Source organism: Lutra lutra, chromosome 9 (genome assembly GCF_902655055.1).
Source record: "Lutra lutra chromosome 9, mLutLut1.2, whole genome shotgun sequence".
NCBI classification, from domain to species: domain Eukaryota; kingdom Metazoa; phylum Chordata; class Mammalia; order Carnivora; family Mustelidae; genus Lutra; species Lutra lutra.
Window position 1 is genome coordinate 95,484,052 of NC_062286.1, and position 72,089 is coordinate 95,556,140.

Below are 72,089 nucleotides of genomic sequence, written 5' to 3' on the forward strand. Positions count from 1 at the left end.
CTTCTTCCACTACAAATAAGTTAAATGTAGACATATTTCTAGTTAATGGAAGCACATTCAACATCACAACTGTTACCAGGGGTGGGCAAGTAGAGCTAAGAAGGAAGGCAAATCATTAGATTTACAAATATCCTCAAATGCTTTTCCAATTGCTAAATGATGGTTCAAACACACACACACACACACACACACACACACACACACACACACACACACACACATAGTTGCCAGAAAATAAATTGCATTTGTGACATAGGAAGATTCCTCCCCAGTTATTGCTGCTTCCATAATAACAGTATTCTTCATTTTTTTTTAAAGATTTTATTTATTTATCTGATGGAGAGAGAGAGATCACAAGTAGGCAGAGAGGCAGGCAGAGAGAGAGGGGGAAGCAAGCTTCCTGCTGAGTAGAGAGCCCGATGTGGGTCCTGAGATCATGATCTGAGCTGAAGGCAGAGGCTAAACCCACTGAGCAACCCAGAAGCCCCAATAATATCAGTACTCCTTTTTTTTTTTTTTTAAATATTTTATTTATTTATTTGACAGACAGAAATCACAAGTAGGCAGAGAGGCAGGCAGAGAGAGAGGGGGAAGCAGGCTCCCTGCTGAGCAGAGAGCCTGATGCGGGGCTTGATCCCAGGACCCTGAGATCATGACCTGAGCTGAAGGCAGAGGCTTTAACCCACTGAGCCACCCAGGTGCCCCAAGTATTCTTAAAGCATTTTGTGTAGATCACATCATCAAGAATACTAATATTCTGAGACTTTTCTTTTTATTTTACATTAACAATAACTTAATGCATTTGTATACAGAGACATACCTTAAGGACAGAGGAAAATTTACATCTCTTTGCAGTTATTCTCTTAAAAATGTCTTTGACTAAAAATAAAAATATTTTTTTAATTGCCCAAATCATGATCTCCTTTGCTCCTAGGACCTCTCAGAGTATATAGGTAGAGAATTGCAAAGAAAGCTTGGAATTTTGACATTATTTTCCATGAATAGAAGAAAGTAGAAAGGGAGTATAGCACGGTCATGGGAACCCACATCCACAACCTCCCACATTCATCATCTTACATTGTGCAGACCACATACTAAGAACGCCAACTGTAGGTACTTGAGACTTCTGGCCAATGGGCAATTTCTAGTTTGACTAAGCCTGCTCCCTTCCATGGGAGAGGCCAGAAATACAGACAAGTTAATGTCCCTCAGGAGAATTCCCTTATAGTCAGTGACTGAGAGAGGTTGGTGGGCAGTATCCAGCTTTCCTGTATTCCAGATAGGACAATTCTAAGATGCCTTTCACCTATTCTCCCAGATAGCCCCAGGGGGCTGAGATCCAGTTGCCCAGAATAGGAACCTGCTCAATAAGGTAGTTTTTATTGACTTCCTCCCCTTCCCTGGTTCAATTTCTCATTCCCTTATTGGTGTTTCCCAGGCCACCCCCTCCCCAATTAACCGCTTGTTCTGACTGGAGGAACCCACCTAAAGACAGTGGGGAAAAAAATTCTCTAGTAGGGCTAATATCCTAACCAGTGTTTTATGAAGCAAAGAAATAAAGAGGCAGAGAGAGACACACTACATTCTGAAATCTCATTGCAATTGCATGAAGAACTGAAGAAGGTAATGAATTATGAAGTATTTATTGATCAGAGGACAAAGCCAGTTACTCTCAGGCAGTCCAACTAGGATGTGTCTGGACTTTTTTTCTGGGTGATCTAACAAATCGGACTTCCTACAGAAGTTTTATTTAAGAGTGAAGAGAGAGAAACTCGAGAAAAGCTTCATTTCAGAAGTGAGAAGAATGTAAAGAATAAAACAGACCCACGGTAACACAGAGAGATTTCTGCCGATGTTCTTTGAGATATCATTAGAAGAAAAATGTTTTCTGAGAAAAAAGAAATTGCTATAAATTTAAAAGTACTCAGGAGTATAGGGAATATTGTGTCTGCTGAGATGACTGCCAGGCTCAAGAACAAAAATTACTCAAGATTCTGAAAAGGGTCTCCATCAACTCCTGCACATTGACATTGATAAAAATCAATGTGCTTGGCGCACCTGGGTGGCCCAGTCAGTTAAGTGGCTGCCTTCAGCTTGGGTCATGATCACAGGGTCCTGGGATTGGGCCCCATATTGTGTTCCCTGCTCAGCAGGGAGTCTGCTTCTCCCTTTGCCTTTCCCCGTGGCTTGTGCTCTCTCTCTCTCTCTCTCTCAAATAAATAAATAAAATCTTAAAAAAAAAAAAAAACTCAATGTGCTTGAAAATCTTAGTTGATTTTACCCATTTGGGGCATCAGAATCTTAATTAGTATAGTGAGTAATTTTCTATCCAGCTTAGAAATATTTCTGCTACAATGTATAAGATTTCTACTGCTGAGAACTTTGTGTAGGCCTCAAGTGTATCTGAGCAATTTATGAAAGGTGCATTTTAAATATTAAAAAAAAAAATCTTCAGAACAACAACAGTAGTACAGCAGATCAGAAAGCTCCAGGCCCTCAATTTCACACAGAAACCCTGAATAAACATAACATATGGGGAAAAAAAATACTTTTATGAGAACTCTAGAAACCAGTTAAGCTGCAGTAAATGCATAACCAAGAAAAAAACACACTTAAAATGGTAGGAAATTTTGTAGCACTTTGCTCAATCTTACTCTGACCCCTCCCAAGTGCAGTCGTATCAGGAGGAGGCTGCCCAATTCCCAGTTCCTTCCTTGGTGTATAAGGAGAAGTATAGAACTTGGTTGCAACATTCTGGCTTATTTGGGAGCTGCTCAATGGATTTGTTTCTGTCTTGCTTGACTTGGAGCACTGAGGGGACCATAGCATAATTTGATATTAAATTAGAGGTTTCTCAGAGCAGCAGCAGGTGCCATGGAACAAGGGGACTTCAGATACATGGGTACGTGGAATCATGAAATTATAGGCAGAAGTATACAATAGACTAGCTAAGTCCCTGAGAAGAAGCAGGGGTGGGGTGCCTGGGTGGATCAGTTGGTTAAGCATCTGCCTTTGGCTCACATCATAATCCCAGGGTCCTGGGATTGAGCCCCATGTAGGGCTCACTGCTCAGTGGGGAGCTTACTTCTCCCTCTTCTTCTGTTGCTTCCCTTTCTTGTACTTTTTCTTTCTTTCTTTCTCTCTCTCTCAAATAAATAAATCTTAAAAAAGAAGAAAAAGAAGAAGAAGAAGAAGAAGAAGAAGAAGAAGAAGAAGAAGCAGGGGCAAGACTATCATGGAAATTAAGTGATTTAAGATCAGCTGTATATGAGGGGAGGGGAACTGGAACTAAATCATGTGCAGAGGCCCAGGGAAAACCTTGAGGACCTTTAAATTTGAGAGGACCCTGGGCCTTCATATTGGACTGATTAGCCAATCCACAAAGACTGAAAGGGATGTCTGTTTTTCAAATGCCCAATTAAAAAAAAAAAAAATCACAAGGCATACAAAAAAAAAAAAAAGGGAAATATTGTCCATTTAAAGGGACAGAATAAATCTCCAGAAACTGACTGTAAAGAGACACAGTTCTCTGAGTCTCTTAAAAAATATTTTTGTGGGGGCGCCTGGGTGGCTCAGTGGATTAAGCCACTGCCTTCGGCTGGGGTCATGATCTCAGGGTCTTGGGATCGAGCCCCGAGTCGGGCTCTCTGCTCAGCAGGGAGTCTGCTTCCTCCTCTCTCTCTCTCTGCCTGCCTCTCTGCCTACTTGTGATCTCTCTCTCTGTCAAATAAATAAATAAAATCTTTAAAAAAATATTTTTGTATAACTGTCTTAAGTATGCTCATTGTGCTAAAGGAAAATACAACAGAAAACTAAACAAAATTAAGAAAATGACATACAAACAAAATGAGAATATCAGGGGCGCCTGGGTGGCTCAGTGGGTTGGAGCCCCTGCCTTCGGCTCCGGTCATGATCCCAGGGTTCTGGGATCGAGCCCCGCATCGGGCTCTCTGCTCAGCGGAGAACCTGCTTCCTCCTCTATCTCTGCCTGCTTCTCTGCCTACTTGCCATCTCTGTCTGTCAAATAAATAAAATTAAAAAAAAAATGAGAATATCAGCAGAGAGATAAGTAATTTTTTTAAATAGCCAACATAAATTCTAGAGTTAAAAACTACAATAACTAAATAGGGGGTATGTTTAGGGATGGACAAAGGCAAACAAACCCCTCCAAAATAGAAAAACATAAAACACTAGAGGAGTTCAATAGCAGATTTAAATGAGCATTAAAAAAAATCAGAGGACTTGAAGATAGGTAATTTGAAAGTGAATACAACATAAAGAACTTATGGGGCGCTAAAGAAGACCAATGTATGTATTATGGGAGTCCCAGAAGAAAAAGGAGAAGGGGCACCTGGTTGGCTCAGTGGGTTAAATAAAGCCTCTGCCTTCAGCTCTGGTCATGATCCCAGGGTCCTGGGATCAAGCTGCACATCAGGATCTCTGCTCAGCAGGGAGCCTGCTTCTCCCTCTCTCTCTGCCTGCCTCTCTGCCTACTGTGATCTCTGTCTGTAAAATAAATAAGTAAAATCTTTAAAAAAAAAAAAAAAGAAGGAGAAAAAAGAGTAGAAAGTTTATTTAGAGTTATAATGGCTGAATTTCTCAAATTTGAGGAAAGAAATGGATACATAAATACAAGAAGCTAAATTAAGTCCAAGTAGGATAACCTAGAGACCACACTGAAACACACTATAATCAAAATGTGGAAAGTCAAAGACAAACACTGAATCTTAAAAGCAGCAAATAAAAGTGACTTTTACATATGAGGGAATATCAATAAGACATCAGGGGATGTCTATAAGATAGCATACAAGGAATACAAAGAATATAAGGGAGTATCTAGAAGATAGCAGGATATATATACTGCAAGGGAATATCTGTAAGATAGCAGACTTTTCAACATAAATCTTGCAGAGTAGAAGCCAATGGAATGATATAAAGTTATAAAAGAAGACAATTGCTGACTGAAAATATTTCATCAGAAAAAATTGTCTTTCAAAAATAAGGGAGAAATTAAAACATTCTCAGGTAAACAAAAGCTGAGGGAGTTCATTATCACTAGATTTGCCCTTAAAGAAATGGTAAAGGGAGTCCTTCAAATTGAAACAAGGGGATGCTAAATAGTAATTTGAAGCTATATGAAAATATAAAGTTCTCTGGTAAAGGTAGATATATGAACAAAATTTGTTTTGTGTTTTCTGTATTATGTAATTTTGATTCAAAAGTCCACTTTAAATGCTTTTATAAGATTTAAAAGACAAAAATATAAAACATATATCTGCAGAACAACCGGAGAAGCAAATAAAAAGTTAACATTTAAGAAGCATAAAAATAACACTATCCCATATTAATGAGTACACAAAAGATAAAGATGTAATTTATGACATCAATAATGTAAAGTGGGGGAGGCAGAAGTGTAGAAAAGTAAAGTTTTTTATGGGATTGTAGTTAAGTTGTTACCAATTTAAAATAGATTATTACAACTTTAGGATGTTGTTAAGATGTAATCCTCAGAGTAACCACAAACAAAAAAAATCTATAGAATATATGAAACAAAGGTATATATTATACAAATATATAAATATACAAATTTTGTATATAAATATACAAAATCTCATGCACAGCTCTTCAAGAAAAACACGAAGATTCCCAAAGTGCAACACTGCAAAGGAGAAAAGAGGTAAATAACAGATGTTAAATTTTTTATTTTTAATTAAATTTTAATTAATTAATTTCATTTTAATTTTTAATTCTTTATAAATTCCATCCAAAACATTTTAAAAAATACAGATGAATTTGATGCTTTTTTTCCCACAAGTTACATAAATTTGCCAAGAAAAGATTCAATAGTGAATAGACTCAATACTGTAATAGAAACTGAAAAAGTTTCTCAAATCCATCCTTTCAAAAGGCCCTATACCCAAATGATGTTATAAAATAATCTAACCTAATTTTTAAGGACTAGATAATGTATTTATATAATAAACTGCCCCAGAATGATACATTCTAAGAGAATATGACGGATAGTGAAACCATTCTGAATAAGCGAATCCAAGAAGGAGAAGGAGGAGGACAAGAAGAAACTAAGAGCCAATTTCACCTATGAATACAAAGGCAAAAATAATAAATCAAGCATTAGTATATCTAACATTATATTAAAATAATTAATACTCTTACCAAATAGAATTTCATTCAGGAAAGAGAAACTGTCAACATTTTTTAGCAACCAAAGAGGAACACCTTCAACATGATCATGGATATTGATGGGAAACCACAGCAACACCGTATTTACTAGCAAAGTGATTGGGATATTCCTAACACTGTCAGGGAAATGACCAGGTTCTCCACAACCCTGCATTTGTTTAACATAATATGTATGGTTTGAGGTATATATAATTTGTTATAAACACACACACACACACACACACACACAAAGAAGCATTTTTTTTTTTCAGAGAATAAATCTGAAGGAATTGTTGAGGAAAATGAAACTGTCTTTCTATATTTATAGGCTTAAGCTATTACTTTGTAAATAACAATTTTTATATTATGATTATGTAAGCTTTTATTATTACATTATTAATTCTATAAGTGGTCTTCACCATAGAATGGGTCACCTTTTAGCACCTTAATAGAGGCAAACAGACATAAACATTCCACCTCCCATGAGGACTCAGTGGTGTGTCGGACCATTATGAGTTTCTTTATGGATTTGGAGTGTCTGTGAGTATCTAGCTAGAACAATAAACGTGTTTCTTGTTAATGACTGAAAGACTATTTTTGAAAGAACAGGACATTTCTGACTTCTCCAGCAAGGAAAGTTTCCTAGTTCCTCTGATTTCATCAGAGGTTAGACAAAGTGGAAACTTCTTAGTTTATAAACATGCACATTCTTTTTTTTTTTTTTTTTGAATTTGCATATGGAGTGATTTATTTTTTAATAACATGTTAACATATATAATTCAATGGTTTTTAGTATAATCAAAGAATTAAACATGCACATTCTTTTATGGTCTATTTTTCAGCTAGATTTGATACACATGAGTGTAAAGCAAAACCGTCATCAGTTTGTGCCCCTGAAGTTTCCTTCTATGTCTTTGACAGTATGATTCTACTGTTCTGGAAGCTTTGATCTCTCCAGTCTGTACTAGTTAGGAAGCTTCTTCAGCTAACTCTTTCCCATAGTTCTTCAGAGAAGAAGTTCTTGATTTGGAAACCTGGGTCATAATTTGAAAGCTTTCTTCTACTTTTTATAGCAAATGAAAGTTTGTGGAGTAGTTCTTATTTGAGTTCAAAGCATGCTGGTTTGCTAACATTGTTTGGAAATGGATTTTCAAAATATTCTCAGTGTTCTGCCAACAAACGTCAACTGTATGACTGATTCTTTCTTTCTTCATAACTAATTAGATGTAACTATCAATCTATCACCATCATCTATCATTTTCTATTTATGCATACTACATACTCCCAGAAAAGACTAGAATCAACATAAATTTCAAAAATTTAGTCTTTTATTTTTGGTGATGGTGACTGGGGAGAAGGCAATAGTGAAGATAAATTGTACCCCCAAAATATATGTGTCTAAATTGTACCCCCAAAATATATGTGTCTAATGTTCTGTTCAAGCATGAGATGTAACTCCAAATTTAATAATATCCAAAGCAGATAAAAAGAGAAAATGGGTTGCAAAAATATCCTTATAATAAAATAAATCAGGCTATTTTGTTAGGAGAAACAAACTTTTCTCAAAGCATTTCAGCTCTTAGAAGAATCGTCCTTGGATTTTTAAAAGACATGGATGACCTAATGTACAGTATAGTCAATAGAAATTTCTAAGGCCAGGCTCCATAGAAAGGAAGAGCACTTCTGTGTAAATCCCAGTTCCATAGACATGGTCATGGAAAGATCTAAAATAATGGAACTCTGGGTGGAGCTCTCTCCTGAGCTAACATGGCATGAGATAAAGTGTAGGGAATCTAAAGTAAAAGGAAGGTTAAGTATGTGTTAGACCAGCTGTGTAAAACATGAGCAGTTTGGGACTGAAAAATAACCACTGAGAATCAGTGTTCTGGGAATCACATGTCCCTAAATAAACACAGATTCCAGAAAAACATTATGTCCCCAATTCCCTGATGACTCTTTGCCCCTTCCACAACCATCTTGCACATGTAGACACTCAATAAATATTTATTGAAAAAATACCTCACATTCTATCAATAGGTCATCATAAGGATGACCTGTTTCAATACTTTTCTACATAAACTCTTGCCTGAAAAATTAAAAAAAAATAGGGATGATAACCTTGAGTGAGAAAAATCCTTTATTGCATGACATTTATGTATTTGGATTTAAGATGAAGAGTTCAATCTGCTCTTTCTTTGTGTCTGTATATTGCCAGTCTTTTGAATGTCACATGTATAGTTAGCAGTCAGCTGAAATGTTTATTGTAAGATTTGTTCTTTGGAGAAACACAAATTTAACAGGATACCATGTCCCATCTGTACTGTGAGGAAGACTGTTGATAGAAACTCAAGTGGTTGAATTAAAGGCACGAAAGCATTTGACCCAAGAGTGTACCCTGGCTCTTAGAAAAGAGCAGTTTTGGTCATTGGGAATCCATTTATTTCTATCACAGAACTCTCCCCTTTTGAAATTTCATTTTTCTGAGAGAAACTGGTAAAGACAACTATTATGTTAGCCTTCCCTGAGACTACTCCCCCCTTTAAAAATAATCTTCTTATGTTTTTTGGTAAAAATTTTTTGTTTCTAAAGTTGCTTAAGGTCTTGATGAACTTTTTTTTTCTTTTTGCTCACCATCCATCCATTTATCCATTCAGTGGTTTGACTTGCATATATTGAGTATCAAGATGATATGTGTCAGGGAAAGCTGATACATAAAACAGTCTTTCTTCTCAGTGGTGCTGGGGTAGGCAAATTGTCAGTCTGTCTGTGAGGAATATATATAGGATATAGTCCCTCTATGAGTGTTACAGGAACACTGAGGAGAAATAATTATATTAAATGTGGGAAAATCACAAATAGTTTTGCAAAACTTCAGACAACTCCAAACTATAGGACATTCATCAAAATACTGATGAGTTCTCATTTCAGATGCCAAGAACATGAAGAGAAAAACTGAAGAAACATCACATTTTTCAGATCAAAGCAACACACAACACAACAATTATGTGGAAAGTGAGATCTTGGATTGGATCCCAGAACAACAAAAAAGACATTTGTGGAAAGACTAGTAATCTAGTGATTCTTAGTTTATTTGATGGTATTGAACCAAACCGAACTTCTTGGTTTTGATCCTTGGACTATGGCTAGGTAAGATTGTTGGCTTTAGGGAAAGATGAGGAAATAGTACAGGGACTGTCTTATTTTTGTATGTATCCTGTAAATATAAAATTATTTTAAAATACAAGTAAAATAACTGGATAGCTTCACAGAGGAGGTGCTATTTAAATGGATCTTTAGAGAGTAGAATTTCAGAGACAACAGTGAGGGAAGAATAAAATAGTATTCTTTTTAAAAAGCCAAGTGCACGGGTGTCTCAATTGGTTAAGTGCCTGCTTCCTGCTCAGGTCATGACCCCAGGGTCCTGAGATCAAGTTCCGCATCAGGCTCTCTGTTCAACAAGGAGTCTGCTTCTCCTCCCTCTGCCTGCAGCTCCCCCTGGCTGTGCCCCCTCTCTCCCTTTGTCAAATAAATAAATAAAATCTTAAAAAAAAAAAAAACAGAAATCAAAAAAGCCAAGTTAACTATGTTGCTCATTTAGTGTGTGGAAGGAAGTATATCAAGTAGTAACGTAAAATAACACAGAGTCTGTAAAGTTTGCTGTTGAGAGAGAGATCACAAGTTTTTGTTGAGCAGAGCAGTAAATGATTGACAATATCATTCAGAAACAGGGGAGAGTAGGAAGGAGGTAGATTCAACAGGGGCAGAAGGGGACTCAATAAGACCAGAAGGTTGGCTACTGAGATAATCAAGAGAGAAAAGTTAATGTCTCTCAACAAGGATCATGACTGGAGGGAAAGCAAAGATTTGAGAACCGTTATCTAATGTGTAATGAATGGGCAAGGAGACTTATGTGACAGAATGTTCATCCTAATCATGGTCACTATCTTCTGGTCATTAACTAAGCTTTATTGGTGATGGAAAGGGACAAGAGCCTGGCCATTGAAAGAGACTGATTCATGTGTGAACATCCCACTGTCCACTCTCCTCATTCATCTTGTGTGGACAATCTGGAGAAAGGATAGAAGTCCTCAGACCACCAAAGGAGGCTTCTTGACCATCAATTTGTTCTTTGCCAAACTTTACCTTAATTGAGAATGAATGAATTAGATTCATATGGAAATGATTTCTTTTTGTTTGACATGTGGATTTAACATCTATAAAGGGAAAGGGCTTTACAAAATGTGTTTGGGGTTTTGCTCAGCCGAAAACATTTTGGAAATAGTTGGAAATTAAAGCAGTGTCCTTAGGCTCTTCAATCCTGTTTGTTTTGCTATCTCAATTTTTGGAGCATGACTATCTCCTTAAAGTCTAGAGTTTTCCAGACTTCAGGGTTGAGTCCAACATTGCATTCCCAGAGGGCATTGGTGAACCATCAGAATGTCTAGCAAGGGAGGGCTCCTGGAGACCATCCTCACTTGGCTGCTCTAATATTGCTGAAATCAGGGTCTGAATTAGATTTCTTGGTCTGATACACTTTTCTGGCAGTTTCCTTCTGATCAACAGGACAGGCAGACAAAGATGGTAAGCAGAGTGTCTTCAAAACTCTGGGAGTTAACTTATCAATTCAACATGGAAAGTTAAAAGCACCTTAAAGGCAAATGATTTCTGAATTAAAGAATTAGGAAGAACTGTTTCTAACCTATGATGCTGACATTTAGGGAGACTTTCACAGCCGAGGATCAGGCACTGGGACATAGCAGGCTATATGAGGACAGACCAGCATGTGGGAAATTATGGCTGTCAATAGCAGACTGTCTTCTTATGGCAGCCTCTGCCCTCCAAACAGAGCAAAATGCCAAAAGGAAAGAATAGGTTAAGCAGATAGTGGTATGTGACCATGGGAGGCTGCTTTGACTGGGACTTATAGAAACTTGACTGTTTCCTGGGAAAGAACCAGAAAAAAAAAAAAAAAAAAAAGAAGAAGGAAAGAAAAAAAACAAAAACAAAAACAAAAACAAATACAACTGAACAGCCCCACCCTTCCTTGCTAGGAGAAAGAGGCAAATGCAAAAGAAAGGACTTTAGTAGACAAAGAAAATGAGAGGGGATGTGGGGTAGTATTATGTAGCACTGGAATATACTGGTCTTGGATCAAGATAGCTGGAGATTCAAGTCCCACTTTAGCTCTCACTGTGTCCAGTTAATCGATTTCACTGACCTCAGATCCCTCATCCTTGAAGTGGGGATAATAGAAGATGCGTCTTGCAGGGCTATTCAGTAGAAGAATGTGTGTCAAGTACTTGGCACATGGTCAAATACAAGAAAAAAAAATAATGGGGGTAGAGATAGAAGGTATGTTTCAAGGAAAATTTCACCACTTCAGAAGCTGAGGTAGTAAGACCAGGAGAGGACATAGGACCCTTCCCTCTTCTCTCCCAGGTGAAATATGCCTATGTCTTGAAAACAGACAGCCTTGGGGGCAGAATTTCCCATCCTAGGAGAATCATCCACTGACCTAAGTGAGTCATGTTATTTCTCTGAACCCTCACAGCTTGCTGCTCTCACACTGGGGCTGCAGTTAGCGGAAGGCTCTGTAGCAATCCCCTCTGGGTTCTCTTAGAAGAATCCAGGTTGGTGGAACCACCTTCTTCCTTCCTGGAGATTTCTGCTACCAGGGCTTTTTGAATCACCCCTGTCTTCAATGGCACTATTTCTTCACAGATAATTTTGTGTTTCTCTTATTTTGTTTTGTTTTGTTTTTACTGAATTTCCAACCAGGCAGAATACCAGAGCCCACCCAGACCAACCAACTGAAGCAGAAACTCTGGGGTGGGGCCCAGGGGTTCGTGTTTGAACAAGCTTGCCTGGGGATTCTGAGGCTATCTCAGAATGACTGCTCTACCTCCTTAATTAATTGTAAATTCATATCCATTTGATCAATCATGATATCATAAGGATGAGTTAGTTTTATACTATTTTTTTGTTGTTGTTGATTTACTCTAGAAGTCTCTAGAGTTATGCTCTATGGTTCTTGTCTTTGTCATTTGACACATAAAATGCAGTTGCATATCACTGTGGGTGGTACCATACATTAATATTTGCTATCATTTTTGCTCTAGTTTATCACTTTGTGTTAATTCTGTCCTCATCTGATATTATTGTGATGTCTAGCTTTCTTTTTGTTAGTGTTTGCTTAGTAAGTCTTTGCCCATTCTGTTTGTGTTTGTTACTCTTTTAAGTAAATCATTCTGCAAGTGTTTCTTCATGTAAGTATGTTTATCCTATCTGCACTTATTAGTATTATTCCATTTAAATGTACTGATTGAACATTACATTTTTCTTTCACATGTCACTAGCTTAATTTGGGGGATTTTTATTAGTTTTCAATATAGTCTGTATTTCCCTCATTTATTCTAGGAATTACCTTATTTTTTTTTTTTGCTTACCCTCCCTTTTTCTCCCTTTCTCCCTCCCTTCCTCTCTTTTCCCCTCTTTCCCACTTTCTTTCCCCTTCTTTATTTTTTTCCATATTTATGATAATATGTTTCTGGCAATTTGGAGGATTTATAGTGCATTTTAGTTTATCGAGCTGTCATTATGATTCATATGCTATGGCTATGAATAATATATATACTTAAGTCTTAATTTAAGAAATGTAGACAGTATAGATTTTTTTGTCCACTATAATATTGTTTTCATTTCTTTTTGGGGTTTCTTTTATTATATCAATATACTTAAAACTTTCTTTAACTTAGTGAGTATAAGGAGAGGTCCTTTCTTATTTTTCTTCTTTGGTGGTAGAAGAAAAGCTGAAATTGTGTTCCCCAGTTTATTCCACCAACCCTGAAACACTGACTTCCAGCTGGATCCAGCCTGGTCTCTGGTGCAAAATACCAACACTTCCCTGTGGAGAGAACAACTCAGGGAAGTGATGAAATATATCCATTTGACAAGTAAATTGCACTTGTTAATCTTAGAATTTTCTTTATCAGTTTCATCTACTCCTTGGCATGAATAGTAAGTAAATAGTTTTTAATTCCGAATGATAAATACAAGGAGAAATTAGAGTCTTTTGTGCTGACATTAATGAAGTCCTTTGAGAAAGGAGTGATTCATGATTGTGCCGACTGGAAAAATGTCACTATGGCTAGACTCATCTTACTGATTTCAGATAAAAAACAAAACAAAACACTGTACTTTTTCAAGGTTTGTTACAGGGTCTTGGAGAAAGGATGTATCTTAAAACAACCCAGAATGGAATACTTCCTTATATAGCCATCTAACATTTACAGATTTTTTTTTCCCTCTTACAAATTTAAATTTAACTTCTTATAGTTAAAATCATCATATCCTGGGCTGTCTTCAGCTCAGGTCATGATCTCAGGGTCCTGGGATCGAGTCCCACATCGGGCTCTCAGCTCAGCAGGGAGCCTGCTTCCCTCCCTCTCTCTACCTGCCTCTCTGTCTACTTGTGATATCTCTCTGTCAAATAAATAAATTTAAAAAAAATCATCATATCTCCCAATTTTCTCACTACTTCATTCCTTCCCCAGCTCATAATTGATTAGCTAGAACTTTCTTCTGTTTTGGATGCTGTACTCTATTCTCCCCATCACTCCATGTCTAAAAATGGAGGTCCCTCCCCACATGTTTGGAGAAACTAACAAACTACCCATCTAAGAGAGGCATGCTAGGAGGCATACACCTAAGAGATCCCATTTGTAGGTAACAGGGAAATCTTTTCTATTTGGCTCATGCCCTGAGTTTAGGAACCCTGCAGCTACCACCTTCATAAGGGACTATGAATTCCTAAAAATGTGTGTATTTCTGAATGGAAGAGGGCAGAAGGCTTTGTGCTTAAAATAACCTCCTTATCGTATTGCCTCGGTCTTTATGAAAACACTGTCAGAGAACACGGGCACTCTTGAGGGTGGAGGTGATTCTTATAACATGCAAGGAATAAAAGATGATGCAGGTGGATCTTGACTCAGGGATTCCATTATCCCAAGGTGTTTCAGTATTCTGTGAGTAGCCACTCCTCAGATACCTGGTGTGACTGGGAGATGGGACAGCTGGTGGTGGCATGGAGCATACCCTGGAGGAAGAAAAAAGATGGAAAGGATTCTTCTCCAGATTCTGGCTATGTGATGTAGGTTGCCTTGGCTATGAGTGAGGTCGTTCTAAAAATTGCAGAAAAACAACTAGAGTTGTCTTGGCAACATCTGATTTAAAAAGCTCTGCTATTGTGCTATTTATACTGTTTTTGTAGATTTGAGACTATTCACTGTTTTTCTTAAAGGAAATATTGTAAAATATATATTTTTTTCCTACTTCAGCTCTCCAGTGGCCAAATTCTTTATTTTGACATCCACACTCTCCTCCTTGCCCCTCTCTGTAGCAGGTATTGCTGGCATCTTGTTCACACTCTCTTAGTATTCACTTCTGCAAGCAAAGGCTTTGCACTTGTTCTGACTATTGAATACTTATTTTGCCCATATGGCAGGCCAGAAGTATCAGAGAATCCATATGACCCCTAAAAACAGCCTTTGACCAATGATGAATGAGTTATGGAGGATATCCCAACTTCCTGGCCCCTCAGGTGGGATTACTCTGTGACATGTCATTCAGTGGTTTTAAATAGGATGACACCCTACTTGCCTTCAGCATTAACTTCTTCATGAAGAATCCTTGATGGGCTACTCATATTTATATGGTATATCACCTGGGAAGCAGAGAGTAGGAAGAACATGAGGGCTATCCAAGGCAGTGAGAGAGATTATTCAGAAAGCCAAAAGTAGGTACAGATAAACTTATCAAGTCAATCAATGAGGAGGAAGTCAGCTTTCAAAGATAACTGGTGATGCCATGGATTGCTTATAGGTGTGGGGAGTTCTCTGACTATGGCAGCATAAATACTGGGAATATGGAACATCCTGAGGTAGGGTTTCTGAAAAGGAGAACCAAACAACAGGTTAGTAGCTGTAACCTGTAAAAACTTTTCCTAGAGTGAAATTCTCTAGGTACAGTCCTAGCTACTTGGTGACTGAGTAACATAAGCATTAACTCCACGTGCTTGTTTTCTCTGTTTTGAACTTACATATGCGAATGGTGACCTTGAATAGATACAGTTATATGCTTATGGAGTACTGGGACTCACCCAAAGTCAATGAATGTTTATCTGCTCTTCCAAGTTCAAACACCTGAGGCTTAGATAACTTGACAAGACTATCATTAAGGTCTCTGTTTTTCTTCGATGAACATCATTTTGATGCCCAGACTATAAACAGGAATGGTGTCATGTGTTCACCAGTGGCATCCTCCTCATGTTTTCCTGTGACTGGACTATCACAGGTGCTCAGTAGTTATTTATGGGATGAAAGAAAGTTATCCCTGAGAATACAAGCGAACTCTGAGGATAAGAAGATGAATATGAAACATCTCTTTTTCTATCAACAAATGATTCCTACACAGCACTGAAGCAGGTAGAGAGCAGGGAGGCAGGCATCTGGCAAAGAGGAAGGGCATATCAGGGAAGGCTTCCTTGGTTAGTTGTTAGTTGAGATATCTTACTATAGTGCTCCCTGACCTTTGTCAGACATGAGAATTACCTGAGGGTGCTATTAAAATGCTGATTCTGAATCAATGGTCAGAAGATGAACTCCATAAGACTAACTCTGTAATTCTAACAAGTTCCCAGTGATGTTAATACTGCTGGTTGGCAGATCACTCTTTGAAGAGCAAGGGCTTAGAAGGTAAGTAGGTTTTCCAAAAAGGGTGGAAATTCCAGGAAGGGAAAGGGGCATGGAGGCATGAAGATATAGATAGGAAGTTTTGAATGATTGTTAAAGTAGAGGACATTTTAGTACATGACAGTTTTGTTTTATTGTTAACCTTATTCTTTTAGGCAGTAGAAGACATGTTTTTAAGAAAACAAGTGGTTTGATTGGTTTGGGATTTGTATGGGACAGCCTGGTGTTTGTGCAGTGTGGTCAAAAAACACAAGACCTTTGAGTTATAACTCAATATAGAAATGGAAATGAAAGGCAGTGAGGGATTCACCCAGGCATGGGCTCTGGTAATAGAAAAATGGGACAGATTCATACAAAGTTGAGGAAATACAATTAACAGGACTTGATACAGAATGGAAGAAAATGCAGAGACTGGTAAGCAGAAATGTCATTAAGATTTCTTGCTCAGGAACTCAAATGGATGACTGCATCATTGGCCAAGATAGAGGATATTAGAAGAGGAGCAGCAGGCTTGTTGGAAGACAATGAATTCAGTTACTGATTTCAAGGCTCTTGAGGAACACCCAGACATGTATGCACACACATGTACATACATGCATGTGCCTGTGGGACTAGGGTATATGAGACATACAGGGAAATTCAGATGGTCCTTTTTATAAAATGACAAAATGTGTGGATATCAGGATTTAAGAATACAGCAGATTTATTTAATTTATTTTTTATTGTGCTATGTTAGTCACCATACAGTACATTATTAGTTTTTGATGTAGTATTCCATGACTCATTGTTTGTGTATAACACCCAGTGCTCCATGCAATCCGTGCTCTCCTTAATTCCCATCACCAGGATCACCCATCTCCCCAGCTCCCTCCTTTCTAAAACCCTCAGTTTGTTTCCCAGTGTCCATAGTCTGTCATGGTTCATCTCCCACTCCGATTTCTCCCCCTTCATTTTTCCCTTCCTTTTCCTAATGTCCCCCATGCTATTCCTTATGTTCCACAAATAAGTGAAACAATATGATAATTGACTTTCTCTGCTTGACTTATTTCATTTAGAATAATCTTCTCTAGTCCCATCCATGTTGATGCAAAAGTTGTGTATTCATCCTTTCTGAGGGCTAATATTCTATTGTGTATATTCACCACATCTTCTTTATCCATTTGTCTGTTGAAGGGCATCTTGGCTCTTTCCACATTTTGGCTATTGTGGACATTGCTGCTATGAACACTGTGGTGCATATAGCCTTTCTTTTTACTCTATTTGTATCTTTGGGGTAAATACCCAGTAGTACAATTGCTGGGTCGTAGGGTAGCTCTATTTTTAGTTTTTTGAGGAACCTCCACACTGTTTTCCAAAGTGGCTGCACAAATTTGCATTCCCTCCCAACAGTGTAAGAGATTTCCCCTTTCCCCACATCCTCTCCAACATTTGTTGTTTCTTGACTTGTCTATTTTTGCCATTCTAACTGGTATAAGGTGGTATCTTAATGTGGTTTTGATTTGAATTTCCCTGATGGCTAATGATGATGAACATTTTTTCATGTGTCTGTTAGCCATTGAATACAACATATTTAAAGATGAATTCAAGATGGCCCTCCCAGAGCCCAGAGGGGTGTGCTACATTCACTGGTAAGGCAGTTGTCACTTAAATCAACAGACAAAGAGAATGAACCCTTAAGTGCAGTCCTTATATAGTTTTTGGACCTCTGGAAAGTCATCTATTCTTTCTGGAAGCTGCTTTATCATTTTTCTTCATTCCATTTTGTGTAAATCACCAGTAAATATAGAACCAGACATAGTTGTATATCATATGCTCTTTAACAACAGATCAACACTAAAAAGGAAGCCCAAGTTCTCAAAAAGGAAAGCAAAAATCAAAGCAAACTGTAAAACTATTTGAAGTAATAGGCCTGGTTTCCTCTTAGCTTGTATTCCTCTTCTTCCTTCCTGTTCTAATAGCACTCTCCTTGAGACATAGACCTTCCCAATTCCCCAACAGGCTAAGTAGGCAATTCTCAAATCTGTGTTCTGATAAAATTTTATAAATAATGTAACGTTGGATTATCATCCAAAGCATAAAATAAATACCCTTGAGGCCAAACTGATATTTTTAAATATCATTTTTACTATATAATAAAATAATGTAATAATTATAATATTTTAAATATTATAATATTTTAAATATTATTTACATATATGATAAAAGAGAAGATACAAATTTTCCTTACCAATCAATGAATTTCAAGTAATAAATGAAGACAGTTTCCCTTCCACAAGATGGAACTTAAACCTCCCCCTTCACTCAAATGTGGCCTGAACTTAGTTGCTCACTTCCAAAGAGGATTATAGAAAGGGAAAATTGCAATTTCAGAGTGGAAGAAGCTGGCAGACACCATTTTAACAAAATAATCAAGGTTAACAGCACCAGTGATAAGTCATGTTTATATTGTATACCTCCTGTGAAAAGATGTATTAAGAAGGACACCACACCTCTGTAATATTCTTCCTCAAAACTCATACTGATGAGCTAACATTACTGTTATGATGTTTTAAATGTTATGAGATGTTTTGCTCTAATGATGAGCAAAACATTAGAAAACCCAAATTGAGTTACAGGTCATAAAATATTGGGTAGCCAAAACTATTCAAAATCATCAAGTCCCTAAAAAAACAAGGATAGGCTGAGAAATAGTCATAAACTAAAGAGATAGTACACTAAACCCAATGGAAGATTGTAGCTTGGATCCTGGAGTACACAAAGAAATTAGTGGAGAAAAAGCCTGGTGAAAATTAAGTAAAAAATGTTAATAGTCCTATACCAAATTTAATTTCTTTTCTTTTCTTTTTTTTTTATTTGACAGACAGAGATCACAAGTAGGCAGAGAGGCAGGCAGAGAGAGAGGAGGAAGCAGGCTCCCTGCTGAGCAGAGAGCCCGATGCGGGGCTCGATCCCAGGACCCTGGGATCATGACCTGAGCCGAAGGCAGAGGCTTTAACCCACTGAGCCACCCAGGCAGCCCCCAAATTTAATTTCTTAGTTCTAAGGAATGTAGCATAGATATGTAAGAGGTAACTATGAGGGAAAACTGGGTACCAGAAGTTTTTGTACTACTGTTATAATTATTTTTTGTAAATCTAAAATTAGTCTGTAATAAAAAAAGTTTGTTAATTACCCACTGCAATGTGGGGTCTCAGAATCAGACAACTTGTGATGTTTTTCATATTCCTTTGATTCTTAAAATAATTATGCTAGAATCAACCTAAGCCTTATTTTTATGTTGAACTGTTATTTAATATATGTTTCTTAGTGACTAAGATAACATTAATTTTTTTATTTCAAGGAATCTTATATATATTTTTTAAGATACTGACATGCATCATTTATTATCTCTTACTAGAAGGAAGACCATGAAACTAAATATACCACTGTATGTCCTCACAGAAATGTTATACCTTGAGAGCCTAAATAAAGAAGGAACATTATCAAAACCACACATTTCTATACTGTTTGTATGAAAATGTTGTTTTGATAAATTTTACTGTTAACAACAGAAATAACATTAAAAATTTTATGTAGTCATAAATTTATAAACTGAACATGGAATAATTTATTAAGCTATCTGTTTTAATTTTTTTTGATATATATATATTTTAAATCTTTTTTTAATTTATTTTCAGCATAACAGTATTCATTGTTTTTATACCACACCCAGTGCTCCATGCAATCTGTGCCCTCTCTAATACCCACCACCTGGTTCCCCCAACCTCCCACCCCCTGCCCCTTCAAAACCCTCAGATTGTTTTTCAGAGTCCATAGTCTCTCATGGTTCACCTCCCCTTCCAATTTCCCCCAACTCCCTTCTCCTAACTCCCCATGTCCTCCATGCTATTTCTTATGCTCCACAAATAAGTGAAACCATATGATAATTGTCTCTCTCTCTGCTTGACTTATTTCACTCAGCATAATCTCTTCCAGTCCCATCCATGTTGCTACAAAACTTGGGTATTCATCCTTTCTGATGGAGGCATAATACTCCATAGTGTAAATGGACCACATCTTCCTTATATATTTTTTGCATAAAATATCTCCTCAGAAATAGAAAAATTAGAAAAACTTATCAAAACAGTCAAGAGGTTTCATACTGAAATGTATTTCTTACAATTTCTAATGATTTCTTATGTAAAATGTGGTCTTGATTATTAATAAATGGATAGCACTTTAGTATCTTCTCCAAAAAAAGTATATGCAGATCTCTATTATAGCACAGATTATATTGTATTGTGAATTTTAAATAAATCTCTCTCCCCTGCCAGTGAATGAGTTCAAGAGACTGTATTCATATTTGTACTTTCCCTCACACACCAGACTGAGCATAAAGTCTGGTACTAATAGTATTTATTTTATTTTATTTTATTTTATTTTATTTTATTTTATTTTATTTTATTTTAGAGTGAGAGAGAGAGAGCTGGGGTTGCGGGGGTGAAGAGGGACAGAGAGAGAGAGTCCCAATCAGACTCTATGCCGAGCGCAGATCCTGACACAGGGCTCAATCTCATGACCCTGAAATCAGGACCTGAGCTGAAATCAAGAGTCAGACACTCAACTGACTGATCCACCCAGGCTCCCCTGGCACCAATAATAATTTTGAATAAATAAATCCTGCTAAGCATATTATTGTTTATTCTTTTCTCCCAAATGGCAGTTTCTTAAACAATAGAAATACATTTGCATCATGAAGTGCTGAGCTCATCTTAAGCTCAGATGTATAACAGCTGCACATATGACTTATGGACATATTTTTGGAAGTTCACTTTTCAAATGGTGTACTATAAAATCACAATCAACATCAGGCAAATGTAAGTAATCAACGCTATCGGGATGTCAGAGGACACAAGACCAAGAAACAAGGCGAAGGTCAACTAACCTCTCTCTGTGACAAGAGTTGTCTTTGGATGTATTTCCTACTGACTTAATAAATGAGAAAAAAAAATTCTGGACACTGATCATCCTCAAGACACATTCCACTTAGACTCTTCCTCTTCCCACCCCCTCCCCTGGCATTACTTGTGTGGTCTTGATTGTTTCCATGATGGTTTGGTTTTAATGAAAATGGTAGTGACCACTGGAACAAGTTATAATAGCAAGTATTCAAGGTTGTTGATGGTTACAGAAAATGGACGATTGAGATTAATCCTAACAGATTGCTCTGGAAAGTAAAAAAGGCAATTGTTCCCTGTGAGTCTGTGAGATGATGAAGGTTGCTAAGAGATGACAATGGAAAGGTACACAGGGAGAGGAATGACCGAGTACCAGCATGCTGGTTAGTGTGGCCTTTGGACACCTGTGCAGAACACATATTTCAAATTAGTGGTGTCTCTCTTGGGTAGAAGTCTGAGGCATAGCATTTGAGAACCAAAATTGAAACAGGAAGCAAAGCAGAAGACCTACAAGTCATAAAGTTTAGGTCAAGTAAGCAGAAAGGCAGTGAACATGTTTGGATTCCACTCAGAAGACCTACAAAGATGAACCTCCTTGGGTCCTCATGAGATCATAGATCACTGCTCTCTCATTTGAAGTATGTGCATCCTATGGACTTCTTTTAGTATTCCTGGATCTTCATTCTCAATCTTTCTGCAGATACTTCTCTTTCTATTCTTTCTTGGGTTACCCCAAACTCAGCACAGTGTCTGGCACCAATTATAGTTTTGAATAAGCAAGTATTACTAAGTATATTGTTCTGTATTCTTCACCACAGAAAATATTTTCTTAGACCGGATTTCAAAGGATAGCAAAACACACCACCCTGAAATGTGCCAACTCTGACATCAAAATCACTTTGAGCTAAAGGCACATGAGAAATAGAAGATGGAGGAAGCACACTCTTGACCTCTCCTCTTCTCTCTGAAAGCAAGCAATAAAACTCCCATGTAAAAGATGCCATCTATACACCAGGAGGAAAAGAACATTCTTATCACCAGAGATGGGGAGTCAGGCTGAGAGAAATCTGTAAAAACAAACCATAGTAAAATAATCCTCATTCCTTTAGGCTCCCCACTCATTTTAGGCATTTCTTTTTTTTTTACAGTTAATACTCTTTGTCTAAACTAGTATATTAGCACATAGGCTTAATCACTTTTTGGGGCTTCATTTTCCTGTGAAGTTTCCCAAGTACACATGAAAAATAAAATGTGTATGCTTTTCTCCTGTTGATCTGTCTTATATCAACTTAGTTTTTGGGCCCAGATAGTCTAGGAGGATAGAGGAAAAGTTTGCCTCCCCCAAAGTTTCTCTTCCCATCCAATTCACTCTCCAGCATCATTACTGTGCTGATGATTCTCAGATCAGCCAACAATTCTCTTGTAAGACAGACTCATAATTTTAGATCCAATGTTTTTATATGTCTCTAGAAATTGAATCCACCAGGCTCCACACTTTTCACTACAGTAACTTTCTATGTTCCTCTAATGGTCATTGTCAAAATGCAGATTTAATTTCTGACTGTTTAAAAGCCAACATCTTCCTCTGTTACTCCATTTCTTTAGCCTCCTCTTAGCCATATTCTAGAAAGAGTTGTCTACACCTGCCTCACTCACACTACATTCTCAAGTTTAGTCACTTGGCAGGGATCGTGGGGTCCTATCACTCAATGGAAATCATTCTCTGCATATTATAAAAGACCTACTTGCCAAGAAATCCAACAGAGAGTTTTCAGCTCTTAGTTCAACTTCATCCCTGACAGCATTTTTCTTCCCTTGTACTTTGCGGCATTCCCATTTTCCTGATTTTTCCACCCACGCTTTTGAGTTATCCCCACTTGGCTTCCTTTGCTGATTGCTACCCACCCATAAAACACTATTATCATGGATCTCTTGGCACTTGCATCTTTTCACTCTCTGTCAACAAATTAATAATGTTTCCCTGAAACATTTTGTCCATTTGTATGCCTTCACTTAGTACCTGTATACTGATTATTTCCTAAACTTCAGACCCATATAATCCCACCATCTAATTCAACATTCCTATGTATATGTCAAATAGAAACATTCCTACTTAAAACTTAATTCCTACTTCAAACTCAAATGTGGCAAGCCCCAAACCAAACCCATCATCTTCTTCCCTATCATAATCCCCAGCTCCATCCCCTCATTCAGTGAATGAAAGCATTATCCACCTAGTTTCTTGAGCTACCATTCTAGGATCATTCTGGAATTTTCCTTCTCCCCAACCACCACCTCCCAACAAAACAAAGTCTTTCATCTCCACTTGCTACATATCCTCCAAACCCATCATCTCTTGCCTGAATAACTATAACAGCTTCTTCATTGTCTCTCTGCCTCCATTCTTGCCCCTACCCCAATCTGTCATCCAGACTAGAGACAGAAATCTTTCAAAACTGCCAATATGATTATGTTCCTTTTCTGTGTTAACCTCTTCTATGACCTCCCATTTCCCTCAGCATAAAGAACAGAGCACTTTCCAAGATCCTGCTCAGCACTTTACCAAACTTTCACTTTTCATTTCCCTGTACCTTGCCTTGGAACAAATTATAGGAAGTTGCCTTCTAAGAAATTCTTTTAGTTTTCCTCACATGAGTCATCCTTAGTCCTCCCCAGGTCTTTAGAAAGGTCTCTCTGACACCACCCACTGCTCCAGTGGGCTGATCCCTTCCTGACTTCTGGTTTCATCTTGGCTCTCTTTTCCTCATCCCAGGCTCGAGCCTTGGGCCACTTTTACCCCATATTTGTTAGATTAGCTTCCCAAAAACATAGATTCTGAGACAAGGATTCAAGGGCAAGCTGTTCATCTGGGAGGTAATCCCAAGAAGCACTAGGTGGAAAATGGAAAAATGGAAAAATGAGAAAGGGAAGAGAAGGGAATTGATACAGGTGTGCTATCACGCAGGTTATCACCATGAGAAAATGCAGTTAATCCCCACTGGAGACCTTGGACACAAGAACACTTCTTCAGAAGAATTAAGAAGTTGAGAGAGGTTCCACCATCTCCCACATATCACTGGTTGAGAGTCACTTCCTGAAGTCTCAATTGCCTGGTGCTTCCTGCTTGCTCTGCATTAAGGGGAACATCTTTCTCAACCAGAGACAGCCTCAAACTGAGTCACTGGAGCTCACAATAGGAAACCATCAGCATGGGTGGGAATAGAGGTGACATGGAAGGACACATAAAGGGTATGCTGTTACAGCAATTAATTGGCATTTATTAAAAATGCCTTTTAACTCTCTACTTCTGTAACTTAAGAAAAGCCTTACTTTACAAAAGAAGAATACATAGCAATGTATGGGGAAGTCTAGTCTGGAAGTGGAATGGGGGGTGGGGAGTTGAAGCAGATAAAGATGGCCACCAGGGAGACAAGTTGGGTGACAGTTGAAGTTAATATAGGACTGAGTGAAGGGCTAAAATGATAGGAGTGGAATTAGAGAATTTTAGTAGACAGAAATCAGGAAAGACATAATGGCAGGACATAAACAACTATATTTAGGGGAGGAAAAGGGAGAGAAAGTTAGACGAGTCTGAGGTTTTGAGGCTGACTGGCTGGATTCATGCGGGAAATAGTGGAGCTTGGAATCTGGTTTCCATTGTAGTTCCTGCTAAGTAGTCTGGTACTGTTGGGGCAGTCCCTAACACCTTAGTACCTCTGCTTTCTCACTGTTTTCATAAAGAGATTGGGATACACTCTGTTTAACTTCTGTATGTCTTTAACATGCCCTGTTCTTGGGTTTCTTTTTTTTTTTTTAATTTTATTTTCTTTTTCAGCATAACAGTATTCCTTGTTTTTGCACCACACCCAGTGCTCCATGCAATCCGTGCCCTCTCCAATACCCACCACCTGGTTCCCACAACCTCCCACCCCCCCGCCCCTTCAAAACCCCCAGATTGTTTATCAGAGTCCATAGTCTCTCATGGTTCACCTCCCCTTCCAATTTCCCCCAACTCCCTTCTCCTCTCTAACTCCCCTTGTCCTCCATGCTATTTGTTATGCTCCACAAATAAGTGAAACCATATGATAATTGACTCTCTCTGCTTGACTTATTTCACTCAGCATAATCTCTTCCAGTCCCGTCCGTGTTGCTACAAATGTTGGGTATTCATCCTTTCTGATGGAGGCATAATACTCCATAGTGTATATGGACCACATCTTCCTTATCCATTTATCCGTTGAAGGGCATCTTGGTTCTTTCCACAGTTTGGCGACCGTGGCCATTGCTGCTATAAACATTGGGGTACAGATCGCCCTTCTTTTCACTCCATCTGTATCTTTGGGGTAAATACCCAGTAGTGCAATTGCAGGGTCATAAGGAAGCTCTATTTTTAATTTCTTGAGGAATCTCCACACTGTTCTCCAAAGTGGCTGCACCAACTTGCATTCCCACCAACAGTGTAAGAGGGTTCCCCTTCCTCCTCATCCCCTCCAACACATGTTGTTTCCTGTCTTGCTAATTTTGGCCATTCTAACTGGTGTAAGGTGGTATCTCAATGTGGTTTTAATTGTTCTTGGGTTTCTAATAGCAATTGGAAATTCATATTACTGAGCAGAGTGCTGAATCATTCTCACTGAAAATCTTGCTCCTGGCATTGGTTTAACTAAGGAGGGCATGGGTCCCATTAAACACCTGCACATTGCAATCAGATGGGAAATGTGTCAAAAGCAATTACAACTAATACAAAAAGTGCCACAGCTTGGAAATTATTTCCTTGATGAAAATTAGAGCTATTTTTAGATATCACTATAACAACATTACTCCTTGCCCAGCAACCATGTTAATAAGTGCCAAAAATAGGTTCAAAAGATGTGGAGATGAGAGACAGTATCTTATATCACTCACACAGAAAAGAGCTGGACTGTCATGATGCCTAGCAGAAAAATTCTCCAGTGACAGATGGAAGTTTAACCTTCTTATACTCCCCCACTCCCACAAAAAACCTTCACCAACAGACACACAGTTGTAGATGAGGAAGATTTCTGAAACTCAGCTGTCCCCTCAGGCCTTGCCTCACACACATAAGGCTAATACCATCCAGGAAGTAATCTTGCCTGAATCCAAAATGGTGGCTGCCATACCTGGGTTGGGTGCTCCCTGTAAATGGCAGAGCTGGATGAGACACACATGATTGCAACAATACAGCATCCAGCTCTCAGTAAACAACCCAAGTTCACACAGTGTGAGTCAAAAATGTCTCTGAATTCAGTGCTATGGGCCTGGCACCTGGGCCACTTACCCACTTGCTCCAGGAGACTTGCTGATGGATGTGCAGAGAAGCTGTGGATATTGCCTGACATCTTACTCTTGGAACTTCCTTTGGACTTGCTTGATTGTCTGGGAAGGAATAGAATGGCCAGAATGAGAATAAGCATTGAGCAATTTCCTTTCTTACTGAGGCATTTCTTGAGGTGTTCTTGTACTTTGACCATGAATAAAATGCTGATTACAGGGGGATGGGTGAGCCTGGTTCTGGGTATTAAGGAGGGCACATATTGCATGGAGCACTGGGTGTTCTGCCTAAACAATGAATCTTGGAACACTGCATCAAAAACTAATGATAGTGTATGTATGGTGACTAACATAACACAATTTTTAAAAATGGTGATTACAAGATAATTACAGTGTATTATCAGGTCTCAACATCTGAGAGATTATTGTCAAAACTTGGGTCCGCCCATAGGAGAGTGTCACACTCAGGGGCACTGTCTCTCATGCATGTGTCTATAGGAAAATTTAAAATCCACCATTACAGCCCTTTGTCTGTAGTGTCATTTGTGAATACCTTCTCCCATTCTGGGAGCTGCCTCTTTGTTTTGTTGACTATTTACTTAGCTGTGCAGAAGCTTTTTATCTTGATGAAGTCCCAAAAGTTCATTTTCACTTTTTTTTCCTTACATTTGGAGATGTTTCTTGAAAGAAGTTGCTGTGACCAATGTCGAAGAGGTTACTGCCCAAGTTCTCCTCCAGGATTTTGATGGATTCCTGTCTCATATTGAGTTCTTTCATCCATTTTGAGTTTATCTTTGTCTTTGATGTAAGAGAATAGTGGAGTTTCATTCTTCTGTATATAGCTGTCCAATTTTCCCAGCACATTTATTGAAGAGACTGTCTTTTTTCCATTGGATATTTTTTCCTGCCTTGTCAAAGACTATTTCACCATGAGTTGAGGGTCCACATCTGGGCTCTCTATTATGTTCCATTGGTCTATGTGTCTGTTTTAGTGCCAGTACCATACTGTCTTGGTAATCACAGCTTTGTAACGTGATACCCAAAAAACAATCAAGTCAAAAAATGGGCAGAAGACAGGAATAGACACTTCTCCAAAGAAGACATACAAACGGCTAACAGACACATGAAAAATGTTCATTATCATTAACCATCAGGGAAATTCAAATTAAAACCACATTGAGATACCACTTTATACCAGTTAGAATGGCAAAAATTGACAAGGCAAGAAACAACAAGTGTTGGAGAGGATGTGGAGAAAGGGGAATCCTTTTACACTGTTGGTGGGAATGCAAGTTGGTGCAGCCACTTTGGAAAACAGTGTGGAGGTTCCTCAAAAAATTAAAAATAGAGCTATCATATGACCTGGCAATTGCACTACTGGGTATTTACCCCAAAGATACAGATGCAGTGAAAACTATATATGCACCCCAGTGTTCATAGCAGCAATGTCCACAATAGCCAAACTATAGAAAAAGCAGATTCAACAGATGAATGGATAAATAAAATTTGGTCCATATACCCAAAGGAATATTACTCAGCCATCAGAAAGGATGAATACTCAACTTTTGCATCAACATGGTGGGACTGGAGGAGATTCTGCTGAGTGAAATAAGTCAGGCAGAGAAAGTCAATATTCATATGGTTTCACTTACTTGTGGAACATAAGGAATAACATGGAATAACATGGAGGACATTAGGAGAAAGAAGGGAAAAATGAAGGTGGAGGGGAGACAACCAGTGACAACCAGTGTCAGAGAGAAAATCCAGCTTCCTCAAACATGAGATGGGACAACTCTGAAGCCTGGCCTATCTACTTTGTCAGAAGTCCCCATCAGGACTGAGCCCAGCTTCCTGCAGATATAACCTGCTCATCAACTCACCTGTAGACTACTCCCTGTCTTTTCTTACTTCCTCACTCTGCCACGCATGCTTCCTGGGACTACCTCCCAAATAGGCCATTTGCTCCCATATCCTGGTCTTAGGGTGTACTTCTGGGGAAGTCAATGTAAGACTCTTTAATGTAGATAAAAATAATACTAATATTCCAAGTGCCATTCTGGTGTCATAACATTTAATTCCCATAAAAATCCTTTCAGACAGAAGTGAATGGACAGTGGGGTGATGTGCCCAAGCCACAGAGCCCTCAGGGAGGACCCACCTTCTGACCTAATGGAAACCACATGCAAAGACAGCTTCACTTTGGAACTTACATTAAGGAGATGAAGAGAAGATAAAAATAAGGTCTAATCAAGGACTGAGAGATCTGGAAGACCCAATTTATGAACCTTCACTAATCTGGGTGGGTCAGGGATCCAATGGGTTTGATAATAGTGTCAAGATCAGAGAAATGACCGGTCACTGTGACAGACACAGGGAGGGATTTGACTTCTATGCTGTAACTAAAAAGATTTCCTTTGCTTCTACTACCTTTTTCTTTTTAGAGTAAATCATGATAATACAATGCTTGTGGCAAATATGCATCCAGCCCTTCACTTATAATTATTATGGAAAATTAAAAGGAATGATGTTGTGAATCATAAAAAGCATATATAGTTAAAGACAACCTATAAGTAATGCACAGTCTTTCAGGAGACAAAAATCAGAACAATATGTTATCTATGGTCTTTCAATGATCCATCAATCAGAAACAACTCTTCCAGACTCCAAGTTATCATTCAGATAACCAACATCTAAGAATCCATTCGCATAATGGTTAGTATTAATTATAAACATTTCTGGAACATCAAGGAAGAATCAAATTTTCTCCAGATGAGTTTTCATCATAAAGGATCTTTAATATAGTTTTATTTATGGGGTGTAATTAATCAGGAAAGCCAGTTAACCAGAACTCCATACTCCCCACCATTAAAAAAAAGAACAAGGCAAATATAGCCAGTGAGCAGCAAAATAAAACCAATTCCATAATCTTTCCTTGGATTGAATGTCTTCTTCATTTCCATGAAAATCCTTTTAGCTATATACAAACATTTCCAATTACAAACAGGAAAAACATTATTTGATTTTTGCGGAGGCTGACCAATTAATGTTTATAGTTAATGGCGAAGAGTTCTTCCAGCCACAGCTTCTGAAACAGCTGGAAGAAAAAAATAATAATAGCCTGTTGGAAGGGGTTTTTGTTTTCTTTAAAACAGTCTAAATGATCTTGGAAGACAGCTGAAGGATGAAATAAGCCTAACATTAAAAATTAAAAAAAAAAGATGAGGATATTTGTGCTGCTTCACTTAATGGCAATTTCAAATTGCCCCACTAAAGTCCTGATCCATGTCTTTTGTACTGACCTTGCCATTTTCAAAATTTGGAATTTTGTATTAGAGTGAAGGAATTCAGTTTTGTGTGGAATCCTGGGTTTTCTTCTTTTCCCTCATGTTTCTTTTAGTTCTTCTTGATCAATACATATAAGACAACCTATCCTTCTTACTTTCCTATGGGGCTTGGTGGGCTATCTTAGCACTTACATTGTAGCAATGTAGTGATTTTAGCACTGTATTAAAAATTAGGAAGAATAGAAAACTGCCCCCCCAAAAAAGGTTTTTGCATTATGATAGATTAGATGGCTAAGCTGATTAGACTGTGGCAGACCAAAATCTTTAAGATTGGTATCTTAACTATCTTTTGCTAATGTTGCAAATGGGATTTAGTGTGCTTCTGGCAAGGAATTTTTAGGTTTCTTTGAAATAAGGGAGGAAGAAGGAAAGTGTATTAAGAATCAGGCAGGTATAATCATTTGTTTTGAGAAAGATGTGGACCTCTGGCTTTTGCTATGTAGCTAGTACGCAGACACCTCACAGAACACTCATCCCCTGCTTGTTCCCTGTAGCGGAAGAGCTGACCTATCACAGGTGCCATCTCCTTTATCCCCTCAGCATCCCATGAGCTCAGTCTGTTTTCTACTCTCTCCCTGATGAGGAAATCCAGAACAGCACATCTGCCTTCCCACTACCAGCATCTGTGTTTCTTTGCCTGACTACTTCTGGCCTGCCCAAGCACAACAGGCTAGAAGTGCTGGAGAATTAGTGATGCCCAAGAGCTACCCTCAAAGCAATGACTAGTGGAGGTGGTGGATAGATACTGCAGCTCCCTCTCAACCAGTTCCAAGGTGTGGATGCAGCCTGGTTCCCAGATTTCTCCAGCAGAACGAAGCTTTAGTTCCGTAGCATGCTGATTCGCTTGAGGGTAACACTCCACTGGCTGTTTTCCTTTCCCAGTGTCTTCTCCATGGTCTTACCAAGACTTCCTGTCATCACCTCACAATAAACTGCTTGTATTCTAACCGGTGTCACAGCCATTGTCTTCTAGGAAACTGGAACTAAGACAATGCTCTTTTTCGACAAGAAGCAGAAACTTGTCCTAGCCGACAGAAGATAGACATCCCCTGCCTGTTGGAGCTTTTTTTCCAAGGCTGCTCACTGTGTTCAGGTCTTTAAAATCACTGCATCTGTGAAAGCAAAAAGCGCCTCTTACCTTGGTCTAGAACAGAAATGTTGCAGAGAGAGATTAAGCAAGGTGGAAGGGAAAAGGAGAAAATAAAAATGGATTAGCTTGGAGACCCTGACAATTCCCTACCCACTGTTCTTTGTTGTGGATGCAAGAGTGAACATTTGCCTAGGGGCAGGATTGGGGCAGTTGGGACAAAGTTTCTTTCCTTATTTCTGTGAAAGCAATTTTCCTCATATGCCCTCAGAAATGTGACTTACGTGTCATTACTGGGGATCTGTTTTTCTCAAGCTATGCTGATGCAAGAAGTGAATCTAAACCAAGTGCTGCTATGAAACCCAGACAACTTAATATTCACATCTTGATACACTTTGTGTGGATGTCACTGTGAAAACTTGCACCATTTGATCTAAATTTCGATTAAAGTATTGATTTGATCTGGAATGCCACAGTGCAGTTCAGTGGGAAGGAGTTGACATGGACCCAGAAATATTGAGAGAGAATTTTAGAGCATGTGTTGGGGGTTCATGCAGGGAATTTGATTTTTTTTTCTCTTTTACTTGGATGCAGATTTGGAAACCCTCAGTCTCAGATGAGAGCAGACATGCATGCCATGGGTGAACTAGCAAAGCAAATCTAAGCATGCAAGGTTGCAATGCCCATAAGGCAGGTTGGAAGCTTGTCAAACATGGTATTTTAAGGGAACACCTGTCCTTTGTTCACACCTGGGGCATGTGCTGGAGAGTTGGGGTGTTGTACCTTTTGAGAGATTGTAAAATAAACTGGTGAACAGCCTAAGAAACAATTCCCATAAAGAATGACCAAAGAAACAAAATATTTTTTTGGAAAGGAAAATAGTCATGGGGATTTACGAGAAATTCAGTTATTAGAACTATCTTGTATAAAAGGGTATCCATGGGCTCTGTGCCACTTTAGAAGGCAGAACATAAACAAACTGGTAACACACAGGGGAAGAGAAGAGCAGGTATGGATTTAGCATAAAAGGGTGCTTTAACTCCCAGGACTGCGATTCATGAAATCTCGGAAGTCCCTGGTCTATCCCTGCTACAAACCAATGTAGGTGTTTTAAAGATAGGAACTCAGGAAAGTCAATTCTTTGGCATTTTTGCCATTTTTGTTTTGGTTTGTTTTGTTCCGTAGGGAATGAGGGAAACTAGCAGCTATCTCTGCAGCTAGAAACCACAAACTCCTAGAGATACATGCTGTACACTCAGCATCAGCCTTTGCAGAGGACCAGCTGGCTGTTCTGTCACACACTCCATCACATGCCCATCATGGCAGTCTAAGACTGGAGGACGTGGTGATAGTCTCACAGTGGGTTCACTGAATGGAAATGGCTTGGTTTTTGCTACTGCGTACCCTGGGTTCTCTTTCCTAATATGCCTTGTGGAAGCCACTTGTAAAAATGCTTATCCCACGTCCCAGGGAGTTCTGGCAAGGTGGCTTGCAAGGCAAGCAACTGGGAAATCGTGTCTTCATTTCTTGTCTGGCAGAGTGGCAGATTGTGACTATGCCCATTCTTCCACTTGGCAGCGTCCAATTCCAAGAGCCCTCCCTGTCAATCATGTGGGGTAATGACACCAGGGACTCCTAGGACCTCTGAAGACACAGCATGGTGTAGCAGACCTGTGTTTATATAAGTAACATGGTCAGGGGACTTCAGATTTCACTGGCTGAGGCCAAATGAGTGTTTAATTCTGAAGGAGATGTGGGCGGAGGACACAGTAAAAGGTAAAGGGAAACTGAAGCCACACAGTGTTGGGCTGTGGGGTTGGGGGCTGGGTAAGGGAGGAGAATGTTCTGGACTTCTCTCTGAGGAATCTATTTGTGAGAGACTCCGAGGCAAAACAAAACATGAAGGAATGGAAAGCGTGGCTGAAGCACAGCTGGTAGGTGCCAGGCAAGGGGAGATGAGGCGAAAGAAGTGAGTAGCCAGACCTCGAAAATCCTTATGAATTCTCTGAGGACTCGGAGTGGACATGAAGACACGGGGGCACTCAGCCTTAGACAGTTTACTTTGTCCCTTCTTCCTCCACCCAGGGTGAGATTTTTAACTTAAGAATCAAAGACCTTTTGTGTTTTCTTGTTAGGATGAGTGATGTATGTCTAGCTCCATAGGCTCTCTGGTGTGCATGTGTGGGTGCGAACTTGTGTGTGCATGTGTGTTGAGGCTAGGAAGGCCCCCACCCGTCAATTTATTTTTTTTCCCTGGCAATTGTTTTTGTGTTCACAAAAGAAATTCTTTGCAACTCAAATGTCATGATGAAGATGACAAAGACCCTCTCTGCAAAACTTTCTCTTGAGGATTATTTGAGACAAGCAGAGAAAGTATAAGTGGACATCATCCTCCAAGTCCCTGAAGGCCAGGCAAAGGAGGCTGGGGCTGGGTGGGTTGCTCAGCTTCCCCACTGGATCTGGGCATGCACCTAAGGTCATGGAGGTACCCTGCAGAAGTGTCAGCCCTGGAGGGATCAGAGGCTGACTCCACTGTCTCGTCTGCCCAGAGGAAGTGTCCCCAGCCTCCTGACAAGGGACACGTTCAGAGAAAATACCCTTAGTGGTGGGTCTTCATGGATGAGACAGGGAACAATTCTGAATTTCCAGATTTTAGCGAGCTAAAGTATTTCCCATAATCCTCAACGTCCCACAGGTGACCTGACAAGAGTCACTGAACCAAGAATTACCTGGGCCTGGGTGTGTGCCTTCTGACCTCAGATGAAGTGGGCTTGAAGACAAGGTGTAAAATGAATAAGCAACACATCTTTGGGCTCTAAAGAGAGTAACTCCAGTGGGAAATGAAATGGTGCTGAGCTGCCTACTTGGGCAGGGCTTCCATTACAAGTAATGGAAGATAATTCTCACACTGGGGTTTATACTCTGACTCTTGGTCCCCCCACACCTTCAGTGATGAGCCCAGATTAGATCTCTCTAATTTTTTAGCTGTGAAATGTTTGATACACACAATTATAATATGCATATCATAAAGCCCAGAAATAAAACTGCATGCCCCCCACCCAATTTAAGAAACAGATCAGTAGCCCCCAGTGCACTACCTGGACCTGACTCCCACCTCGCCCCCAGAGGTATCTGCCACCCTGAATGAAGTTAGTTGTCTCTCCTCCTGTCCGTGGAGATTTGGGTTGCTCCCAGGGCTTTTGCTATGAGAAGAATGCTGTTGTGAGCATTCTTAAACACGTATCTGGGGCACGTAGACCAGTTTCACCAGCGCAGATGATCCTGTGTGAAATTGCTCAACGGCAGAGTACGTGCGGTTTTACTTTACCAGATAGTGCCAAATTCTCCTAACTTACAGTCTATCCAGAAATGCACTGTTGTTCTGTTGTACCATTCCGTGCTGCTCCATAGCTCTGCCAAATATCGGATGTGATCAAATATCTTAACTTTGCCAGACAGTATATGTATAATGCAATTTATTTGTGTATTTCCCTGGGAACTAATGATATTGGGAATTTTTAATGTTTCCTGCCATTTGTGTTTCTTCATCTATGAAATGCCAATCCCAACTCTCTCTCTTTGGGCTGTTTTCTCTTTTTCTTACTGATCTGAGCCTTCTTCTCTTCTCTCCCGCCTTCCCCTACTCCATTGCCATTTATCTGTATGACACTTCTTTTTCACTTTCTTTGAGTTCTTTTGATGAAGAGCAGCTCTCAGTTTTAATGAATTTGAATGCTTCACTATTGTTTCCTTTGATTCATGTTTTTGACATTTATTAAGGAAAACCTTTCTGACCTTGAAGTCCCAAGGATACACTTGTATATGTACTTCTAAAAGCATAACATTATGCTTTTATATTTAAATCTCTATTCCGTGAGGTGCATGGCATGAAGCAGTGTGCATTCTTGTTCTCCACGTGGATATGCAATCGTCCCAGACAGTTTATTGAATACATGTGTGGGTCTGAGGCTTCACTCTTCCACTGGTTGATTTCTCTCTATGCTAAAACCTCACTCAAATTACTATGGCTTTATAATCCTTTAGTATCTGTAAAGTCAACTTTCCCTACTTTGTTCTCTGTCTCCAAGGAGCTGTCCCCAATGCTTGCAGCTGTTAAAACAGAAGGTTGTGGGCTTCCTGTGAAAAATAGACTTCCCAAGTCAGCTGATGGCTATAGCACCTGCTAATCTCCTGGGACTTCTGATTTCGCTTCATTTCTGCCATCACAGTATTGCGCTTACTTTCTTGCAAGAGCTGCCATTCATTTAAAAGTGTATTTTAAAATAATCTTCCAGCATTTTTCAAGTTTTATCATAGACATTTTTAGTCCACCACTGAAACCACAATTGATTCCTCACCGGTAGTACATCACAGAAGTCCATGGAGAATGCTCTTCTGGGAGTGACACGGTGGATTCTGCTGCTTATGTGCTGGGGTTGGGACATGTGGCACAAGACATGTTTAAGGAGTTCTAGTTGGTTCTAAGAGTTCAGTGGGATTCCTAAGTGCTTGAAGATAATCCTGGACACTTCAACCAATAACCCCTGGCCCTTTTTTTTTTTTTTTCCAAATCACCTCCCCTAACTCAGGGTCAGCCCAAACTCAAGAGAAGGTAGAAGAGTCTCCCAGTCCTGATGGAAAGCTTCTTGGGGACTTCCTGATGATTGAGGTCAGTTGATAATAGGTATTGCTTGCCCTGTGGTCTTTCTCTTCTTTGTTGGAAGTGTTCAAGCTTCCCAATGAAACCCTGCTATAACTTCTGTGAGATTAGTACTCTAAGAGTAGTCTTCTGAAAATCTATAGAAACCCTAAGGCATTTTTTAGTTTCCTACAATTGGTGGCTTGAGGCCACCATTTTTGATAGTTTAATTAGAGGCTACCATTGTTGATAGTAGATGATACTTTCAGGGTCAACACTTTCTTCAGGTGGGGACCCTGTGTATCCACTATATGAATAGTAGTTCAGGAATGTATGAATACATATCCAAGGACAACTTTAAACTGTTTTCTCTGGGACACAAGACATCCAAAGGACCTTGCTTCTGCTTTTCTGCTATCATGGAAAATAATTATCTCGTCTAAATAAACAAATTCTGCTATGTATTTCACATCCTCATTAATCTTTTCTTTTGCCTCCAGGCCTCTTTATAAATTGCTAATGCCCAACAGGGAAATGAAGGCAATTTGTGTCTTAATTCTCATCAGCCAAGGGGACTCCCTAAGTCCTCTACTTAATATTGACTCCTGACTCCTTAGCAACAAGTACAAGCTTTTGACTCCTTAGCAACAGTCCAAGGTCTACTAAAGCCAAGCTGAAATGTACTAATCTACCTTAGCCCATACTAGGAAGTCTGTACTGGCTAGATTCCACAAAAACGGAGGCTCAAATATTATTAAATGTTGTAGGATTCCAATATTATGCTCTTAATTAAACCTCCTTAATGGGCTCTTACAAGCCCTTGATAAGCTTAGACTTCTCTGCAAAAGGTTAATATTGTTCTCCTCTGTTCTGCATTGCTTATCTGATGGCAGCTTATATTCCATCCCTGGAATGTCTGTCTCCATTTCTCCTTCCAGTGTTCAGTAATGAGGAGTCATTACCATAAAAATTGTCAGACTATGTTTGCAGGGGAAGGTTCCATACATACTCTCCCAGGAGACACACGACAGTGAGCCTTTATTCAGTCCCTATCTTTATATAGTATCTGAACATGAGTATAAAGAGTATCTAGGTATTCATATGTGCATGTTATTTACCATACTGGGCAAGAACTTTTTAAAGGTCCCTAGAGAAAAACCCAAGCCCCTTATCTAGAATTCTCTGTGCCTTTAACTCACCTCTAACCCTCCCTAGCTTGAAGATATCCCACTGTGCCCCATCTTTCCTCCTGCTATTGATGACCTGTTCTTATTTTCTCAATATTTAGCATTTATGCATATTGTTTTATGCTACAACATCCTGCTTCTTCTGGCCATGGAGGCGTATTCAGCCTGTATGAAGAGCAAACCAAAAGTAATGAAAAGGATACTTCAATCAATGCAAGGTGGAAGATGGTGAATAAATGCCCCAGCTTCCCTACCTTCAGATAAGATAACTCTGAGCCATGTTCTACCCCATCTTCCAAATGTCTCCACGGGATAAAGTCACAGGTTCCTATATTGACCTGCTTACTAATGTACACTAAGTTGACTGCCTCCCCTTCTGTATCACACTTCCCCTTACCCGAGGTGTGCTTGCTGGAATCACCTCCAAAAACTTCTCACTTTTAAGTATTTGTTTCAAAGTCTGTTTCTGGAGGTACAAACTTGAGACAACAGCTGGAGAATGGGAGTTGTCTTGGTCAGCTTTGACATTCTCTGGCTCCTGTTTCTGTGTCTACTCCATGTGCTATCTCCCTCCTTACTATCCCCCGCTCTCCCTTAGAAACAACCATATGGATATAGTTCCAGTGGGTTTTAGTTTTTAAGACAAACTGACCAAGCTGATCCTATATCCACCACAGATAGTGTCTCAGCTCTCTGTTATTAATTGTCAGGGACACACTGGTCAGTTGGGACCCAAGTACTCTGAGTTTCAGCCCTTTCTATTTTCACAGCCACTCTGGGAAAATACTTATATGATACCTACCAGATCCTATAGGAAAAACAAAATACTGGCAGGTTGCTTGCCATGAACTTATGGTGGTAGGGCTCAGGAATAATTCAGTTCCCCTGCTACTTTCCCACTTTGCTTTAGTTAGGCAGCCTTTTGAGACACTTACATTCTCTTTTTCATCATATTAGATTAAGCTAGATCCCTGTATGGGGGTTACAGAGATCCTGTTAGCTCAACTGTTGATTCTTAAAGAACTTTGTGGAAGGCAGAATAATAAACCCTCCTCAGAGATGTCCACACATTAATCCCCAAATCCTGTAAACATGTTATGTTACAAGGCAAATAAGAACTCAGGTAGCAGATGGAATTAAGATTGCTAAAAATATGAAGATTATCCTGGGTTATCTAAGTGAACACAGTATAAACACAAGAGTGCTTAAATTCAGGAAAAAAAGGAGGGTGAGGTCAGAGTGATGCAGCCTAAGAAGATCTCAACCCAGTGTTGCTGATTTTGAAGATGGGGAAAGAGTGCTATGGGCCAAAAAAAAAAAATGTGGGAGGCCTCTAGAGGCCAGAAATACCAAGGGAAATGATTCCCCTCCAGAAACTTCAGAAAAGAATGCAGTCCTGCTGACGTCTGGATTTTAGCTCAGTGAGACATATTTTGCACCTCTGAACTACAAACCTGCAGTGTATGCTATGCTAAGACATGAAGTGTGTGGTAATTTCTTAAAGCAAACACAGGCACAGAATACAGACTTGTTAAGGAGTTTTCCCTTCCTGCTATTCTAAGGCTCCAGAAGTTTCCAGAAGCTTACACTGCAGCTGCCATCTGATTTGCCATTTCCACTTTTGTCCAGGCTACTGGGATTTGGCTAGTATCCTCACTCTGCTTCCTTCTAAGAATTACTTGTCTTTGTTCTTGTTGTGGGTGTAAAACATTGAATGAATTAATCAAACCATCAATCAATGAAACCAAGCCAAGGGCACTACATGGAGTGATGGGGGCTTTGCTGGGATTGTGCATTGAACTGAGCACTCTGCCTGATCCAGGTCTTTGTACCCAGGAGTGGCAATGGTGCAGGTGGAGAGAGGAGCATAGAGACTTTCTTTTACATTAACCTTCTCCACTCCAGTAGTGATAGTTCTTCCATGTACTGTTTTGAACTTTGAGGCATAAGTAAATAAAGTTGGTGTCAGCTTTGAGTCCTCTTGGACCGCCAAAGCCACATTGCTGGAAGGACTGTAACTCTGCTACCAACCACTTTCTATGGTTATAATTAGACATTCCCACTCCTCCTGCGCTGATAGCTGCAGCTCTTCAGGGTGGGTGTAGGAGTGGGTGGAGTGATGGGGAGAAGAGAGGAGTGTTGAAAGACATCCATGTTGAACCCACTATAAAGCAATAATAAGTAGGTCACCACTTAAAATTCAGGGATTAGACTCCAAAGAGCATGTTGGCTCATAGAATAAGTCATGTTTTCTGTGGGCTTAGAGCCATAAAGCACATAAGCTTTTGCATAAATGATGCTCATTTTTTAAAAATTTAATTTAATTTTTGTGTGTGTTCCAAAATTCATTGTTTATGGACCACACCCAGTGCTCCATGCAATATGTGTGTGCCCTCCTTAATACCCACCACCAAGCTCACCCAACCCCCCACCCTCTCCCCTCCAAAACCCTCAGTTTGTTTCCCCCTCCAATTTCCCCCAACTCACTTCTCCTCTCATCTCCCCATGTCCTCCGTGTTATTCCTTATGCTCATTTTTTGTTGTTGTTGTTATATTGTTTAATGGGAATTGGCCTGAAAAATAAGAGTTGGTCTTTCTCTTTTCATGTCTTGTGGTCATTTTGTTATTGCAATGTATAAAACAAGAAGTAATCTTAACAAAGAAAGGATTATATAGTAATTGGGATTTATTTCAAATGTAAAAAATTAAGTTTTAGGCTAAACATCCTATTCTCAGATAAAGCTAATAAAAAGGATCAGATGATTTTTAAAAAAAATAACCAACTTTCTTTCTTTCTTTCTTTCTTTCTTTCTTTCTTTCTTTCTTTCTTTCTAAGAGAGCATAGGGGAGAGGGAAAGGGCAAAGAAAGAGAGATTCTTAAGCAGGCTCCACACCCAGTGCAGAGTCCTATGTGGAGCTCGATTTCATGACCCCAAGATCATGACCTGAGCCAAAATCAAGAGTCAGACATTTAAAAGACTGAGCCACCCAGGTGTCCCATACTTTATTTTTAGAGACAGCTTAGGTTTACAAAAACAATTGCACAAGTACAGAGAATTCCCACATACACCCTCCCCACCTCATACTTTTCTCATTTATTAACATCTTGCATTAGTGTCATATATTTCTTACAATTGATGAGTAAACATTGATACATTTCTATTTTAAAAGACAATAGTTTACAGTAAGATTTCACTGCCTTAAAAATTCCTCGTGTTCCACCTATTTGCCCATCTCTTCCCTTCTTCTCAAACTCCTGGAAAATTAACTTCTTTTTTTTTTAAGATTTTATTTATTTATTTGACAGACAGAGATTACAAGTAGGCAAGAGAGGCAGGAAGGGAGAGAGAGGAGGAAGCAGGCTCTCTGCGGAGCCGAGAGCCCGATGTGGGGCTCAATCCCAGGACCCTGGGATCATGACCTGAGCCGAAGGCAGAGGCTTTAACCCACTGAGCCACCCAGGAGCCCCGGAAAATTAACTTCTTAGGGCATTCACTTCTGTTAGAGAAAATTGGCTGTGTAACATTTTTATGAAATATTTTTTTTTAAAATTTTTAATTAATTTTATTTTTTATAAACATATAATATATTTTTATCCCCAGGGGTACAGGTCTGTGAATCACCAGGTTTACACACTTCACAGCACTCACCATAGCACATACCCTCCCCAGTGTCCATAATCCCACCCCCCTTCCCAACCCCCCTCCCCCCATCAACCCTCAGTGTGTTTTGTGAGATTAAGAGTCACTTATGGTTTGTCTCCCTCCCAATTCCATCTTGTTTCATTTACTCTTCTCCTACCCCCTTAACCCCCCATGTTGCATCTCCTATCCCTCATATCAGGGAGATCATATGATAGTTGTCTTTCTCTTATTGACTTATTTTGCTAAGCATGATACCCTCTAGTTCCATCCACGTCGTCGCAAATGGCAAGATTTCATTTCTTTTGATGGCTGCATAGTATTCCATTGTGTATATATACCACATCTTCTTTATCCATTCGTCTGTTGATGGACATCTAGGTTCTTTAGGAATCCATCAAAATCCTTGAGGAGAACACAGGCAACAACCTCTTCGACCTCAGCCGCAGCAACATCTTCCTAAGAACATCGCCAAAAGCAAGGGAAGCAAGGGCAAAGATGAACTATTGGGATTTTATCAAGATCAAAAGCTTTTGCACAGCAAAGGAAACAGTTAACAAAACCAAAAGACAACTGACAGAATGGGAGAAGATATTTGCAAATGACATATCAGATAAGGGGCTAGTGTCCAAAATCTATAAAGAACTTAGCAAACTCAACACCCAAAGAACAAATAATCCAATCAAGAAATGGGCAGAGGACATGAACAGACATTTATGAAATATTTTTAAAACCATAGTTTTCAATATTTCTTTCAGAAATAGAATAGAATTCTTCTAACAACAAACCATTATGAATACATAGTATACAGGCATTCATATATGTACAAGATCTATATGAAGAAAACTACAAAAATGCTTATGAAAGAAATCATAGATCTAAGTAAATGGAGAGATATTTCATGTTCATTATTAAGAAAATTTAACATTTTTAAGATGTCGGTTCCTCACAAATTGATCTATAGATTCAGTGCAATCCCAGTCCAATTCTCAGAAAGTCACTTTGTGGATATCAACATACCTATTCTAAAGTTTACACAGGCTAACATTTTCCGATTTTAAGAGTTATGATAAAGTTACAGTGATCAAGACAGTATAATATTGGTGACAGAATAGACAAATAGATCAGAGGAATGGGTTAGAGAACCCAGAAAAATAACCACACAAATAAAGTCAACTGATGTTTGCAAAGGATCAAAGGCATATCAATGGAGTCAATAGTCTTTTCAACAAATGGTGCTGGTATAACTGGCCATCCACATGCAAAAAAAAAAAAAAATCTAAACACAGACCTTAGACCTTTCACAAAAATTAACTCAAAATGTATTGTAGATGTAAATGTTAAAGACAGAACTATAAAACTCTCCAAAGATAACATAGAGGAAAATCTAGGGCAACCTATTCTTGGTAATTATAATGTCAGCCAAACCTATTGGCAATTATTTTTTGTGGAAAAAAAGTTAATAGGTTGGACTTAAAATTACAAACTTCAGCTCTATAAAAGCCTCTGTTAAAAGAATGAAAAGTCAAGCCACAGTCTGGAAGAAAAATATTTGTAAAATACATATCTGTTAAAGGACTTGTATCCAAAATACACAAAGTACTTTTTTAAAACTCAACAACAAGAAAACAAAATATCTGATTAGACACCACACCAAAAATGTTACAAAGATGGTACATAAGTATATGAAAAGATGTTCAACATTCATTATAAAATTATAATTTAAAACAATTAGTTGCCACAACAGGATGCTACACTACACTCTTATTAGATTGGCTAAAATCTCAAACAGTGATAGCACCAGATGCTAGTGAGAACGTGGAGTAGCAGGAGCTTTCATTTATGGCTGGTGGGAATGCAAAATTGTAAATTTGGAAGATAGTTCAGTATTTTCTTACAAAGCTAAACATAGACTTACCATACCATACACCAATCATGCTTCTGGGCAGTTAGCCAATGAGTTGAAAACTTATGTCCACACAGAAAACTGCACATAAATATTTACAGTATCTTCATAATTGTCAAAACTTGGGAGCAACCAAGATGTCCTTCAACAGGTAATTGGATAAACAAACTGTGTTATATACAATGTAGTACATACTTTCCATACAATAGAAAATAACTTAGGGATAAATAAAAATGAGCTCTCAAGCCACCAAAAAACATAGAGGAATCTTAAATGCATATTGCTAAGTGAAAGAAACCAGTCTGGAAAGGCTACATAGTGTAGGATTCCAAATATAGGACAAAAGGCAAAACCACTGGGATAGTAAAAAGATTGTTGAGGGCCTGGGGAGAGAGGGAGGGATGAGTATGTGGAGTCCAGGGGATTTTTCGGGCAGTAAAACTATTTAATATGATACTGTAGTGATGGATCCATACATTGCGTGTTTGTCAAAACACACAGAGCTATACAACAAAAAGTCTGAGCCTTAATATGAACTTTAGTTAATAATAATGTATCAATATTAGCTCATCAATTGTATAAAATATACCACATTAATGGAAGATGGTAACAATTGGGTAAACAGTGTGTGAGAAAAGAGGAAGTATATGGAAGCATCATACTGGAAGTCCTAGCAAATACAATAAGACAAGAAAAGAAAATAAAAGATATACAGACTGTAAAGGGAAAAATGAAACCATCTTTGTTCACAGATGACCTGATCATGATAGTCTCTGTATAAAATCCCTGAGAATCAACAGCAAAATACTCCTGAAATTAAGATATGAGTATATCAAGTTCCCTAAACAAAAGGTCAACATGATGAATTAATTATCTGTTTTTGTTTGTCTAAGAAAGCTTATTTCTCCTTTACTCATGGAGAATAATTTCACTGGATACAATACTGTATATTAGTGCTCTTTTTTTTCCTTTTAATACTTCTAATATTCACTCCACTTTCTTCTGCACAGGTTCTGTTAAAAAAAAAATATATATATATATATATATGAATGATAGAACTCTTTTCCATGTTTCTTTGTAGGTCTGGTGGCTTTATTTCCCCCTCTGGCTTCTTTCAAATTTTCTCTTTGTCTTTGATTTTCTGTATTATGAATATAGTATGTCTAATTGTAGATTTTTTTGGTATTATTTGGCTTGGTGTTCTCTGGGATTCTTGATTCTGTGGCTGGTGTCTGTCGTTTATCTCAGAACATTCTCAGCCATTAATACTTCAAATATTTTTTCTCTTCTTTTTATATATATTTTTTTTCTGCTGATATTCCTATTACATGTAAAGGTACATCCTTTAAAATTATCCAACAGTCCTTGGATGTTCTATTCTTTTTTTTTTTCTTTATTTTTCAGTTTGGAAAGTTTCTGGTGATATATATTCAAGCTTACTGATTTTTTTTTTCCCCTTGGCTGTGTTTAGTGTGTTGACAAGTCCACCAAAGGCATTCTTTGCTTCTCTTAGAGTACTTTTGGTTTATAACATTTCCTTTTAGAGTTTCCATCTCTCTGCTTACATTCCCCATCTGTTCTTGCATGTTGTCCTTTTTCCATCAAAGCCCTTAGCATATTACCATAGTTAATTCACATTCCTTAGTTCCAATACTAGTTCCAATCCTCCATTCCCTAGTTCCAATCCAATATATCATTGAGTCTGGCTTTGATGATTGCACTATCTCTTCAGACTGCTGTTTTGTTTGTTTTTGTTCAGTTTTGTCTTTTAGTATGTCTTGTAATTTTCTGGAAGATCACATGATATATTGAGTAAAAGAAACTGAAAAATAGAAATAGGCCTTTATTGTGAGGTGTTTTTGCTTAACTGGCTAGTAGTTAGGCTGTGTTTATATCTGCTATATTTGACAACATCAGAAGCTTAATTTCCTCTAGTGTTCTTTTTCTTCTTTTCTTTTTTCTTTTTTTTTTTGTCTCTTTGTCTTTAGGTTTGCCTACAGACTTTTTCTTAAATAAGATCTGAAACTTGCAGTTTTTTCAATTGTATCCCCTGTTATGATACTGAGTTCCTACTGATACCATGGTGAATTAGGTGAGGGGAGAGGAAGTAGTATATTTAAGTCTCAGGCTTTTAGCAGGTCTATGCCTCTGACCTATGACTTGCACAATACTTCTCATCTTTTTTCTTTCCTTAAGTAGGACACCAAGCATTAGATTGATATTTCCCCTTAATCCATACTGGGTTAGACTCAAATGGTTTTTCTTAAAGGAGTTCTTTGGTAAGGACAACAGAATGCCCTGCACACATTTTCTCCCTGTGGTTACTTACTTCCTCCTGCTGGGAGTGGGTGGGAAGTTTTCTCTGATCTCAGCCCTGAGAACCAGATGGAGTTCTTGGAGGTAAGACTCATGAAAGTGTGGGGTTCCCTCAAGGTTGCTTCTCCAGGAACCTGCATTCATTCTTCAGCAGTTAGTTGATTACTGATTAAGTTTTTCTACTGGTGGTTTCTGCTTCCAGTAAGCTGTGATTCTCTGTATTTCCCTGTCTCCACAGTTTTGGGAACAGTAATTTGTCACATCAGATAAATCTAAGAAGAGAATTAATTTTCAATTTGCTTAGTTTTTTCTTTATTGAGAGATAGAGTGATAACTTTCAAATTCTTTACATGTCATACCAGAAAGCTTACTCTTTTAGGAAAAGAAGCCAGGCAGAAGAACAAACAAACAAACCTCAACATTGTTCACTATTGTATAATTATTGTCTTCTGTACATGGTAATTCTTACATGATAATAATAAGTGCAAATAATTACTGAACAGTAAGAGGTGGGAATTTAAGATAATTGACTATGGATTGTACTGATTTGAAATAAAATTAAATCACATCTTTGGAAACTATGTTTAATTTAATTAATTTATTTAAACTTTGAAAATAAATTACCCCGTTTCTTCCAGGCCTGTGCCCCACCCCCTCCTCTTGCAACCACTAATCTGTTCTCTGTATCTAAGAGCATTCTTCTGTTTTTTGTTTTTAAGAATTCACATGTAAGAGATCATACAATATTTGTCTTTCTCTTACTGACTTATTTTACTTAGCATATTACCCTTGAAATCCATTCCTGTTGCTGCAAATTACAAGATTGATAGATATATAGATATAGATATAGAAATATAGATACACACAATTTCTTGATCTTTTTATTCATCAATGAACACTTAAGTTGTTTTCACTTAGTCCTTGACTATTATAAATAATGCCACAAGAAACATGGAGATGTATGTATCTTTCTGAATTGTGTTTTGTTTTCTTTGAATATAACCAGAAGAAGAATTGCTGGATCATACAGTAGTTCTATTTTTAAATTATGAGAACCCCCATACTATTTTCCATAGTGGTTGTCTCAATATACATTTTCCACAAGAATGCACAAAGGTTCCCTCTTCTCCATATCCACACCAACGCTTGTTATTTGTTGCCTTTAATAACAGCCATTCTGACATGTGTAAGGTTATATCTCACTGTGGTTTAGTTTGCATTTCTCTGATAATGAGGGATGTTGAGAATTTTTTCATGAACTTATTGGCCATCTGTATGTCTCCTTTGGAAAAAAGATCCATTCAGATCTTCTACCCATTTTTTTCATCAGATTGTCTTTTTGCTATTGAGTTGTAGGAGTTTTTTATATATTTTGAATATTAGCTTATCAGGTTATTATTTTTTTTCTCCCATTCAATAGGCTGCCTTTTCATTTTGTTGATGGTTTCCTTTGCTGTGGAGGAACTTTTAGTTTAATGTGGTTCCACTTGCTTATTTTTGGTTTTGTTTCTTTTGCTTTTGGTATTAGAGTCAAAAAATTATCACCAAAACCTATGTCAAGAAGTTTATTGCCTATGTTTTCCTCTAGGATTTTTATGGTTTCATATTTTACTTGCAAGTCTTTAATCATTTTTAGTTAATTTTGTGTATGGTTTACCTTAGTGTCCAATTTTATTCTTTTGTATGTAGCTCTCTAATTCTCCCAACACCACTTACTGAAGAGCTTATCTTTTCCCCCATTGTATATTCCTGTCTCCTTTGTTATAAATTAATTGACCACAAGTATATGTAACTTCATTTCTGGACTCTCTATTATGTTCCATTGATCTATGTATCTGTTTTTATGCCAACAGCATACTGTTTTAATTACCATAGCTTTGTAATAATAGTTTGAAATGGGGGAACATGGTGCCTTCAGCTTTGTTCTTCTTTCTTATGATTGGTTTGGCTAGTCAGGGTCTTTTGTAGTTCCACACAAATTTTAGGGTTGTTTGTTCTATTTCTGTGACAAATGTCATTGGAATTTTGATAGCTTTTGCATTGAATCTGTTCTTGGTGGTATGGACACTTTAACAATTTTAATTCTTCCAATCCATAACCAAGGAATGTCTTTCCATTTATTCATGTCTTCTTCAATTTCCTTCCTTAATATCTTACAGTTTCAATATAATATAAAATTTCCATTCACCTCCTTAGTTGAATTTATTCCTAGAATTGTATTCCTGTATCAGATAGCCATTAGCTATTTAACCTTCCTGATATTTAATGCCAAGGGGAAACTGTGGGCTAGACAGTGCATAAGTGTTGGGAATTTCAACACACCCAGAACTTAGGGGATGAGTATACTGTCCTAATAGAGGGATCTAAATATCTTAGTGTATTTGGGCTTCTGTAACAAAATACCACAGACTAGATAATTTATAAGTAACAGACATTTATTTCTCACAGTTCTGGAGGCTGGAAGTCCACGATCAAAGTGTCTGTTTGGTCATGTTCTGATGAAGTCCCCGTTCCTCATTCATAGACAGCTATCTTTTCACTGTGTCATATGCGGTGGAAAAAGCTTGGGAGCCCTGTGGTATCTCTTTTATAAAAGCACTAATCCTATTTATGAGGATTCAACTCTCACCACCTCTGCACCTCCCAAAGCCTCTACATCCTAATACTATCACTTAGGATTTCAACAAGTGAATGTTATGGGTGTAGGACAAAACATTCATACCATTTCTCCCAGGCCTGTGCCCACCCCCTCCTCTTGCAATTAGGTTAGTTAGGTTAATAAAGGACCAGGCATCAATTAGTGTTAGGAGAATCATGTGGGTTTTTTTCCCCCTTTGCTTTTCTATTATGCTCTGAGGAGTCTTGTGCATATAATATGATCTTGTGGAATAAATACATAAATGGCCTATGAGATCAAAAAGAAAACAAAGCAAAAAAAACCCATAAAACTAAAAACAAAACCTTTTGTACCATTTAATATCTTGGTGATCTCTATGACGTCCAACACAGGACACTTACTTTAAATTTATATATATACATATATATGTATATATATATATATAGAGAGAGAGAGAGAGAGTATATTTTATACATTTATATATAGTTGAGTGACTAGTCCGTTTAAGGGAAATGTTTCAGTAACAATGTCTCCAGAACAATTATATAACTGAAAGTACGAGGGGTAAGGGTGGGAGGAGACAGGGGAAAGGCAATGGGGAGAAGGTTGATGGTGCTACAAGACCTTGAGAGACACATGACCAGGGTAGGACTCATAATTATGACTCTGAGCTCCTTTATACAATTCAGTTTCCTGGCGCCTGCATGAAGAGTCCAAACATGAAAATCACTATTGTCCCCTTCTAATTAGATAGAATCCCGGATGTGACTAGACTTTGAAAAAATGAGATTCTGCAAGAGTTTCTCCTTACCTGTTTGTGTCCAGTCTGGACACTGCGGTCCTTGTGGTAATACTCAGGAGAGGAAAAAACAAGTCACATATTCTTTAATTTGGAGTAGTTTAAATTTAATAGAGCATTAGTGAGCTTGTGCTATGGAGAGGAAGCTGTTGTATTCTCTCTGATTCCAATACACACCCTTTTTCCGTCACATTCTTTATGTTCCAGAAATTGGGATGCAATCAAAGTTTACAATTAATGTTATGCTCCTTTCTCTTAAAAGAAAAGAAAGCAAAACTCTGCTGCTAAGTTGATTCTTTATCTTCCATTTAACAGTGTCACATTAAGGAAATATGTGCCACATGCTTTTCACTATATCAATTAATTTAAACACAAAGATATGAGATAACTAAAAAAGGTGACTCTAATGAATTCTGTCATGAGCATTCCAAAGATTTTCTTAGATGAAGAAGAAGTTCCTGTTACCAATCATTCTGCCTTTTCCTTATTTTTAGTTCTAATCTTCCTTTTATCTATATTTCTTGGTCCAACCTGATCTTATCTGGACTATCACATTGCTGTTTTAAGTCACTTGTTATTATTTGAAAAAAAAAATCTTATTCTTTGACTATGATTATGCTTAACATTCACTTTAAGAGAAACTTTTTTTTTTTTTTTTTTTTTTTTTGGAGAGAGCAAGTGTTAGCAAGTTGGGGGGAGGGGGACAGGAGGGGTGGGTTGAGCAGAGAAAATCCCAAGCAGGCTCCATGCTCATTGCAGAACTCAACCCAGGGCTTCATCTCACAACCCAGAGATCAGGACCTAAGTCAAAATCAAAGTCAGATGCTTAACTGACTGAACCTCCAGATATGTCAGAGAAACAAATTTTTTACTAATTTATCCAGTGGTTTGTTTGTTCCTAATGCCCTTATAAATGCCAGCTGCCTAGACAGGTAGGATGATAGGAATTAAACTTTTTAGAAAGGACAAATGGTAGAGTGTATGTCTGGCTCAGTTGATAGAGCGTGTGACTCTTGGTCTTGGGGTTGTGAGTTCTAGCCTCACATTGGGTAGAGAGATTATTTAAAACTAAAATCTTAAAAAAAAAAAAAAGGAAAGACAAGTTGATCAAATGCTATCATTCATATACTTATTAGTGCTCATTAGCTGTTGGGGAACAAATAAACTAAAACCCAGAGCCCTTTCAATCCTTAATTATCTGTGCAAATCCAGAAAAATCCTGAATCCACATTCCTTCCATTAAGCACTTGCAGGTACTCTAGACCTGTCCGAATACATTCTCTGACCACTTTCCTGCCAATATTTTTCTGTTTTAAGCCTGCCTTGGGTATGAGAGAGAATTGAGGAAATTTTCTGAACTTTAGACAGTAATAGCCTCAGAAGCAGAGTGTATCTGTCTTGTGAGATATCTATATCTATATATATATAGATCTATCTATCTATATATATATAGATCTATCTATCTATATATATATATATATAACTAGTAATTCCACCTTTTCAGACACAGATGGTGAACAGAGGCTGGGAGGGCCCACTCTTTCTTGCTGAGCGAGAAAAAAGTGTGTGAGCGCAGGGAAGGGTGCCATTTTCCCATCCCTTTCAAAGAGGATATTGATCACACCCTTTTCCTTCAGGTCATAATGGGACGGGCTGTTTCAGGAAACGTGGCTCCTCCTTAAAGAAGTTCAGGATACAATTCCACAGCCATGCACACACACATCCCAGCCCTTTCCTGTTCATCTCCTTGGGCTTCAGCATTGCTTCTGAGCTTCCAGGGGATCTGGCCAAAAGCTCTCTGATCCTGTAAATAAGAAAACCCTGCCTGGCCTTCATTTCTTGAAAGGGTTAAGTCAGCTTTTGTTGTTGTTCCACAGACAATAAACATTTTTTTCTCCAAAGTATATAAAATTGAATCCACTTTCCACACATTGTTACAAAAATTGTCCCAAGTACTTGTTAGCCGTTTATAATATCTTTGGAAAAGATATATTAGCCGTTTTTGGGGGGGGAGGGCTTTTTTTTTTCTTATTGAATTGTATGAGTTCTTTATGTATTTTTTATATTAACTCCTTATTAGATATAGGGTTTGCAAATTTTTCTCCAATGCCATAGACTGTTTCTTCATTCTCTTGTTTCTCTTGCTGTACAGAAACTTTTTGGTTTAATTTAGTCCTACTTGTTAAGTTTTGCTTTTTATTGCTTGTGTTTCTGATGTCACGTCCAAAACAAAAAAATCATTGCCAACACCAATACCAAGGAGGTTATCCCGATGTTTTCTTCTGCGTTTTATGGTTTTAGGTCTTGTTTGAGTTTTTAATTCATTTTAGGAGAATTTTTGTGCTCTGCATAAGAGAGGGGGTCCAATTTCATTCTTCTGTGTGTGAATCCCAGTCTTTTCTGCACCATTTATCAAAGAGACTATCATTTTCCCACTGAATATTCTTAGCTCCCTTGTCAAATGTTAGTTGACCATATATGTGAGAGTTTATTTCTGGGCTTTCAATTCTGTCCCACTGGTCTGTGTCTATTTTTGTTCCAGAACCATACAAAATGCACATCTCTCATGGTATCTTGCATTAGGTGGTTCAGTAGTTACCTGCTGCTCCATGATCTAGTTTAATACCTGCAGGCTTATTGTTGGGACAACAGAGGCTATGTGGACAGGTGTAGGACACAGGGCACATGGTGTGACTTCCCCATCTCCACTCCAGCTTCACGTCCAGCTACGGTGATGTCGTGACACCTCAAATTTAAATTGTTGAGAATTCAGACTCCTTGTGATTCCTGGTAACTTGTCACTGTTTCTCTGGCTTCAGGGCTGGTGCTATCCTTCATGGAAAGAGGATGCAGATGGACATGGGCTCTGCTAGGTTCATAAAATCTAATTTATAGTCAAACAAAACAGGAGGGATGGAGAAGGTCTCATATTCTCTACTTCTAAAGAACCTTTACATACATCATTCTCATATGCCTCACTTCTCCACATTACAGCAGTCCCCAGCAGTGAAACAAATAGGTTTTCCAACTAGGTTGTACCTTGTTTTGATTACTTGGGGATTACTTAAGGCATGAAGGATAGCTTCCATACTAGTGTCAGTAATGAAAAAGCCATGGTGCTGATGTCATTGCTGCTTATTTGTGAGCCTCAGTAGAATATTTGGCGTTTGTCAGAAAACCAGACAATGTGGTTTCTTACCACAAGGACTTCCAGTCTTGTACTGTGGATAATGCATCTGTGATGTAAGCTGAAACAAGCCATATGGCAGGTAGCAAAAAGGCAGTGTTCCTCATTTTGAGTTTCCTACTCCGTTGAATCCTATTGATCATTCAGTACCAAACTTTCATTCAAAGATGCAGGTAATACTGTAGGCTTCTCTTGGGATGTTTGTCCAGCATGCCACTGGCTTATTGATTCTCCACCAACATCCCAGAGTGTGCCTCAACAGCCTTATATTTCAGTTCATTATAACCTCTCCATGCCAGCCGTGGTTCATTGGACTCCGAGTGCACCTTCACTCTGCTAGACTAATCAGGGTCTTATTCTGGGAATTCAGGATTGAACTCGGGTTCCTTGTCAATCTGAGTGATCTCTTGAATAAAAGAAACAGGGTCATGGTCTTATAACTACCAAGCTTTTTAAGATCACAGAGAGTGTGTGAGATGGCCAGAAGGAAGTGTCCAGCCAGCCAGGCATTTGGCTCTGATCCATTATCAGCTGTGACACTGGGTTCAGAGACACATTCATTTTGACTTAAGCTACCTCAAGGTGGTTATTTTTTTGAAAACTAAAAGTCCTAACACAACCTCTCCCAATGGGATACTCTAATATAATAAGAAATTTATCTTTGGTCCTAATCCCTGGTTTCCAGCATATGAGCTGCCAAAATATTTGGAATTTCCTAAGTGATGGGAGTGAGAAGACTATCTTTGGTCACTCATAATAAGCCCTTTTCAACCATACTTGAGTTTATCCTAATGAGCTGGTGACTATTGAAAGATGGTGGTTTGTTGTCAGAGTGTTGGAAGTTATAGCCTTGTCCTCCAGCCTCCTGGTAAGGGAGTTAGACAGTGGGTTGAGTGAGTCATCAATGGCCAATGATTTAATCAATCGTGCCTACATAATAGAACCTCAATAAAAAAAAAACCCTATACAATAAGGTTCAGAGAGTTTCTGGATTGGGAACACACCTATGTGTGCTCAAAGGGAAACTTTCATACCCCAAACTCCACAGAGACAGCACCTCCTTTTGTTTGGGACCCTTCTCAATCTCACTGTGCACCTTTTCATCTGGCTGTTTATTGTGTTAAATAACAAAAACTCAACTGAATAGATTGTAAAGATCTAATTGGCTTTATTAATCAATTCATTAATCAGGCAGCATGGTATCTAGCCAGTAGAGGAGAGCTCTAAATGAACTACAAGAGGGAAAGTTTTGTTTGTTTGTTTGTTTGTTTGTTTTCTTAAGGCAGAGCAAGGAAGTGATAAACAGGAAAAAAAAGGATTATTTCAGGGCAATATGCAATTATTTCAATAGGCAATATTTCCTTATTGAAATATTCATCCTGACCCTAATCCAATATGAGGTGTCCTTCATTTTGGGACAGAGGGGTCTTTGTAGGTGGATTCCCTCATCTTCCTTTCGGAGTAGAGAGGGTCCATGTGACAGATTATCTCATTGTGTTGACCAGGAAGTTCCTGACTAAGCAGTGGACACTGCATTTCAGGAAGAGGTTGAAACTACAGTTAGGGTAGTTAATAAGTTTTGGTCTACTGACTTGGGGCTTTAACCTAAGTGATGCTTTTATTGGCCTGGGGTTTTCTTTTTAACAATTTGTATGTTTTATAATATGTTTTATCATAAACCAGCAATAGTACAGAAATTGTTACCCTGATTTCTGTAAGCTGTTATAGAATATTATCAAAGCTGAAAAGAAAGTCATGAGAATCCCCATTTGTAGCTAAGTTGGACAGAAGTATGGGTAATCTGGGGACCCACTACTTTTAATTGGCATCTGAAGTGAGGATAGTCCTGTGGTGTCACCCTAAGACCTGACCTTTATAGCCCAACAGCTTGTACTCACTAACCTCTGTCTTAATTTTTTTCTTAAGCTCTTCTTTCTGGATTACCTCTTAATTCAGGCAAATGAAACTGGAAAACACCTGTCAGGTGATGGACCACCCTGACAAGACCTCCTACCAAGACCATGGACTGACATCTTGAATGACTAACAGTTCCCTTTATCTCATTATAATACTAAAATCTCCACCCAAGAAGGAGACTCAGCTTCAGTTACATAATATGCAGTGTATATATAGGTATGTCTCCTTAAGGCACATGCATGACTTCATGCCCACCTCTACATATGATGACAATTCTTCCCTAATTGAAATATTCATCCTAACCCTAATCCAAAAGAACCCATTACTCAGCCATCAGAAAAGATGAATACCCACCATTTGCATCCACATGGATGGAACTGGAGGTGATTAGGCTAAGTGAAATAAAGCAAGCAGAGAAAGATAATTACCATATGGTTTCACTCATATGCGGAACATAAGGAATAGTGTGGAGGACCACATGGAAAGGGAGGGAAAACTGAAAGGGAAGAAATCAGAGAGGGAGACACACCATGAAAGACTCTGGACTCTGGAAAGCAAACTGAATGTCACAGAATGGAGAAGTGTGGGTGAATGGAGTGACTAGGTGATGGGTATTGAGGAGGGCATGTGTGTTGTTAGTCGTAGGTATTATATGCAACTAATAAATAGCTAAACACCACATCAAAAATTATTTATGTATTATATGTTGGCTAATTACCATAACAATAATAAAAACAAACATCCATCCCTTTTCAGGGAGTCACAACTTTTGAAGCCATTCCCCATGATCTCCTTATTTGCCAAAAATAAAGTTTTCTTTGTGTGATAGCTCACCTGCTGCAGTTTCTGTGACTCACCAAGGAGTGGACTCATGTTGGTCCGTGACAATGCAACTAAGTTTTTGAACCTCTGAGTTCTGTGCTTATTCTGGGTAGTTAGTGTCAGAATTGCATTACAGTGTAGATGCGTGACAGAGACACAATCCCAGGTGGTGTCTGCACAGAACTGGAGAATTGCTTGTGAGAAGACTCACACATTTGGTGTCAAAAAGATTGCAAGAGTTTTCCTTTCCTCATCAGCTTGGCAGTTGTATTTTTTATTGGGGAACAGAGTATGTTGGGTAGGACACATGAACCCCTTTCCCCATCAACTTGCCAGTTGTATTTTTTATGCAGGAACACAGTTTGTTGGGTAGGACACATGAACCCACAGAACCTCCAGGCTGGTCTCAGGCATCGTCTTGCCCCTGATGGGCCCTTCAGTCACTGTCAGACTGTCCTCCCTTCCTATGGGTAAATGCTACCAGCAGGCTGCCAAAGCTGTAATCTATCCATACAGCCCAGTACTTTGGAAATGTTACATGGCATAGTAGCCTACAAAAAGCTAAGCTCTGGAGGCGTTGCCATTTATACCATTTTCGATTTCTGCAGTGTTCAGACAAGACCCAGATGCTGTGGCCTCTTTCAGTGGCCTGCCTCTACAAGATATTTGCAGGTTGTCTCTTCATGTCTTATAGCTCGCAATACACACGGTGTGATTCTTAGGAGGCTGGTATCATACTGGTCACTGAGCTTGATAGAGAAAGGGAGGAGAGAATGTGTACGACCCAAGTCCCACATTCCCTAATCCATTCATTGTTTATTCATTCCACACATATTTTATTGTGTTCCTTCCATGAGCTTGGTGCTATTCCAGGCTCTGGGGTCACAGCAGGAAACAAGGCAGGAGAGACCCTTTTTCCCATGGAACTTTCACTCCTAGTGGAGACAAATACTAATCCAATTGCTACTTACATGTGGTGGGAAGGAAACTGGTCTAAACTGGAATAGAGTGCCTAAATGGGATGGAGTTCTTGAGGAACTGAAGTTCAGGATTGGGCTTCTAACATGTGCAATATTAAGCTGGGCTGAGATGTTTGTATGGGATACAGAAGTGAGCCTTCCAGAAGAAACGACATGTGTATAGGGCCTGTGACAGGAGACAATGTGGTGAGCTCCAGGGCCTATGAGAAGACCAGTGTGGGTGGCAAGGGGGACAGAACAAGGCAAAAGGGGACAGAATGAGGAAGCCCACACTGGTGAAGAAGGCTGGTTTTATCCAAACTATTATCCATATTAAGGACTTTTGTTTCCAGCTTAGGCACAATAGGAAAATGGGAAACCACTGAACTGAGAGGGAGAATGGAATGTGTCCCCCTTAGGAATGTGTTGTGGAATGTGTTCCTAGCTTTGGCTAGGAAGTGACTGAGACTATGGTCTGCAGAGGACAGATTTAAGAGTTACTTGGAACAGAGCATTCACTGGATTTAGAAGTGGATAGAGTATGGGAGGTGGTGGGGATGGCAGAGAAGGAGATACCAGAGAAGGTTCTTGGTTTCAGACGTATAACTGCACCAACCCTTCCTGAGGCTGTGCTACTTCTCTCCAGTGCTGCTTACACTCCGCAAATGATACACAGAATTCAACCTCTCCTCTTCTCTCTGTAGTTGCAGAGAAGACAAAGTTAGGTCAATGCATCCCCTTTGTTACTAGTAAAGACTTCAGTCTAGAACTCCTAACTCTCCTGAGCTGGACAGGCTCTCCTGTGAGCCACACATACTCTTGTGTGACTCTAGGTTGAGCTGAGAGCAGCTGGGTGGCCCTGGGCCCTGTCTTCATGTCACAGAACAGCCAAATTGTAACCTTGAATGTGTTTCTAGTGGTAAAAAGGGGTGAGGGGCCTTCAACTAAGACCATCTCACAGAGGAAGACAAGGTTCGATTGTCCCCAGGGCCTTCTGGACTCTCATTCCTTTACAGCTTCAAGATGGGGAGAAGGAAGGACACACATTTAAGGCACATGTACCCATAAGACAGGCCTGGCCTTCCTCAGGCACTGGATGAGCAAAGGAAAAAAGACCCCACAAGAGTGGACTACAGAGTGGACACTTCCCTATGCACCAAAGGCAAGGGACCCCCAGGAATCCTGAGTGTTAGTGCTTATAGGAGAGCACAGGCAGCTTCTGCCCCAATGCCATGGCCAGTATCATTCTTGCCCATGGCCCTCCTTGACTGAGAAGTTGAAAAGTGTGGGAGGAAGCATTAGGGTTTTGAGTTCATCACTTTGGAGGGCAGCACCAAAACATTAAGCCACCAGGAGTGGGTTTGGGGACTTAGGAAGCAGACCCTCTTGTTTTCAACCCTGAATTAGGCCAACGACAGCCACATGCTTCTGGAAGATCCAGAGTTGAGTAAATACTCTCAGTGTGTTGGATTCTGAACCTTAAAATGTTCTTTCCTGTTTTTCAAAATTGGGGGAGTAGTTCTACAAATGAGCATGTAGGTATGTTGAGAATCAATACAGTAGGAGCCTCAGAGATGCCTACCTTTGTGACAATTCTAGATACTGATGGTGCTTTCTCAAGCTCCTCCATGCCCATTCCCTTGACCCAAGTCCTGGCCACTGCTTTTGTGCATGCTGGCCATTGTTTTCTTCCTTAAACACACCCATCTGTTTCCTACTACAGGGCCATTGCACATGATGTGCTCTCTGCCTAAAATGCTATTCATCTTTGCACTGCTTAACCCTGCTCAGTCTTCTGGCCTCAATCTAAACAGGCCATCCACAGAGAGGCCTTCTCACTGTGCAGACCATCTGACTGCAAATCCCTTCCTCCCCACACCCACCCCACTCTGTCACTTACCCTTATCCTAATTTTCCATTTTTATTTGCAGAGTGCTAATCACAGAGTGCTAAATTATTTTATGCATTGGCTTATTTACTTTTTGGTTGGTGTTTTTATGAATTATTTTGTAGCTCTCACACAAGGATGTCAACAAAAAAGGACATGGATCTTGTCTCCCTGGCTCATTCTTCATACACTCAGCACACAGGACCCAGTGCATAGGACATGGTAACAGGTCATAGTGTTTGTTGAAAGAATGAAGGGACCATGGGGTGCCTAGGAGGCTCAGCCATTAAGTGCCTGCCTTCAGCTCAGGTCATGATCCTAGGGTGCTGGGATTGAGCCCCACATCAGGCTCCCTGCTTCTTCCTCTCCCACTCCCCCTGCTTGTGTTCCCTTTCTCGTTCTCTCTCTCTCTCTGTCCAATAAATAAATAGGATATTAAAAAAACCAAAAAAGAATGAAGGGACAAACACATTAATTAATGGATAGATGAGAGCATGAACAAGGGGAAGAGTGAGGGTAGGTATGAGCAAACCCAGTTTTGCCCCTGTTTATGCTATGACTCTGACATCAAAGAACTTCACAGATAGTGGGAAGAGATGTTTATAGGTAATTTTTCCATGTTGAGAAGATCATGCCCAGGGGGCTGTGGGCACCAAAGAGGAGTCCTAATGATTTTTGTCCAAATATGAGGCCATCCCCAATGTCACATGATTTCCATCTTCATAGTGGGCAGATATTTCAAAAAGATTTTTTTTGTGGACGTAGATAAAATAGTCAAATGCGTGCTTGTAATAGTTTATTCATTAATTGTTTTTACAGTTACATATTTAAAGTCACATAGTACTTAAAATATTAATGTATACTGTATTAATGTATACATTCAAAAAAACTTTTTATTTTGAAACAAATATAGATTCATGGGAACAGCCAAAGAAATGTACAATGATGTCCCACAGACTCTTCCACTTTCCTCCAGCAGTGACAATTTAAGCCACTACAGCAGAGAGTCAACCCCAGAAATTTGGCATTGGTGCAATCATAGATCTTACTCAGATTCTACCAGTTTTACCTGTACCCGTGTGTGTGTGTGTGTGTGTGTGTGTGTGTGTGTGTGTGTGTCTATACAATTTTATCACATTCACAGAACCAACATCACATCAAGATACCTACCTGTACCACCACTAGCTGGGTCCCTCAGGCCAACTCCTTTATAGCCACATGCCCTAGCCTTAACTTCTGGAAACCACAATCTGTTCTCCATCTCTATAACTCTGTTCTTTCACAAATGTTGTATGAGTGGGATCCTGTGGTACATAAACTTTTGAGATTGGCTTTTTTCACTCAGTAGAATTTCCTTGAGTTTCATCCAGTTGTTGTCTGTATCCTTAGTTATTTCTCTTTGTTGCTGAGTAGGATTCCATGGCATGAATCAACCACATTTATCCTTTTGCTTATTGAAGGACACTGGGTAATTTCTACTTTGGGGCACTATAAATAAAACATTTGTTTACACATTTCTCTGTGAACACATTTTCATTTTCTGGAACATAGGCCCAAGAGTATAATTGCTAGGTCCTATGTAAGTCCATTTAAAATGAGTTTGCAATGATCTTTCAGACTCTTCACCAGCATCTCTAACACTTAGGCCTCACCTTGTCTATATTACCCTTTATTGAAATGGTTTTGAAAAACAATCTTTAAAGTACTTGTTGGTGTCCAACACTAATAGAAACATACTCACAACTTTGATGTCATTACTCAAGATTTCCATTTCTTTCTTTTTGAAAATCCTTCAATAGATATCCCAAACAACATTGACTAGGTCACTTCATGCCAGCATGCCTTAACAAAGTACTTTTTAAAAAAATAGAGTAATTAAGAGTCTGTTGTATGAAGGACTTCATCCTTCCTTGAATATAGCGAACCCCTCCACTTTCTGAGGGATAACCCAGACACAAGGAATAATTCTGGGAAGACATGAGCCCTGAATTCACAGTTTGAATGGCAAAGGTGTTGCCAGCTCCTTCAGGGATGAAGACCAAGAACCAATTAGCCCTGGAAAACGGGATGTCAGAGGACGAGGGTATGGCTTAGGGGATAGGGAGGCCTTATGGATGTAGTGCCATCCTGCAAAAGAGAGAAAACACATTCATTTACTGCAATTTCCAGGGTCTCTTTTTGTGCTATGAAACAGCCATGACCAAGTACAATTTCAATTATATCATTTTCTAAATTCTGCATGTATTTGCTTATAGTTTCCTAAACTCCCAAGCTTTTGACTATCTTTCATTTAATTGAATCGATTAGGCAGTGTTACTCATTTTCAGGTAATGAGATATAATGTTGTGACTTTTGAATAGTATCCACTGCTTAGTCAGCAATTCTGTTTAATGAGTATTTTGGAGCAGAGAAAATAGTTTCATCATTCAGAATTATAAGTGATTATCCCCGGATACACCCATTGTGGTCCACTGGGAATAGATGGGAGTATTGTGAAAACCCATACACCTGGGTCTTGTTAGGTCATTAAGCAAGTTCTGAAGCCATCATTCTCCCTTGAGTCTATGAGCCATAGGCCTCCAATCCAACAACAGGCTGATCTTTGCCCTTGACCTGCCCTATGATCCTTTCTTGGCATTTGCAGCTTCTTTAAATGTAAAGATAGTCAGTAACTACGAGGAAACCCTGTTCAAGTCATTGTGCTCTTCCTTCTACCTTCTGCCCAGGGAGAAGGTCACAAAGTAACTAATGCTGCTGTTGAGTTCGTCTGTGTCTTTACTGAGAGTCAAATGAACTATTTTGGTTTCCCAACATAGATAAAAGTCATGTTTACACAATACTGTATAATACTACTAAGTGTCCAATAACCCTATGTCTAAAATAACAATGTGCACACATTAATTTAAAAAACACTTAGTTGCTCTGAGGAACTAACTGAGGGTTTTGGAGGGGAGGGGTGTGGGAGGTTGGGTGAGCCTGGTGGTGGGTATTGTGGAGGGCATGTATTGCATGGAGCACTGGGTGTGAGATGCATAAACAATGAATTCTGGAACAATGAGAAGAAATTTTAAAAATAAATAAAAATTTTTTAAAAAGTTGCTAAAAAATACTAACCATCATCTAAGCTTTCAGTGAGTCATAACCACTGATCAAAGATCATTTTCACAAATACAGTAATGATGAGTACATATGAGATATTGCAAGAATTATCAAAATGTGATGCAGAGACATGAAGTCAGCAAATGCTTTTGCAAAAATAGTGCTGCTAGACTTACTGCTCAATGCAGGGTCATTATAAATCTTCAGTTTGTAAAACCTGCAGTGTCAGAGAAACACAATAACACAAGGTATGCATGTATTTCAGATTGCTCCCTTTTTTCCTAGTCCCCACAAAAACAAGAAGTGTTTTTTTTTGTTGTTGTTGTTGTTTTTTATTTGTTTTGGCTCTTCACTGAAATAATCTGGTGGGGTTTCTGGAAGTAAAACCCACAAAAGGTATGAAGACCTCACTGCAAGTGAGCTCTTCCGGGAATTTCTCGCTCTCACACTGGTCCACACTCAGCCTTCAGAAGTTCACCGAAATCAACGTTGAAACATCCCTACCGGTTAACGACTCTAGCAGCATCTGCTTCAGATGAGCAGACCCTGCTGTGACTTCCTGGATGTGCCTATCTCTCCAGAGTTTGGAATGCTGGGTTTGCTCCATGAACTTGGTTCACTGATGGATCCAAGAAATGCCAATGGTGGTTGTTTTTGTTTGTTTCATTTTTTATTTCTTTTCCTTGTTGTGAAAGTGGGAGTGACATCTTCCAGGTTCTCCATACTGGAGCTGAAACTATCACTCATATTTTGCTTTTGAACCTTATAGATCACACAGAGGAGGGTTTCCCCACTCCTCATTGTCATTACACTTGAAGTCCTGTCTCTACATGTGGCAGGAATTAATATTTTTCCCTTTGTTGGAAGTCCAGGGAATAAAGCTAAACAGGCCCAAGGAGAGATGGTACATTTTCTGTTAGTGAGGCTGAAGAAGGAAGAGGCATCAGGGCAGCTGCATGGGCTGGTAAGAACTGGGAACACTCCAGCCTGCGCCCCAGTCCCACCATGGTCAGGTTAATTGCAGAGATCATGAGCCATACCTGTTTGGTCCAGTAAGAGCCACTTCAAGACATCAGGGATGTTGAAAGGGGTGAAAGGGCTGTCAGCAGTAGCCACCATGACAATCACAGACTGAAATGTCCCTTCCAAGACCCTAGACTCCTGGGACTCATGAGCAATCCCAAGGACAAAGAATGTATCTTGGAAAGTGAAAACATTAGACAAAACCTAGATTTCATTTGGCTTAAATAAATAAAGATATGTGTTTTTCTATACCCCAAGTGTGTGTTGAGTCGATTCATGCTTGTACACTCAAGTAGTGCTCAGGAAATGTTTCTTCTCTCACATACACCTCTCTGCTTATAACATCTGTTTTGTACTGGTACCCTTTTCTTAAATATGATTATAAATATCTAGATTTAGATGTACACCTAATATGTTCACAGATCTTAGTCATGAGTCACATGTGTAGGTCACAAGTGTGTGGAAGGGGAAGTGGGTATGGGGGTGGCTGAGGCACTTAAAGATCCCTTGATGACCAGACATAATGGGAGCTAAGTATACTTTGAGACAGTGTGAGATGGGGACATGGCACACAAGAAACAGATTGGTCTATTTCACGTTAAAAAACATGACAAGCAAAGGAATTCCAAGCGTTCTGCAAGATGTCTAATAAGAAGTAAGAAACAAATTGGGCAGTGGTTGGGTGTTGCCCTACATCTAACTCTCCACATTTCTGAAGCAGAGCACTAAAGTCTTACATTCCCAGGACAAAGTCAAAGTCAAAGTCAAAGCACCCAGGGTTGGGATATTTGGCATATCTCACATGACACCAGCTCAGATCCAATCATGCTCTTCACACTTGCCTGAAAAATGAATGTGGTAGCCATGGCTCCATTGGACTACAAAGAACTCATGCTATTTCATCTGTTGGTCCTGAATCCAAGTGTGTGGGCTGCACTTCCAAGATGGTTCCTTCCCTGAAGAATGAAAAGAGGAGACTGGAAGATTCTCCCATTATTAATGTTTTGTTCAAAGCATAAAATCTTAATAAATGAACTTTCTTTTTACACTTGATGTCAAGTGTGCTTTATTTGACAGGCACCACATAAACCTGGAGGAAATTAAGGATCCTGGAAAGAGCTGAGATGGCTAAATGCTTATCAGTCTTGACCTAGCAGAAATTCAATGCTAAAAACAATAAACGATATTGATCTGAAACCTCTTGAGCTGCACATTCTTATACATGGTGAAGCAAAAATAACTATTAACTCCAAGAACCAATTGATGTACATTCCATGGTCCTCTAACTTCTCCCATATATGCTGCCTCCTCTACTGGCAAGGTATGTCTTTTTCCTTTGAAATTGAATTGTTGGTGAATAAAAATAACTAAAACTGAGAATATTGTACATGATAATGGTACACTAAGTATACAGAAATACAGCTTATATGTGTTTATATCATAGTTTCGAAGGTGCTTTCATATGTTTCCTATATAATCCTCAAATATTGTGCTTACATTTGTTAGAGAGGTGAGGTCATTTTGTTAAGGTTGCATACCTTGCAAGTAACTTGAACCCTGGTCTCTACTTTTTTTTTTTTTAAGATTGATTTATTTATTTGAGACAGAGAGAATTAATATCATACAGTATTTTAGGAAGTCAGCCCAAATAATGTATTAATTAAGTAATTAAGGAATATAAGACATTAACTAAACATGGGCACACCCTGTTGCCACTGTATGGGGAATCAGAATATGGGACTGGCTCTGCAAGCAGCCTGCTGGCAGAGGGTGAGTGTTTTGGTTGGTGCTGAAGAGACCTGATGCTTTCCTGCCCACTCAATCCATAAAACCTGTGCTTTCCCTGGGCTTCATGAACTGTGCTCCTCCAAACCAGAGAGGCACAGATGAGGTTATATCCTGTGGTGTCTTTGTTCCTTGAGGCTGATCTGTGTGATGGTCACTCTCCTAGATTTGCCAGCACAGAGCTTACTCAGGGCTGGACAGAAACCCTGGAGACCAGCCTATATTAGCTTGTTATGGCTGCTTTAATAAATACCAAAAACAGGGTGACTTAAAACTGCAGAATTTTATTCTCTCAGCTCTGGAGGCCAGAAGTCCAAAGTCAAAGTTGGGTAGGGCAATGGTCCCTCTGATGGGGAGAATCCTTCCTTGCCTGTTCCAGCTTCTGGGGTGTGTCAGCAATCCTTGGCATTCCTTGCCTTACAAGTGTATCACTCTGGTTAAGTGGTCGCCTTCTCCTAGAGTCTGTACCTTGTGTTTCCTTTGCATGTATCTGTGTCTATATTTCCCCTTTTTATAGAAACTAATTAAACTGGTTTGTGCTCAGTAGTGCAATTGCTGGGTCATATGGCAGCTCTGTTTTTAAATTTTTGAGGAATTTCCGCACTGTTTTCCAATGTGGCTGTACCAACTTGCATTCCCACCAGCAGTATGAGAGGGATATTTCCTTTCAACCACCATGATCTGTTGAGAACAAAGAGAATGAGGCTCATTCCCATTCACTGTTTGGTGGATCTCTTCAACCTCACTCGTGCACCTGAAACCCCAAGGGAAGTGAGAAAATGAGCCCTGACTCACACCGCACACAAGAAGAGTGAAACAAACAGTATGACAAAGCAAGGCAGGTGCTGGCCTAGGGTGCCATGAGCTTGTTGCCCCCTTGATCCACATCATGTGTAAGGACACAGATCACAAAATGTTAGAAGATAAACTGAATCCTAGGGCACCTGGATGGCTCAGTTGATTCAGCTACTGCCTTTGTTCAGCTCCGGTCATGACCCTAGAGTCCCGAGATCAAGTCCCGCATTGGGCTCCCTGCTCAGTGGGGAGTCTACTTCTCACTCTCCCTCTGCCCCTCCCTCCTGCCCATGCTCACTTTCTCTCTCTCTGAAATAAATAAAACCTTTAAAAAGAAGAGGAAGAGAAACTGAATCTGGCTCGTGTGTATTCTCATCTGTAAAATTCAGGGAATTGAGTCGTTGATTCCAAATGAACTACCATGAAACCTTGACCCAAGGTCATAGAAGGTAACCTGTATGTTCTTCCAGTTCTCCTTTCCCTATACTTCATGGCTACTAGGGCACAAAAATATATAACTCTCAGGAAAGTGAGAGGAAGTAGTTATCAGTTACATGAGCTGAATGCACCTGTGTATGTGCACACGTGTGTCAACATGAATTTCTTTTTTAAAAATATTTTATTTATTTATTTATTGAGAAAGACAGCATAAGAGAGAGCGGGGGTGAGGGGTAGAGGCAAAAGGAGAAGCAGACTTCCCACTGAGCAAGAAGCCCCTTGCAGGACTTGATCCCAGGTCCCTGGGATCATGAGCTGAACCAAAGGCAGACCCTTAACTGACTGAGCCACCAAGGTGTCCCCCACCTTTTCTTTTTTTAATATTGTATTAATACCTGCATTTCTTCCTGCTTGCCTCTGAGAGAGATTCTTTCATCTGTTTCCTGATTCCTGACCTCGATTCCTGACACTGACCTCCCTGCTTCCTCCTCAGCAGTTGGTCTTGTCATTTCCTCACGGAGGTCGCCCTGTGAGTCCCACTGTTTGACTGGACATGGAAATGAGCCTAACATTTCTGCTCATAACCTTTGCTATGATCACCCGTGTCCCTGGACTCCATGACCTTATTCTGCCAAGTTACATAGGATGGCACACACCTGTCACACACACAGTTTGCACTTGGTAAAAGCCTGCTCTTGTTCAGTGTTGATGAGGATGTGATGGGCCTATTTTCCAGATAATCTAGATAGAATTCTTTCTTATATGTAGCTTGATCAACAAACTCCGTACAATCTCATGTTTTCCTGCATTCAATGGAAACTTTGTATGTGTTCAGTGCACACAAGATGAAGGCTGCTACCCTTGCCTTCTGGCCCTTCATGTGTCCCACAGACACACATTAAGGGCTTACTCTGTGCCACACCCTGTGGTGAGTGGCTGAGCCTGGGTTGGCCCTGCAGCGTCACACCCTCAGTCACATTATGAATAATGTCTGTGACTTCTAAGACTAAAGCTTTCTTCCCCTTGGCCTCTGCCCCACCATTGGCCTTGGCTGCAGCAACAGTTTCAGTAGTGGGCCTTATGTTAGTATGATGTTTTTACTTCTCTAAAGTTCTTTCTCATGATTTCATGCATTATTTCCTTCTGGTCAATAATGTCCTCAGAGAGGGAGCTAGAGACAGAGCCACCTATCTAACTCCCATTCCTGGGCTCTCTCTAACACCATGGGCTACTTCCCACCCACCAGCTCCTCTGTGTGCCACTTGGCTCTGGCTTGCCAGCTTTATGAAACTGTTTTCCTGGTTAAATTATTAAGAGCACCAGTTTAAATTGTATGATCACACCAGCCTCCCTACATTCCTTGTTAGGAACCTTCTGGCATCCAGCGCTGTTCAGGTCTCAGTTCGGAATCACCCACAGAATCCACCGGAAGCTCCTGGTGGTCATCCTGGGGCTGACCCCATCTCCCAGACCCACAAGTGTGTGCCAAGAGAAGAGGCCCCTAGTTCCCTTGTGTCATCTGTGATCTCCACAGAAGCAGGTGGAGAATGCTCCACCTTCCGGGTAGAAGTGGAACAGGAAGAAAAGAGAAACAGGAGGAGAATGACAACAGGAAAGGGCTGAGCGAAACTAAGACAAGAGCCAGGAAGTAAAAGGGCCCCAATATGAGGAAAGAATACTGAGGACGGGAGGGTCATGCTGGAGAAAAGGGAGCACCTTCCAATCATCTGTGTATCTTACACTTCCCTAAGTGTAAGGGGATACACAGTGTTCCCCTAAGGGAGCTCTTTTTCAAATACAAGAGTTTAATTATTTAAGGGGTGTTGCAAATAAACGGCCAGAAGCAAAGTCCTTAGGTCTACTGTGAACCCTTACGTAGGCGGACATTTTCCTGCACTTCATGTGTGAACCCTGACATGGACCTAGAAGAATTTTTGGAAGTAGCTTCACAAAGCAGACCATGCAATATGTTTAAAAGGCAGAATTTTCCATTTCTGGGTGATGCATGACAAGACACGGCTCTTTGTCCAAAATCCCTGTGGGTCTATCGGTAATTTGGTAAATAGAAGATGTGCTGGAGTTTACTTTCATAAAGCCATTTCCTATCATTTCATGAAGGTTTGGAAAAGTGAGTGATCCTGTTGCCTTCAAAACAAGACATATTTTTTATCCTTCTGGATAAAGGGAGCCCTTTTGAAGTCTCCCCACTGCCAAAACCAGGGCATTTTTTTCCTAAACGCAAAATGCTGGCCCTCTGCATGTGGTTTTTCTGACTTTTATAAATTGTTTATTAGATTTTTAAAGATTATTCCTATCTCCTATCAGGAGATTTGGTATTTTAGTTGTCTTCTCAAGGAAAATTAATGTCCCAATTTATAGCATGTTTTGTGCTAGCAGTTCTGTCTGGCAAGAGAATGCATCCCAAGTACGTCTGTGGCTTCTATAAAGCAAACTGAACAAGCCCTAGAGACAAACTCACAGCTGCTGGACAAAGAGAAAGGATAAACAGTCCCTTGTTTGCATTCTGAAGGTGGGTAAAGCAGACGGGTTTAAACAAAATCCTGTTGCTTCTCAGAATGCAACCCCCCAGAGCAGGGAGTCAAGACAGAATAAACACCCACTTTATCAACACCAAAACCTGCAGTGTGAGACCTTAAAAATCCAAGTGATAAAGATCTAAATCACATGGAATAAAATTTTGATCTCCTTCCATCTTGATCTTGCTGTTCACAATAGAATGGATATCATTTGCTAGTGTTTCAGACCCTGTAAGGTGTGTGTTGATCAAGGAATATAGTATTTTAATTTTTTTAGGGAAGTCAAGTTGCAAGTTCATGCTTGTTTCTTTCTTTTCCAAACTGACAATATCTAACATTCAATGCTCAGAGAATAGTCTTAGGTTTCTATACTATATAGCTAGAAACACGATGCGGTGATAAAGAGGTGTTAAGGGCTCAGCCTGCGGGAAAGGATGGTTTAGTCCTTCTCTGAAAGCCCTACAGGGACTGCTGTGTGCATTTCATCAATAAGAAAACCCAGCTCTGGGCTGCCCGAAGAATAAGCACTAGCAAACCATGAGCTGAAGGTTAAGGCAAAATAAACATTATTCACAAAGTATTAATTGGCATGTTTGCTATTTTTGCTTTCAAGTAGATTGCATAAAGACATTGGCTTGCTTGCCTTGATTCTCTAAGCTAGATATTTGCAAAATCTGAGCTGGAAGAGGACAGATGGTAGCTCAGAGAGTTGATTTCTCAGTTATTGTTCTACTGCTGGATTGTTTTGAAATCTCCATAGCTGGTAAAAGAACACAGTACAGCCAACTCTTCTAGGATATCCACTACAGTCATGAATTGTGAGCAATTTCTTTGTCACAGGCTTTAGGAGAAACTTTAAAAAAAAATCATGGGTATTCTTGGAAGTTTTGGATCCTGGCAAAAATAAAGAGAAAAGTGTTCTTATTGAAAGGGAAAAATAGCACTAAGCTCAATGAGAAAAATACTGAACTATAAAATTGAGTTTTGATTCTTTAAAAATAGTGAAATTTTACATCTTTATCATATCATAAGTGAGGCTGCTGGGCTCACCTTGCCTTCTACTAGCTCACTTTCCCTCCTTTAAAAAAAAAATCTTCTTAATATTCACTAAAACTTTACATTTTGTTTTTATTTTCTTCTAATACCAATTTATAGTTTTGTTTTTAAGCAGCAAAAGTCATTTTCTTTAATTTCTGTTTCTTTCTATTTGTTGAAAAATTCACATCACGGTGGGTCAGAGTCTTCAACAGCTGTTGAAAAAGCATAATAACAAAATGAAACACATAATGCATGTCTATTCTCTGGAAGCCCAACTGTGACCCTTCCAGCAGACAGAGCAAGGAGAGGCGACTGGAGACATTGTATCCAAACATTCTTGTCTCTGTTGTGATATGTGTTCTGCAGAATAAACTTTATTTTATAAATTTCATATCATATCTTTTTGAGCTTACTTTATTAGGGTAAAATTTTAAATGACCCTAGTGTATACTAGGTAGAGTGTTATAAATGTTACAAATGTGCTTTTGTTATAATTTTGGTGAGATTTCTCCCTAGCCACTATTATAAAATGAAAGTTGTTAATAAGTATCTAGCAGCTGTGAGCACTTCTCTAAGCAGTGGGACACAGGGATTCCCACAGGCCTGGCCAGGCTTTGTTAAGTCCTGCCCTCTGGTTGTTTTAAAAGTCATCAGGAGAAAAGAGGGACTCATAAAGATATTAAAACACACAGGCAGCAGCAGCTTGAACAGGGTCACCAAGGATGGAAACCAGGTGCAATTCAGAGATAGAAAAAGAGAAAGTGCTGGTTTCTTTGCTCATATCTTCAAAAGCATTCACAATCGTGCAAATTTCCTGAATTTAACATGCACATATATATCCTCAAATCCTCTATTTAACAAGTATTTCCCAGCATACTGCAATAACCTTTCAGAAAATGCTAGGGTCTGTCTCAGAGAACACTCTATTAACAAAACTAAAAGATAGACATTAATAGTCTTATTCATTAGCCCACATCTCTCAGAAAGGAGATTACAGGTCCCTGTGGGTTCTCCCTCCAGGGCCAACAGAGCCTCCGATCTGAGCAGTCTTTGTTTAAACCTAATCCCCATGTCTACCCTGCCTCCATGAAAGGAACAGCTGGTCACCATCTGTACAATAAGACTTTTCCTATTGGAAAATGTCATCTGATCAGCCATCAGCCTTCTTTTCTCCAAGCTAAATGACCCTGGTGCCTTGACCTCCTGCCTAGGTCTAATTTTCAAAGTATCTAAGGATCTACATTCAATTTACAGAGCAAGGAAATCCTGACATGGGCAGAAAATAGGAACCAGGAGCTGACTCTCAACCCTCAATCCTGCCTGAAATGTGCTAGCAGCATGATGGACAAAAATGGTTAGGGTCCCAAGACCACCCTTCCCCCTGCCCCCGCCCTGTCTATCCAGTCCACCCCAGGCAGAGCTAACATTCAGCAGCCCCCAGCATTTACTGGGTGTTCTCAGGTTCAGAACCTGGGATGACACCTGCTGGATTTCTTGTGAATACTTTAACTCTTTCCCCTATTGAATCCGTTTCTTGAGCTCAAAAAAATAAGCCTGTCCCTTATTCTGTTTTTCTTCAGATGACATTTTAAGTGTTTCAACCAGTACAGAATTCAGTACATAGTTAAGTTGTTTCTTGGTAAGGGAACAGTGTATGTTATCGGATTTTATTATGCATTGGAATATAGGCACATGTACCCAGTAGCCCAAAGGTGCATTTTGTACAGATTTGAGGTGGGAATGACGTCCGCTCACCTCCAGTTTACACGTTATGGAATAACATGGTGCAAATGGGTGTCAAGATTTAGGGTGGATTTTGTATGTTTTCCCTGTGGAAGTCTGAGTAATAGTCTGGAGGGACCAAGTGACAGTTTATGAAATGGGCATCTGTAGATGGAAGGTGGGTGGGATGAGCACAAAGCCCTCTAGTCTTCGGCACAGATTCAGATCATCATTTCTATGCCATGCAAAAAAGCCCTCTGTCTTGGGCTGGACTCCCCAGCAGCAGATCCTGGTTTGTCTGAGAGCTGATCCTAGGAAGCAGCAGCAGGAGGTGGGGGAAGGGACTGGGAAGATAATAGAGGGTAGGTGTCAAATGAGTCTCCATCACGGTCAACTAGAATTTAATCCCACGTGGGGTCTAGGGTGAAGAATTCAAAACATGCCCCAGAGTTGTCCCACTTGAGGGGCAGAGAACCTTAGTATTTAACCATGATTGAGGGCCTTCCCCAAGGACATTAACTCCTGGTCCTCTGGCCTACCACTCATACAAAGAGTCTGGTTATTAGGGCAGGAAGCCATCCACAAGTGTAGAAAAAATGAGAGCCAGGAGCACGTGGGCAGAAACTGCCCCCTCTGCTGCAGTCAACCATCCCAAATGCCCTTATAGAACCATCCCTCAGAGTCATGGGCCCTGAGAACAACCATTGAACACTAGACTCATAGGGGTGAGCATTGCCCTCTCTAGGGAGTCACTCTGGATCTTGCTGTGTTGAGGACTTGTTTCCTGGTTACGTGCTGGGTCCCAGAACAGATCAAGGGAAAGCAAGCTCTCAGCTTAAGAGAGATGAAAATAAATGACTAGAAAGCGACAATATGGAAGAGTGCTTTTGTCATGGCGTGCACAAAGAACTATAAATCCCCAGGTAATGGTTATTAAAGCAAACATGGGAGGGAGGGGGTGGTCTTTATCAGCTCCTGAAAAAGAAGTATTTCCTGGAAAGTGTTATTCTAAATTAACCACCTAAGAAAAGGATATTCTGTGCCGTGGGGTCCTGATATACCTTCATATCTGCTGACTGTACACAGTCATGCTAAGCTTTTTATTTTTCCACCATTGATTTTATGGCTTTCCTTGATGTCCATCACAACATCAAGCATGGAGAAGGGGAGGGGGCCAGAGAGGGCCTGGGCCAGGGAGCTAGAGGAGGACAGAAAGAGACCTAAGGGCCTAGTAGCTCAGCCCAGGATCCTGCAACAGATTTTTCTTCAGCTTACAGGGAGAACATACTGTTAAAAAAAAAAAATTAACTTATTCGGAAACTGCTGGAAGGTTTGTTCCACATCCATCATTCGATAAGTAATTGCAAGCAGCTATTCCCAAAGGCCGCGGCTGTTATGCCGGGTTTGCAAACTATCATCTGAATCCTTTGATCAGAAATATAATGTGTCAGTCACCAAGGAGTTATCGAGGTCAGTGGGCTGGATTCCACAGTTCAGCCAAAGAGCTGATCCATACTCTGAAGGAGAAATAAATTTAAATGGTGGGAGAAGGAAGACCAACCAATAATTAAATGTTACATGAGAATTTAGTGACCACAGATAAACAAATGGTCAAAAAGGAGACAAGGCTAGTATATTTATAATGTCAGTGTCTGCTGGGAGATGATGGGATGAACTGGCCAGATTCTCCTGAGAAAGTACAGGACTTATTACCATTGTTGGTGAAGCTGCTGTCAGGCCCTTCCAAACACATCAACTGACAGCCACTTCACCCAGAGTCACAGCCCCTGCAAGCACAGCCTCCATGTGATGTCTGATGGGCATATGAAAGCCCCAGTGTGGGACAGCTCCAGGTCTGGAGCTCCCAGTGGGGTTGGTTCCAGGCCCAGCTCTTCCACCCAATTCTGGAGTCCTCCCTTCCCTTCCTTTCACAGGTGTTGACCCCAGATCCTATTATCCAAGACCTAAGATCCTGAAAACCTTCCTGTACACTTTCACTATTTCAGTGTCTGCTCTTCCGAAACTCAACTCATGGAAACATTTTTCAAAATATAAATCTGATCTTGAAAAGCCTCTACTTACAACCATGGACTGTCTTCCTATTGTGCTTCCTATTAAGACCCCAACCCTTAACTTGGTCTGTGAGGCCTGCCAAGATCTGAACGCCAGCCCAACCTCACCATGCTCTGGTTTGAAGTTCACCAGCTCCTTCTCCCCAGCCTCTCACAGGCCCTCCGATGTTGCTGGCATATAGCAAGCACTGACATGTGATTAAATGAATGAGCAAAGGACTGAATGAATAACATGAAGGGATGTGCTAGGATCACCCATCCTCAAGTCCTCTGCTCCTCTTTTGAGTATTTAGCCAGTACACATCCTCCAGGACCTAACTTGAACTGCCCTTCCTCCAGGAAACCCTTGATCCTCCAGGAAACCCAGGTCCTGTGATTACATTTTACCTGGTTCTTTTCCTTCATCTCATTGACCACTTTTCACTGTTCTACTTCTCTATGTGATGTATGTATTTCACATCTGGCTGGATGTGACTTCATTTCCAGCTGAACCACAAGCTCCACAAGGGCAGGGACCCAGCCATGCTTCTCTGTGTGCAGCATGTACTTGGTACTTGGTAGTAGGTGCACCACCTACTGGTGTTCCACAAGTATTTTCTGAAGGGGGTGGGGGTCGTCCAAAGAGAGGTGGGAGGGGAAAAAAAAAGAGAAGAGAAGAAAGAAGAAGGGAGAAGGAAGAGAGGAAGGAAGGAAGGAAGGAAGGAAGGAAGGAAGGAAAGAGTAACCATGGTTTAAGGATTCACTCCGGCAGTGTTGGTGTGGACTGCACATGGGAGGTCAACCTCAAAGGATGGGCGGGGTTACAAAGTTAGAAGCGGGATGGAGCTTTCCAGGCAGAGAAGAAGCCTGGAGGAAGACCAGGAAAGAGGGATAGGCATGGTGCATGCTGAGGTGAGTGGGGGAAAGACAGAACAGTCTGGAATTAGCAGATAAGAGAAAGGGGCAAAGGCTGGGGCTGGAGGTCAGACCAGAACTAGGAACCTGGAAGTTAAGGGAAACTTGGCCCCATTCCGCAGCTGTCCTCCCTGGACCAGGGAGGGGGTCTTCAGCTGATACAGTGATTTTCATAATTAGACATGGGAATAGATGTTTTTTTTTTTTTTTTTTTTTTTG

The 72,089-nt window shown here is 39.6% G+C and overlaps 2 long non-coding RNA genes across 3 annotated transcripts; one reads left to right on the forward strand and one right to left on the reverse strand.

The window, feature by feature from the left end:
- Window positions 1–13,711: 13,711 nt before the first annotated feature.
- Window positions 13,712–35,022, reverse strand: LOC125109476 (uncharacterized). Its single transcript, XR_007130244.1, has 3 exons — window positions 34,948–35,022; window positions 26,166–26,263; window positions 13,712–14,275 (listed from the first exon to the last, which is right to left on the reverse strand). It is a non-coding gene; the product is annotated as an uncharacterized LOC125109476 (long non-coding RNA).
- LOC125109477 (uncharacterized) lies at window positions 32,245–37,496 on the forward strand. Of its 2 annotated transcripts, none has more exons than XR_007130246.1 (3): window positions 32,245–32,365; window positions 35,179–35,258; window positions 36,517–37,496. It is a non-coding gene; the product is annotated as an uncharacterized LOC125109477 (long non-coding RNA). The 2 variants fall into 2 exon arrangements; XR_007130245.1 differs by lacking the exon at window positions 32,245–32,365 and adding an exon at window positions 32,559–32,675.
- The last annotated feature ends 34,593 nt before the right edge of the window (window positions 37,497–72,089 follow it).